Below are 72,089 nucleotides of genomic sequence, written 5' to 3' on the forward strand. Positions count from 1 at the left end.
AGAGAGCAAAATCAAATAAAATGGAGATATACCTTGCCTCAAGTCGGGATGCAACAGTCGAAGGCAACGAAGTTGTTTCAGTTCTGAATACGAAGAGAGAAGTGGGCACCGCGGAGGAAAATACTAGAGAGAATAAGCTAGGGTTTAAACTAAGAAGAATCAATCAGAATAAGATAGAATTGAAAAAAAAGAACCCCCAAAATTCTTTCTTGGACAGTTGCGAATCATTGGGCTATTTATAAGTAGCAGATTGCATTTTGAGAAATTGCTCAAATGCTATTTAATTTCATATTTATAAATTGCATCTGAAATGCAAGTTAAGCTAATGACATCTCCTAAACCGTCTATTATTTCAGCTAACTTCGAACTAGACATATTCATGGTTCGGTTTGGATCGGTTTTTTCCCTAAAAAAGAAACCCAACTATTTAAGTCGGTTCTTAAAATGTTGGAATCAAACTAAACCAATTAAGTCGGTCTTTTAGCGATTCAATTTTTGTCGATTTTTATCGGTTTTTTCGGTTATTTGTCGTATTTTTTCTTAAATATGAGACATACACTACCAAACACATATTCCGACGACTACATTTTCAACGTAACGCTATCAAACCAACTGCTCTTTGAGAAATCTATCATTTACCATGATATATTGATGATAATTGAATCGAATAGTGATGAACAATTTAAGTACTTAATTAAAAATCGATTATTTTTAACACGAAATAATTCTTGTACTTAGCAAAAGCAAACTACCAATCAAACTAGAATGTAAAAGAAAAGAATTAGATTATTGTAATAGCAAAAAACTAGACTTAAAATACAAACGACTAATATGTACCATAACATTTTAGAAACTTTATATAAAAATACACGTATATATAAGTGTAATAATAAATTTAAATAGCTACCTCTATAGTAGGTTTGGTTGGATTTTTTCAGTTATTTTTTTATTAAAACCAAAACCAAACCAAATTTGATTGGTTTTTTAAATTCAAAACCAAAACCAAACCAAACCTAAAAAGTATCGGTTTTTTTGGTCGGTTTGGTTCGGTTTTTCGGGTTTTTATGAACACCCCTACTTAGAACACATGTAAATAATTTTTCACACATGCATTATACATATTTTGAAATTTCACAAATATTACACATTAATGAAATTTTCCAACTAAAATTACATATTTTAGGAAAGAATTACTTCAATATGATCCTATGTCTTGTTAAATAACAAAAATAGTCTGTTGATCTAAAATAATTCGTTAAATATACTAATTAGCAGTTTTGATCCGTTAATTCATAAAATATGAAAAATTTCTTAATTTAATAAACTCCGACTATTAAATTTTACGGGATAATGAAACAATAAAGTTCTTTATTTTATTAAAAATATCAAATTATGAGTAAGAGTTAATTATGAAGTTTTAAAAATTAATTATAATTACAGTTTTATCTAACATATAATGCACTTAATGGTTAATAAAACATCAACATTTTGTGTTGAAGATGTGCTTTTATGATAGTATAACTTAAGATAAATAGGTTACATACATCTCGAGGAAATTACCTGTTAATATTTTTTTGTTTTTAACGAAACTTTAACCAACAACAACAACATACCCAGTATAATCTCACTAGTGGCGTCTAAGGAAGGTAGTGTGTACGCAAACCTTACCCCTACCTGGAGAGGTAGAGAGCTTGTTTTTGATAGACCATCGGCTCAAGATAAGGTGGAAAAGAAGAAAAGGAAAAAAGAAGAAGGAGAAAGAAAGACGAGGGAGACAAAAGACGATAAGGAAAACGAGAAGAAAAGGTAGCATCAGATAGTAACAATGAAATTTTAACCATGAAATTTAATATTTACGCTCATTTCATTAGGATACACTTTTAAGTGCATATAATTATTTGCTTATTAGGATATTATCATTAAATTTGAGTAGATTAATCAAAATAATTTGTTTTCTCAATAATTAGAGTCGATTGTCTAAGCTTTTATGTCCTGAATGCTACTCCACAAAGTATTAGGAACGTATCCATAATGAAGCGCACCAAAATAATTTATTTATTTATTTGGTAATTAAACATTTAGCATTAACCACTAATGTAAATATTTACAAAGTATAGCAGGTCACCACGACATGTGTTAAAAACAAGCTCTAGGTCTGTCATTAATGGAGTCGATGAATTGAAGAAGAAGAGAGAACAGAGAACAGAGAAGAGAAGAGAGGAAGGTTCTGGAAAGAGAAAGTGCATCTGAATTTTCTCTCTCATATTCCTGAAGTACATTGTACACTATTATATACCTATTACAAGAAAATATCTCCACTAACTATTCTTATAACAGCTAAGCAACTATCCTCTAACTAATTATTCTTCTAGAAGAGTACAATATAAATAGCTAACTGTACAACTATTTATTTCTACACTCCCCCTCAAGTTGAGAATGGAAAATATTTTCCATTCCCAACTTGGAAAGTAATGTTGAATGTTGTTGATGGCCTAAAGCCTTTGTCAAGATGTCTGCAGGTTGTTCTTGACTAGATATATATGTAGTTCTTATCAAACCTTCTTGTATTTGCTCCCTTATAAAGTGGCAGTCAATTTCTATATGTTTTGTTCTCTCATGGTACATAGGATTAGCTGCTATTTGTAAGGATGCCTTGTTATCACAATACAACTCAATAGGCATCTTCACATTCACTTGTAACTCCATCAATAGTCCTTTCAACCATATTAATTTTGCTACTCTATGTGCCATACTTCTTCTATATTCAGCTTCTGCCGAACTTCTAGATATAGTGCTCTGCTTCTTTGCTTTCCAGGAGATAAGTGATGCTCCTAGCTTGATACAGAAACTAGTAACTTATTTTCTAGACATGGGTCATGAAGCCTAGTCTGAATCACAGTAAGCCACAATTTCTTCCGCACTAGTGCTTGACATTAAAAGTCCAAGTCCAGGTTGTTTCTTGACATACTTCACTACATGTAGATCTGCTTCATAATGTGACCTTTTTGGTGCATGCATAAATTGACTCAAATATTGTACTGCATATGCAATGTCTGGTCTGGTTATCGTTAAGTACAACAACTTTCCAACTACCCTCTGAAAAATGGTCTTCTCTTCCAAAAGCTCATCAGAACTTCCTTTCTTTATTAGCTCATCAAATTCTGCACTAGCTAGCTATAGATGTTGTTCCATTGGAGTTTCTTTAGGCCTTGAACCTGGGAGGCCTGCTTCAGAGATCATCTCCAAGGCGTACTTTCTTTGTGATATTATGATTAGGGGTGGGCATTCGGTATTTCGGTTTGGTATTTAAGAATTTCGGTTCGGTATTTCGGTATTCGGTTTATCAATTGTGTATACCAAATACCGTACAAAAGTATTTCGGTACGGTTCGGTATTTCTTATTTTGGTTTGGTACGGTTTCGGTTTAATATTCGCTAAATAAGCAACGCTAACGAGTGACCATTCTCCTATGTTTCAATGCCCTGTCTAACTGTTCAGCCAAGAAATGAAGAAATACAATGAAATTGAACAACCATTTCTTCAGAAAGAAGTAAATAGACTTATAGACATGATGCATTTTCTATTTTCTAATGCTGGCATTTGGAGCCAGCAAGCCAAAATGTTATGCAATTACAAATAAGCAGCAAAATAAGAAGGTCTACATTTCTAAACGGAATAAGCAGCATCAAGCCAAAACATGGGGAAGAGGAAAACTATCAAACACCATAATCCACATCCCAAAAGGAGGACTAATAGAAAATCATATTAATTGTTGGCAATTTACTCTCTAGCTGCAGTTCATTTTATAGAAGGGATTCCCCATTAGCTTTATTTTGCACAAATAGAAATACTTTTCTATTTTTCTCTGTAATTTTGTACTATAAAACATAATACAGTAACAATTGTATTTATGAAATTTAAGATAGAAAACAAAATTGAATTATATGAAATCTCTTTTTAGTATCTTCGAATTAAATTTCTGCACTGAATCAATATTATCATCAGCTGTTTTTCGCTTTCCACACACAATTACTTTATTAGAAATAGAAACAGATCGCTAAAATCTTCTGAATGCAATTGATGATATTTTGCATTTACTCAATTGCTTTTCAAGGTAATCAAAGAAATATTGGTAGAGAGCTAAAAAAAATCTATTCTTTAACAGTTCCAGCACAAAAGAATATGCATGTTCTTCATAAAACAAAAAACTACAAAAAACAAAGGATTAAAAAGTATAATTTCTTTTTGTAAAGACAGTGAGACACATACCCAATAATCTAATAAAACCTTAAAAAAGAGAAAGCTTTCAAGTAAATTATGGAAGAAACTAGAAACATACCTTTGATTCTTTGAAGTCACAACAACCGATCTCTTTGAAGTCACAACAGCCGGTCTTCGTTTGCCCGTTTCTGAAACTATCTCCCTAATTGAAAGCCTGAAGCTGAAACTATCGCTGAGACACCGACGCCGTTTGCCCTAATTGACTTTCTAAATTCTAATTCCCTAATGAGTAATGCCTAATCCCTAATGGAATGAAAGATAAATACTAGAGAGTGGGCTTGGGCTGGGGCGTTGGAGTGGGCAGTGGGCTGGGCATTAGATTAGAAAGTCTTTAAAAAGTGTTGGGCTGGGCAGTATAGCTATAGGTCCAACTTAAAAAATCTTTAAAAATTCGATATTTCGGTATACCGAAATTTTAAGATCCCAATACCGAAGACCGTACCGTAATACCGAAATACCGAATTAGACCGAAATACCGAAAAAACCGAAACCGAAATACCGAATTAATTCGGTCCGGTTCGGAATTCGGTTTTTCGAATTTTATGCCCACCCCTAATTATGATGCCCTCACTTGATCTAGCAAACTCAATACCCAGAAAGTATCTTAGTTCTCCAAGATCTTTCAGCTTAAAGTTTTTGTGCAGAGCATCGTTGGCTTAAAATAAATCTTTTTATTATTACAGTTCCCATTAATTTTGACAACTAGATTTTTTAATTATTTGAAGGTGATCGAAATTGTTCACTTTTGATAAATATAAAGTACCAATTGGCTTCCCCGGATCTCATTTGTTGGGATCACACTGAATATATTATTGTTAGTGTTGCCCTAGTATATATATATATAAACGGTACTGTTTTAGACCTACCTTCAAACATGACCAGTTTTGTTATTGGGAATTGCATTGCCTGCTATTTATTTGTTATAATGCTCCCCTACCTAATTTAAATTGTAAAAACTTCCCCACCATTCTCTGAAATCTTATATATTTCATCACAAAATTTTGTCACTTAAAAGAAAGGAGAAGTTTGGGATCTACTTATTTTTTAAGTTTACCACATCAAGCTATCTATATCTGCCTTCTGGTCCCATACCACAGTCGAACTTTGGCGTGCTTGTTGACTAAACAGTTTTACAAGTCGTTTTTAGCGACTGTACAGAACATCGTTGTCTACTTCTACCTTTTTGTCCCCGTTGTTTATGTAAAGTCGGCATGCTTACTAAAGTGGCATTTAGGAACAACGTTTCAAGCTATCATGTCGCTGAACTAGTCCTATGTGAAATCCTTGAAGTAGTTGTACTCTAGCTCGAACCTGCTTCTTAAAACTAATCAGAAACAGAGAACTTTGAATACACGTAAGACTAGTTTGTTGTATTAAAGAAATTACGTGTTGCCGGAAAAAAAATTGATTCTTGTTATCCTTTCCTTTACATTAGAAACCCAAAATTGCCTCTATAAATACTAGTACTACTTAATGGTGCAAGACTTTCCAAGTTCCCCAATAAACACAAACAATGTGAAAAGAAGTCCGGTTCTTTTGAGATAGGTGTACATTGAAAAGAATGCTGAAGGATAGAGACCATGATTTGATTCTTTCATTGCAGCAAGGTTAGATAACAATTCTAATTCTCTCTTCGCATGTTGTTTCTTTAACTTTTCATTCAGCATACGGCAAAATGACTTGAGGTGTACAGAGAGCTGTCGCATTTAGATGCAGAAGACCTGATATAATCCAGCTACAAACACGTACGTTACCGAAACGCATTCTGATATCTTCAAAGAGCGCCAAGTGACGAGGCATCACTTCTGTGCTTTGTAGACACATACAAAAGGAGGACCGCCTGCTGCCACAAAGCACAAGGTTGACAAAGAACCGATTAAGTTTAACATGGGATTCTACATCTTAAAGTACAGTCTCATGTGCATTCATAAAACATCAGCTGCCTCCATAGTCAGCACTAGTCAACTTTGTCCCCAGTTCTACCCTCGGCTTAGCTGAAAGGCCCCTTGCTAACATCTCTTCATCATATTTCCGTGCCATATCAACCATACCCTTTTGCACCAAAGCGTCAATTAATGCATTGTAAGCAGACACATCTGGACTCAACCCCTGTTTTTCCATCTTTTCCCAAAGAATAAAGACCGGTCGAAGAAATCCCCATCTTCCAAATTTCCTCATAAGCATGACATAAGTGTCCATCCTGGGCCGCACTCCGCTTTCAATCATTCTATCAAACAACTTGAGAATCTCTCTGGCTTCTCAAGGCATCCAAAAAAGCAGTTGTATGTAATGACATTAGGCTCGCAACCCTTGCTAGGCATTTGATTAAGCAATCTATATGCGTCTTTGTACCTCCCATTTTCACACATAAGCTTGATGAGTGTGTTATATGTTGAAACATTTGGTTTGCACTCCAACTCAATCATCTCTTGACAAAGCTTAGCTGCTACATCAACACCATCTGAAATCCCAATAGCACGGATGACAATGTTATACGCGATCACATCCAAGTCAATTCCCTTCTTCTTCATTTCTTTGTATAATTTTACAGTTTTCCATGGTTTTCCGCTCTTGCATTGTACATCCATGTAAGTAGAGTACGAATATAGATCCTTTTGCACACCCCTTGTGTCCATCTCTTCCCAAAACTGTCTACACTTCCCCCACCAACTCAGTTTGAACAACCCACGAAGAAGCATATTACATATTTTTGTGTCCACTTTAAAGCAAGAATACTTCACATCATTCTTGTTCTTAGGGAAGCACAACTCTTCGGCCTCTATCACATGCTTATACTCACATAAAGCATCAATTAGATTTGAAAATGAAACTTGATCTTTTAAATTAAATTCCTCCATCTTATCAAACGTATCAATTGCTTCTTTAACCATGTGAGCAGACACATAACGTTTGAACAACACCCGGAAAGTGGTGTGATCAGGTGTGGAGGATGCACTTCTCATTCTCTCAATCAAATTCCAAGCTGCATCAAATTCAAAAAACTTGCCAAGAATGTCAATAAGCTACACTACAAGAAAGTATGGAATTTGCAACAAAGTTTTAGCAACAATTGAAATATTGTTGGCTAAAATGGATAAATGGCAACAACTCGATTAAATTGCTGTTATAGCATAGATTTTTTGGCAACAAAATTTTCTTGTTGCCAAATATGTTAATTTTGTTGCCATATTCTATGGTTTAGATAATAAACTTTAAAATTTTAAAAATGACAACAAAGTTCTAGCAACAACTACAGTATTGTTGCCGAATTTTAATAAATGGCAACAACTAATTTTAGTTATTGCAAAAAATAAAACTTTTAACGTAATAAAGTTAAATTATAAAGAAAATTGGCAAGAATAAAATTTTTTTGTTGGCAATAAACATTATTTTGATATACGTGGGTTGTGGCCTAAAACTTTTGATTTTTCGTCAAAATCCAACGCGGCAAACCTTTCCACTTTTGCCGGTTTTTTAGCTCACTCACTAATAACCATTCTGGCTAGGGTTTTTCTTATCAGTTCTACTTGAAAGAGCTCCTCCCCTGCTGCGTCCTCTTTGTTGCTTCGTGTTGCGACTGATCGGAGAAGAACCGGTAAGAATTCAATCTTTAATTGCTTTACCCGATTGCTTCACTAAATTATGGAAATACCAATGTTTGTGATTGTCTTTTATCATTGAAGTACTTAATGGGTATGGGTATCTTAAAATTTTCTATGCCGGAGAAGTATTTGCAATGTTTTCTCCTCTAATTCCTTTTGCTACAGAAAGAAACTTTGCATAGGTTTTTCTTTTATTGTTGTCTAGTTTGTTGTTCGTTTTTTTCAATTCATCTTCTGCTAACGTTTTTATACATGTTCTCTGTATAATAACAGAATGAAACTAGTACTGAACACGAAAGTTTTTCTCTGTAATTCGTAAAAATTTGATAGGTAAAACTATAAGTTGCAAAGAGATTTTTCAAACATATAATTTGATCAATTTCCAAAGGCCATCATTTCGAGGTTATCAATTTATGCTTAGCGTAGATACTTATCCTTTTTAATTTAATAAACAATTTGATTGTGTAAATATCTCTCATAAGATAAAAAGTAAATAAAAGATATGTTGAATAACTTATCCTTTGATGTAATCAGTTCAATTTTATATTTCTTACCATTCAATTCTACGACCTTGTGAGGGGAAATTGGAAACAAAAATAAACCACGGCATCAATTAGAAATTTATGTGAAGTATTGTTTACTCGAAGAATTCTGCGATATGAAATTAAATTGAAGGTCAATAATTCCACACTTCTAGTTTTAAATACCAATTTCACGAGAAGTTTATCAATTACTTGCTGTTATTTCTGGTATTGGATCTGTTTGGTTCATAAAAAATTTACTTTATATCCCCGGTCCAATTTTAGTTCTTTGAATATTTTATTCATGTATATGGCTATTCGTTGATTCCAAAGTAAAGTAAATTTTTGATTAATCATCAGATGCATAGAATTATTACTAGAGTCTGGTTGCAGTACAATTGATTTACAATGGTAGATGATTTCCAACTTTGGGAAGAATGAATTGTTTTACCATTTTCTTGAGTTGGGGTTTGCATGGAATAGAGTTCTGAATTTTCATGCTATTTAACTTAAAAGTCACACAGAGAACTCTTCATGATATAAAAATAAAGCAAGGACAACCATCTAGGGAAATGACCTGGCATCTGAGTAGGCTGGTTAAGTAATTACTTGATTAATGTTGAAATGATCATTACAGGAAGATTACAATTACATGCTCCAATTCTTGGGAAGGCTACTGCAAACTGTTACAAGTTTTCCCTTTTCCCTTTATGTCCATCTAAGGTTATTGACTTTAAAGCTAAATGTTGATGGTAGAAATAAAAGGTATACAAAAATGTAAAGAACACCAGATAACTTTCCTCTATGTGTGTGTATCTCTAAGTACTTCTGTGTGTGTACATTATATGTATATGTTGCTAAATAATGGATCTGAGAGAAGCAAATATCACCCCAGAGGAAAAGCAACCAGTTATCAAAAAATGATTATTTATTGAAAGCAACAGTTTGTTTTAAGCCAAAGATTTGTCAGACTACTGTTCTTATATCTGTGCTTTCTTCCTTTTCTTATTTACTTGCCTAAGAGTGACTGTTTAGATTTGCATCCTCAAAGGGGAGGGACAACATAATTGTAAAGCTCCTCCATGTCTAACCATAAGGTTGGGGATTCGAGTCACTAAAGTTGGTAAAGGCCAACTCTATTAGAAAGAAGTGATTCATTTTTAGAAAAATTTGAAAAAACATCTGGTTGATAAAAATTTTTACTGCAAAAGCTTTTAAGCCTTTTTTGAAACAAAACTCCACCTAACACTTTCTATTAGTGTTTGTTTGCCTTTCTCTGCCAGCGTGCAAACAAACCTTTGCCTCAAAAGTTGAGACATGATGTTATAAAATGACATTTCCTTATGAAGACTAAGTCCAGCTTCTATAACATGACAATTTATCCTGCTCTTTTTGCTATGTCAGTCTATAGTTTTTTTACTTGCATTAGATTTTTAACCCAGAGGATTGATAAGGATATGTCTAGTGCTACAGATGCTTGGATGTTGGTGAACTCTGACCTAGGACCACTTGTTTGCTACCCGAAAAGTCTTGCTTGTAGAGCAAATAAACTCCTTTTTAAATAGTAATCTTTTCTGTTATGTAATCTGATTTATAGAACCCTTTTGTATCATAATAATCTTGGCATTCTTACCATCAGAACATGTTTCTCTAGTTGTGTTTGTCATTCTTGATTGGTGAGATTTTGTAGATTGTATTCGTGTAGATTAATTAGGAATACGCTATAAATAAATGGATTTAACTTTATATATTATTTATTTTCTTATTCTACTTCTTATAGTACATAAAAAATATATATTTACGAACTCAAACGCAATGCAGAGAATGAGTGAGCGAAGCAAAACCAATAAAGCAAATCAAGAAATGAATCATATTTTTACGAATTTTGGTTATTCTTGATTTAATAACATAATTTGATTTGTTTTGGTAGATAAATAAAAACATTGGAAAAGAGCCAAACTTGCAGAAACTTTGGGAATTGACTCCCATGAAGAACAGATATTGGGTTAATGATGCCTTTGCTGCATTAATGCTGTATTTGTGAAACTTGTTGGAGAAACGTCAAGTTATTGTCGGGGTCAAGGATCAGGAGTTAAGTCGACAAGTAGGAGATCCATGATTGGAATTCAAGAGAAACTGCAAGCACAACAAAAAGAGGCAGAAGAACGTCGTAAACGAGAGAGTGTAGAATGCCAGCTAAAAGAAGTACAGAAACAGCTTGAGGAGCGAAAAAATCGAGAAGCCATGGTGCTTGAACAAAAATTGTTAAAAGAGAGCATGATGGCACTAGCATCCCATATACTAAGTACTGAGGTATTTCATTACTTACTTTTGATCCTAAGAATATTTCTGTAACAATAAAAGTGATAGCATGTTGCTAGCATTGCTCTAAACACAAGAAAACAAATAATATCTAATTGAAGCATAGCTCTAGAATTGATTGCAAATAAGTATCCAGCATACATACTTGTAAAGTAAAAATCACTCATGTACTAAACTAGTAAATGATACCTTATTACTTACATATGATCCACAAAATAATACCACAGGACATGCATGTACTGATTAATTACTTTTGTCGCTCTCACTATTTCTGTTTCTGACTCGTTCCCATATCATTCCTTTCCACTGATTTGTACGACAAATTAAGTTATGTAGTTTTATTATGTTTAACAAAATGGAGTTTCTGGTGGAATTCTCAATATTATTTCTAATTTAAGTAGTTCAAATGAGGCAAGTCGTTCAAGACTTATGGATAACATCACAGTAAGAAACTTTGTCTAACTCTTGTAAAAATAAATTCGTTGGTTGATATTGTTCAATATCATGTTTGTATTATTGTTTTCAGTTACAATTTATTTAATTTTCTGTCATCTGAGATCAAAATCACCAAATTGAGATATTATGACCATAACTTGTTATGCTTTCTGTGCCCTTTTATGTGAGATGCGCAATAATGGATGCTAAGTTAAATAGAAATACAACAGGGTATAACGATATTATTTTATGAACAGTCCCCCAACCTTTACAAATTACAATTGTGCATTGTAATCACTACAACAGAGAAAGAGCATAGTTTTGCTTAATAGTTTGATAAAGAAAAAAAATTGGAGTGCCTTAAAAGTTACTTGGAATTGTTATTTGTCCTGGTCCTGGTACTGAAAAATTGATTAGTCAGACTCTCAGATATTTGGGCTACTACAAGTCTAATAACCATGTATAGTACATGGTAGGATTTCTATAGTAGGTAGTTAGCTTTCCTCTTTTATGTTACATGGTGCAAGTTCTTACTTGATAATTTCTTAGCTTTAGCTTTTGTTATAAGAATCTTTTTATATCATTCATTGGTGCCCAATTTTTTTTTTTTTTATTTGTATTTGTGAACTTTATAATTTTCTTCTATAAAAAATATAACTATAATTTATCTTCTTTTGCAGGACGAGGATGAATAAACCAACATAGCTGACAATATGGTTCATCTAATGCTCAAGCTACTAGAAGAAGATTTACTTTTGGGTTGTTATTAGATTAGAAATTATGTCCCCGTAGATGCTCTTGTTTTTATTTTAAAGTAAGAACATGTGTTTTAGTAGTATTTAGTTTTTGAAAGTATGTAAATACTTAGTGCATCAGTTGTATTGATATTTGCAAATATATATCATATATTAATTTATATATATATTTGTGATAGTTTAAAAGAAAATGTTATTTGTGTATGTAGCAACTACACATTTATTATTGCTAGCTGTACAAGTTCCCACAACAATACTTGTTGCGAAAAGCCTTTATAACAGATTATTAACTACCCTCCTGCCAATTTTTTGCCACAAGTAGTATTGTTGCTAAAATAATAATAATTTATCGAAACAATAATTTTTGTTGCTAAATGTTTTTATAAGCCACAAGGGTATAATCAAAATATAATTTATGGCAATAATATTTCTTGTTGCGTTAAGTCAGCTTTTGGCAATGACAATTTTTGTTGTTGCAAAAACTTTTCCCATCAGCATTTATTGCAACGGCATGCAACAACTTTTTTGTTGTTGCCAAAAGTACGTTTCGCAACAATATCCAATATATGGCAACGAAAAAATGTGTTGCAATTTTCACACTTTCTTGTAGTGCTGGTTGCAAGTTTGGATGGTGTGGTGGAAGCCACACTGCTCCTCAGCCCAGTTGAAGAACTCTAAAGCTCTTCTCCAGTCATTGTTGTAACAAGAGAGCGTCTCTAGCACGATGGTGGGGTTTAGGGGTTCAAAGGAAGCACTTGTTGAACTGGTAGGAAGATTTAGAAGTGGGGATGAATGGGGGTCATCATAGTTGGGAAAGGGAGTGGGATTGGGGGGTTTGGAGGGAGTGGAGTGATAATCGTGATGGTGAAGCAAGTTTTCTAATTGGGTGAGAAGCAAAGAAGAAGGTAAGAAAGTTGAATATCGATAAATAACAAACGAAAGCATTCTAGAAGAGTAGGAACTGGTTTTCGAATATAATCTGCAGTAACTGTGTGGTTCTCAGGAGTGCAGGAGTTAATGATTGTCCTGTAATGTAAATTACAATGATAAAAAATGTTATATTAGTTTAGCATCACCACAGAAAGGATCTCTAAACGTTAAACATTTTGAATTTTTCCAGTATTCTGTAATGGAAGAGTGTATACTGGCAAATATTTGTTTGCTCTTGACTTATTATTGGTGTTTCTTTATAAATACTTGTAATGGGCAGTGTAATGATGTAATCAAAATTTCATTGTTTACATGTTGTCTTTCTTTTATTTACGTAATTTAGTTCGCCTTTTATTTTCTGCTAATATATATGGCTGTATATACTTTTCATCATTTCCATAAGGTTCTTCGAACATGTTTGACTAAGACATTTGTTTTATTTAGTTTTACATTTTTCAACACATAAACAAGTACTTGAATTCCAAACTATACTGTAATGCACAATTTCCAATAAAACAAAAACTCAACTGAATCCCATCTCGATCTCAACTCAATTCACAAATCACAAATCATTCATGATCACATAAAAACCATCTCTTAACACATTTCACATCCCTTGTTATGATAATTTGATTTAAGGACAAAAGGAAACTTACCAATTTACTGGAAAAATTGATGGACAACAACACAGAAGTAATTGCAGCCACTAGACCCCAGCCAGTTAGAGTTGAGGGGCTTTTGACTCTTCTTTTGTTTCTGCAAAGTAAAAAATAAGCCTCAATGCATTGACACTACCAACCAAGAAACAAAAGGAAATTTCCTGATTCAATTTACCAAACCAACGTAATACAATTTCAAGTTAGCAATTCCCCAATTCATTCCCCCACCCACCCCAAACACACACAAAAAAAAACTACTAAACTTGAATATATTGTAGAACTTAACTTAAAGAACAACCCAGTTTAGCATAGATAATTCACTGTAAACTAATTTCTCAAGTTGGTAAATTTTATAATACCTATCGTTTTAAAAAAAAATTAGAACTTTTAAAACCATAATGGAGCTGCAATCACCTCTCTCTTATTATAAGATTTCAATTTGGTTATCATAACCAATGGCGGATCCAAGATTTCAAAGTCATGGGTGCTCGTTGGAAAGAGTTGCGAAAGAAGACGGTAGAAGAATTTAGCTATGGGTGCTCACTCAGTAGTTATCTAAATTTTTTGCTAATTGCCTACGTAAATATACTAAATCTGGGTAAAGAAAATGGGTGCTTGAAGCACCCACAACTCTTCATGTGTATCCACCACTGATCATAACCTAATATATTTGATAAATTAAAGAAAAAAACATGTACGGACAATATTAATTGAAAGCTAATATTCTACAGGATATTTTTTCAAAACAGAAAATAATTAGTACTCAGCTTATGAAGTAATAATCTTAAGATGTACTTACCAAAAAAACAATAATACTCCTAATAACTTTAAGATGTGCAATTGAATTACATTGTTCTAAAATGTGAAATGGAGTCCGCTTATAAACGCTTAAACTAGTTTCGTTTTTCAATTGTAACAGACTAACATTATACATACATGAGTTTTCAGGCTTCAATAGATATAACTGAATGAATAGCTATATTAGAGATATACTGGCCAATGGCTCAAACTCTCAATCCTTTGCAAGATCATAGCATCTTGTTCACCAACTCAAAACATGAAATTGTAATATAAATGTTGAGATGCAGCCATGGAAGCTTCTAGGTCGAGAGAGAAGAGAGAAACAGAGAAGAGGAAGAGAAATTCATTTTTTCCTCTTTATACAACTAACTCCAACTAACTGACTACTAACCCACATAATTAACTGAGGTTAACACCAGCTAATTATCTAACTAACCCACGTCATTATTCCTCTTAACACTCCCCCTCAAGATGTGTAGTGAGAAGAGATTGAACACTCCCAGCTTGGACAATAAGAAATCATGTTGTGATTTACTTAGTCCTTTTGTGAGAATGTCAGCTAGCTGCAGGTTTGATGGTACATGAACTGTTTGAATAAGACCCTCATGCACCTTCTCTTTGATGAAGTGACAATCAATTTCTATGTGCTTAGTGCGCTCATGACATATGGGATTTGCTGCTATTTGAATTGCTGCCTTACTGTCACAGAATAGCTTTACTGGCACTTCTACATCAAAATTCAGCTCCTTGAACAATCCTACTAACCAGACTATCTCTGCCACAGCATTTGCCATGCTTCTATACTCTGCCTCTGCTGAGCTCCTTGAAATGGTGTTCTGCTTCTTTGATTTCCAAGAGATCAAAGAATCTCCCAGCTTCACTACAAAACCACTAACTGACTTCCTTGTCATTGGACAAGTTGCCCAATCGGCATCACAATGCACTGTGAGTTGTGATGAAACCTCAGCTGATAATAGTATGCCCAACCCTGGTGCATTCTTTAGATACCTTACCACCATTAGAGCTCCTTCCATGTGGGATTTCTTTGGTTTGTGCATGAATTGACTCAAATTCTGCACAGCATAAGCTATGTCTGGTCTAGTCATTGTAAGGTATAGCAGCTTTCCTACCAGCTGCTGATAACTGGTAGGATCAGGTAACACAGTTCATCCTGATAGGTACTACTGGTTGCTCCTTCATCAAACTCCACACTAGTAAGCCTTTGATTCACCTCTAATGGTATGCCTGCTAGCTTAGATCCGGCTAGACCAAGATCACTGATCAAGTCAAGAGCAAACTTCCTTTGACATACTAGAATTCCCTGCTTACTTCTAGCAATTTCAAGACCAAGGAAGTACTTCATCTCCCCCAGGTCCTTGATCTTGAAATGTTGTTGCAACATGAGTTTAGTAGCCTCTATCATGGTGGGATTAGATCCAGTGATCAGAAGATCATCAACATACACTAGCACAAGGACCTTATCATGACCAGAGTGCTTAGTAAAGAGAGAATAATCATGCAGACTTTGGATAAAACCTGAGGCAGTTAAGGCTTCACAGAGTTTGAGATTCCATTGCCTAGAGGCTTGCTTGAGCCCATAGAGTGATTTTTGAAGCTTGCATACCTGAGAGGACTCCCCCTAGCTAACAAGGCCAGGTGGCGGAATCATATAGACATCCTCCACCAAATCTCCTTGCAAGAAGGCATTGAAAACATCCATCTGATGGAGCTTCCATCCATGCATGGCAGCTAGAGATAATACTGCTCGTACAGTCACCATCTTGATCACAGGAGAGAAGATTTCCTGATAATCTAGGCCTTCCTGTTGCGTGTAGCCCTTGGCCACCAGCCTTGCCTTGTACCTTTCCACCTCTCCTTGTGCATTATACTTGACTTTAAAAACCCACTTGCAGCCTATTGCCCTTTTTTCTGCTGGCAGATCCGCCAAGCACAAGTGTTGTTGTCATTTAGGGCCTTCAATTCTTGATCCATAGCCTCAATCCACTTAGGATCAGGTATGGCCTCAGCATAAGAAGTTGGCTCTTTAACTGCTGCAAAATTGCACACTGACTTGAAGTAGGAGTCTGACAAAGAAGTATAAGACATATACGAGGAAATAGGATACATGGAAGCTGAGCTTGCAGTAGAGGTTCCAGAAGACTTTCCTGTAGGCACTTGATGCACAAAGCCATAAAGTCAACCTGGTGTTTTAGAAGGTCTGGAGGATCTCCTGACTACAACACGTGATGCATCAGTGTCTGTAATGCTTGTTGTAGGTGTAGTAGCTGGTGATTCTATAGGACCAGCTGGCTCACTATGTACTGAAGCAGGATGAGTCCCTGGTGAGCATTCAACTTGTGCATTGTCTGTGGTAGGAATGGACACAAAAAATTATGCATCTGATGCTTGAGATGAAGGAACTGGTTCAAATGTGCCCCTTGTAGCAGGAGACCTAAAAGGAAATACATTCTCCCAGAACACAACATCCCTGCTAACAAACATAATATGGTTGGTTAGACTATAGAGTTTGTAGCCTTTTTGAGTAGAAGAATACCCCAGGTGTACTGCCTTTTCTGCTCTGGCATCAAATTTGTCTGTGTTGGCACCTGTTCTAGTTGCATAACATAAGCAACCAAGGACCCTTAGATGTTGAAGATTAGGTTTCCTGCCATAGAACACTTCAAATGGAGATTTTCCGGACAATGCAGTAGAAGGAATTCTGTTAATAAGATATACAACACTCTGCACACATAGTCCCCAGAACCTTAAGGGAATGCTTCCTTGAAATCTGATTGACTTCTAAGATTTGCCTATGTTTCCTCTCCGCCACTCCATTCTGCTGGGGTGTATGAACACAAAAACTTTGGTGAAGGATCCCTGCTGAACTAAAAATATCATGGCAATGAGTATTAAAAAACTATGTACCATTGTCACTCCTAAAGACCTTGAGAGTTTTACCAAACTGAGTTTTTATTAAGATCAGAAAATCCTTCATTACAATTGAGACATCACTTTTGAGCTTTAACAAAAAAATCCAAACCAGTCTACTATGATCATCTACTAGAGTTAGGAAGTATCTATTCCCATCATAAATGGGAACTCTATAAGGTCCCCATACATCACCATGTACTAAATCAAAAGAACATGTTGCTCTACTAGTGCTCTGTGAAAATGGTAGCCTAGTTTGTTTGGCAAGAGGACAAATTGAGCATTTGCTGCTGCTACTTTTATTATACTGCTTCACTATATGCATCTACTTCAATATTTTGTGAGGGAGCCAAGTCTCCTCATCACTTCTCACATGTAGTACTACTGAGTGAGCCATCTTGTTGCTATGTTTGTGATCCCAGTAGTAAAGTTCATTGAGAAGTCTACCAGTCCCTTTCACCTTCCCAATGTGAAGGTCCTGCGTGAGACAAAAATCAGGAAAGAATGCCATACAACAATTTAGTTCTTTAGTGAGCTTAGAGACTGAAAGAAGGTTGTATTTAAAGCCAGGCACACAAAGAACTCCTGAGATTTCCCCTTGGATCAGTTTACATTTACCAACATGAGCTATTGGGAGCTGAGATCCATTTGGCAAGTGTACTGTACCTGACTCACTATCAGGTGTATGCTTTTCAGACATCATCTTAGAACTAGAAACCATATGATCAGTGGCTCCTGTATCAACTATCCATTCAGGATTAATGCAAGTGGCCATAAATGATCTAATGATACCTGCCATGTTAGCTGTTGAAGCCGATGAGGTATTATCTTTGGTTAGAATTCTGAGTAACTGGTTGTATTGTTCTGGTGTAAAATACATAGGTCTATGTCTTGCTCCTCCTACTATTGCATCTTGGCCAGTATGATGTCCTCCAGTGTTAGTGTTGATTCCTCTTGTCGTTACATTGTATGTATCAAAGTGAGTGTGGCCTTGAGGTTGAGTAGGGTAAGCTGCTACAGAAACCAGATGTGTTATTAGATTCACCAAAACAATTTGTCTCCTTAGGTCCACCATAATTCGCAGCATTAGATCCACCATAGCTCACAGCATTAGCCCCTTGCTTTCTCCTCCCTTTAAAATCAGGTGGATAACCAATGAGCTGGTAGCAATTTTCCTTGTTGTGGCCTTTCATCTTACAATGCTCACACTGAACAATGTTGTGGATCCTGTCATTGTAGCTTCTCCTGGGCTTTTGCTGCGAATTCTTAGCAGTCCATAAGGCAGTAATATCGTTTCCCTCCCCAGGACTGATGAGGCTCTAAGTAGAAATTGATATGTGTGTCTCATCCTCTATGATCAAGCATAAGCCTGGTTCAAAGTAGGCTCAGTGGTCTTCATCAGTATCTGTCTCCTTGCTTGAGCATAGGAATCATTCAATCCTCCTAAAAATTGAAGCAATCTCTGTTGGTGAAGATGCTCAACATAGTCTTTTGACTTCTCACATCCACAACTAGGAGTAGGAGCCATAACATCAAATTCATCCCAAAGTTCCTTCAATTTTGTGAAGTAAACTGAAACAGAATCAGTTCCTTGCGAAATCGTTGCAATCGCACGATGCAACTGATAGATCCTCATACGATTGACCTTATCGAATCGCTCTTGTAGATCCTTCCACACCAAATGTGCATTCGAAGCATAAACAACTCCACTCAACAAATGTGGAGATACCGTGTTCATGATCCAAGATAGGACAATTGCATTGCATGTCTCCCAATCCACATGCAATACAGTAGGAAATGATTCCTTAACACATGCACCAGTAACAAACCCTAGTTTTCGCTTGGCTTGGAGTGCAATTCTCATCGACCTTCCCCACAACCCATAATTCTCGGATCCTTGGAGCTGAACCGGAATTAAAACAGAGCTTGGAGTGTCCGATGGATGCACAAACAAAGGATCAGTATGATCTATCTTAATTGCCGCCATTGTTGACGTCGAAGAATCCGTCATTGTTCAATCAAAATGAATGAGAAACAGAATTCGACCTAGCGACTACAGAGAATGAGAAACAATTGACTTACAGTCACGAGAGCGTGGAATGCGTGATCAATTTGTTGCCATGGCTCTGATACCATGTTGAGATGCAGCCATGGAAGCTTCTAGGTCGAGAGAGAAGAGAGAAACAGAGAAGAGGAAGAGAAATTCATTTTTTCCACTATATCTGCTATGTACTGTACACATACATTTATACAACTAACTCCAACTAACTGACTACTAACCCACATAATAAATTGAGGTTAACACTAGCTAATTATCTAACTAACCCACGTCATTATTCCTCTTAACAATAAAACATGTGATTTTTGCATCAAGGATGAAGACTAATAGTGTTAATTAGCACATTTCGGGATGCAACGAGCTGCAGTGTCTTCTTAAAATACGCATAGAACTAAATTAAGAACCAAAAAGACTGAGTTGGTAAATAGCTCAAATAGGTAAATCACATAGAAAACGCTATGCAGGTTATATAAGAGAGCAAAATCAAATAAAATGGAGCTATACCTTGCCTCAAGTCGGGATACAACAGTCGAAGGCAACGAAGCTGTTCCAGTTCTGAATACGAAGAGAGAAATCGGCAGCGCGAAGGAAAATACTAGAGAGAATAAGCTAGGGTTTAAACTAAGAAGAATCAATCAGAACAACAAAGAATTGAAAAAAGAGAACCCCCAAAATTCTTTCTTGGACAGTTGCGAATCATTGGGCTATTTATAAGTTGCAGTTTGCATTTTGAGAAATTGCTCAAATGCGATTTAATTTCATATTTATAAATTGCATTTGAAATGCAAGTTAAGCTAATGACATCTCCTAAACCGTCTATTATTTCAGTTAACTTAGAAATACGGTGTTTATGGTTCGTTTTGGATCGATTTTTTCTTAAAAAGAAACCAAACTAAGTAAGTCGGTTCTTAAAATGTTGAAATTAAACCAAACCAATTAAGTTGGTTTTTTAGCGATTCGGTTTTTGTTGATTTTTATCGGTTTTTGGTTTTTTCGGTTATTTGTCGGGTTTTTAGTTAAATATGAGACATACACTACCAAATACATATTCCGGCGACTACATTTTCAACGTAACACTATCAAATCAATTGTTCTTTGAGAAATCTATCATTTACCATGATATATTGATGATAATTGAATCAAATAGTGATGAATAATTTAAGTACTCAATTAAAAATCGATTATTTTTAACATGAAATAATTCTTGTACTTAGCAAAAGCAAACTACCAATCAAACTAGAATGTAAAGGAAAAGAATTAGATTATTGTAATAGCAAAAAACTAGACTGAAAATACAAACGACTAATATGTACTATAACATTTTAGAAACTTTATATAAAAATATACATATTTATATATATGTGTGTAATAATAAATTTAAATAGCTACTTCTATAATCGGTTTGGTCGGTTTTTTCGGTTATTTTTTATTAAAACCAAAACCAAATCAAATTTGATCGATTTTTAAAATTCAAAACCAAAACCAAACCAAAACCTAAAAAGTATCGGTTTTTTGATCGGTTTGGTTCGGTTTTCGGTTTGGTTCGGTTTTTCGGGTTTTTATAAACACTCCTACTTAGAACACATGTAAATAATTTTTCACTCATGCATTATACATATTTTGAATTTTCACAAATATTACACATTAATGAAATTTTCCGGCTAAAATTACATATTTTAGGAAAGAATTACTTCAATATGATCCTATGTCTTGCTAAATAACAAAAATAGTCTGTTGATCTAAAATAATTCATTAAATATACTAATTAGCGGTTTTTATCCGTTAATTCACAAAATGTGAAAAATTTCTTAATTTAATAAACTCCAACTATTAAATTTTACGGGATGATGAAACAATAAAGTTCTTTATTTTATTAAAAATATCAAATTATGAGTAAGAGTTAATTATGAAGTTTTAAAAATTAATTATAATTACAGTTTTATCTAAAATAGAATGCACTTAATGGTTAATAAAACATCAACATTTGTGTTGAAGATGTGCTTTTATGATAGTATAACTTAAGATAAATAGGTTACATACATCTCGAGGAAATTACCTGTTAATATTTGTTTGCTTTTAATGAAATTTTAACCAACAACAACATACTCAGTATAATCTCACTAGTGGGGTATGGAGAGGGTATTGTGTACGCAGACCTTACCCCTACCAGGAGAGGTAGAGAGACGGTTTCCTATAGACACTCGGCTCAAGATAAGGTGGAAAAAAAGAAAAGGAAAAAAAGAAGAAGAACAAAGAGGGGGGAGAAAGAAAGACGAGGGAGACAAAAGACGATAAGAAAAACAAGGAAAAAAGATAGCATCAGATAGTAACAATGAAATTTTAACCATGAACTTTAATATTTACACTCAGATACACTTTAGCGGATATAATTATTTGCTTATTAGGATATTATCATTAAATTTGAGTAGATTAATCAAAATAATTTGTTTTCTCAATAATTAGAGTGGATTGTCTAAGCTTTTATGTCCTGATCAATGCTACTCCACAAAGTATTGGGAACGTATCCATAATGAAGCGCACCAAAATAATTTATTTATTTATTTGGTATTTAAACATTTAGTATTAACCACTAATGTAAACGTATCCAAAGCTTTTTTGTTTTCTTTCAATTCTCAGCATGTTTTGGTTATAGCAACCTTGTTTCATAAAGTCAAGTTGATCAAATTTAGTCCTCTGCAGTCCTAGGTGAACACTAACTATTTTGGTATTTCGCTTATTACAGGAAAAAAATAGTAAATATTTCCAAAAGACTTAAACACATTTTGAAAACAAATACTATTATCATCACTAAACAAATTTAAAACAGCAGAGTGGAACTTGAAAGTTCTTTTCGTCCTCGCCTCTTGAGAACTTTAAAGAAGTGTGCACTATTTTGACACCTATTTTCAAAATTTTAGGGTCCTACATGATTACAATTAATAATATTATATCGTAGATTATGATTAAGTAATAAATTAAAATAATAGTATGTGTATATATATATATATATATATATATATATTAAATTTAATTGGGAAAAGGGCCAAATATACCCTTTACTTTCATATATTGTCTACATTTAACATCTGTTATACTATCGGGCCAAATTTACCCCTACAATCAGCAAACTTTTAAAAATACCCCTTTATCTGTTAAGTAATCCAAAATCTCTCATTTTTTTAAATTTAAATCACTTGTTGTTCTTATTGTTCCATTATTTTCAAATGTGCATTCGAAGCATAAACAACTCCACTCAACAAATGTGGAGATACCGTGTTCATGAACCAAGATAGGACAATTGCATTATATGTCTCCCAATCCTCATGCAATACAGTAGGAAATGATTCCTTAACACATGCACCAGTAACAAACCCTAGCTTTCGCTTGGCTTGGAGTGCAATTCTACCTTCCCCACAACCCATAATTCTCGGATCCTTGGAGCTCAACCGGAATTAAAGCAGAGTTTGGAGTGTCCGATGGATGCACAAACAAAGGATGAGTATGATCTATCTTAATTGCCGCCATTGTTGACGTCGAAGAATAAATTCGACCTAGCGACTACAGAGAATGAGAAACAATTGACTTACAGTCACGAGAGCGTGGAATGCGTGATCAATTTGTTGCCATGGCTTTGATACCATGTTGAGATGCAGCCATGGAAGCTTCTAGGTCTAGGGAGAAGAGAGAAACAGAGAAGAGGAAGTGAAATTTATTTTTTCCACTATATCTGCTATGTACTGTATACATACATTTATACAACTAACTCCAACTAACTGACTACAAACCCACATAATTAATTGAGGTTAACACTAGCTAATTATCTAACTAACCCACGTCATTATTCCTCTTAACAATAAAACACGTGATTTTTGCATTAAGAATGAAGACTAATAGTGTTAATTAGCACATTTCAGGATGCAACGAGGTGTAGTGTCTTCTTAAAATACGCATAGAACTAAATTAAAAACCAAAAAGACTGAGTTGGTAAATAGCTCAAATAGGTAAATCACATAGAAAATGCTATGCAGGTTATATAAGAGAGCAAAATCAAATAAAATAGAGCTATACCTTGCCTCAAGTCGGGATACAACAGTCGAAGGCGACGAAGTTATTCCAGTTCTGAATACGAAGAGAGAAATGGGCAGCGCGAAGGAAAATACTAGAGAGAATTAGCTAAGGTTTAAACTAAGAAGAATCAATCAGAACAACAAAGAATTGAAAAAAGAGAACCCCCTAAATTCTTTCTTGGACAGTTGCGAATCATTGGGCTATTTATAAGTTGCAGTTTGCATTTTGAGAAATTGCTCAAATGCGATTTAATTTCATATTTATAAATTGTATTTGAAATGCAAGTTAAGCTAATGACATCTCCTAAACTGTCTGTTATTTCAGTTAACTTAGAAATACGGTGTTTATGATTCGTTTTGGATCATTTTTTTTGTTAAAAAGAAACCAAACTAAGTAAGTCGGTTCTTAAAATGTTGAAATTAAACCAAACCAATTAATTCGGGTTTTTAGCGATTCGGTTTTTGTTGATCTTTATTGGTTTTGGTTTTTTCAATTTTTTTGTTTAAATATGAGACATACACTACCAAATACATATTCCGCCGACTACATTTTCAACGTAACACTATCAAATCAATTGCTCTTTGAGAAATCTATCATTTACCATGATATATTGATGATAATTTAATCAAATCTCAATTAAAATCGATTATTTTTAACATGTAATAATTCTTGTACTTAGCAAAAGCAAACTTCTAATCAAACTAGAATGTATAGGAAAAGAATTAGATTATTATAATAGCAAAAAACTAGACTTAAACACATTTTGAGAAACAATTGACTTACAGTCACGAGAGCGTGGAATGCGTGATCAATTTGTTGCCATGGCTCTAATACCATATTGAGATGCAGCCATGGAAGCTTCTAGGTCGAGAGAGAAGAGAGAAATAGAGAAGAGGAAGAGAAATTTATTTTTTCCACTATATCTGCTATGTACTGTACACATACATTTATACAACTAACTCCAACTAACTGACTACTAACCCACATAATAAATTGAGGTTAACACTAGCTAATTATCTAACTAACCCACGTCATTATTCCTCTTAACAATAAAACATGTGATTTTTGCATCAAGGATGAAGACTAATAGTGTTAATTAGCATATTTCAGGATGCAACGAGCTGCAGTGTCTTCTTAAAATACGCATAGAACTAAATTAAGAACCAAAAAGACTTAAACACATTTAGAAAACAAATACTATTATCATCACTAAACAAATTTAAAACAGCAGAGTGGAACTTGAAATTTCTTTTCGTCCTCGCCTCTTGAGAACTTTAAAGAAGTGTGCACTATTTTGACACCTATTTTCAAAATTTTAGGGTCCTACATGATTACAATTAATAATATTATATCGTAGATTATGATTAAGTAATAAATTAAAATAATAGTATGTGTATATATATATATATATTAAATTTAATTGGAAAAAGGGCCAAATATACCCTCTACTTTCATATATTGTCTACATTTAACATCTGTTATACTATCGTGCCAAATTTACCTCTACAATCAGCAAACTTTTAAAAATACCCCTTTATCTGTTAAGTAATCCAAAATCTCTCATTTTTTTAAATTTAAATCACTTGTTGTTCTTATTGTTCCATTAGTTTCAAATGTGCATTCGAAGCATAAGCAACTCCACTCAACAAATGTGGAGATACCGTGTTCATGATCCAAGATAGGACAATTGCATTACATGTCTCCAAATCCTCATGCAATACATTAGCAAATTATTCCTTAACACATGCACCAGTAACAAACCCTAGCTTTCGCTTGGCTTGGAGTGCAATTCTCATCGACCTTCCCCACAACCCATAATTCTCGGATCCTTGGAGCTCAACCGGAATTAAAGCAGAGTTTGGAGTGTCTGATGGATGCACAAACAAAGGATGAGTATGATCTATCTTAATTGCCACCATTGTTGACGTCGAAGAATAAATTCGACCTAGCGACTACAGAGAATGAGAAACAATTGACTTACAGTCACGAGAGCGTGGAATGCGTGATCAATTTGTTGCCATGGCTCTGATACCATGTTGAGATGCAGCCATGGAAACTTCTAGGTCTAGGGAGAAGAGAGACACAGAGAAGAGGAAGAGAAATTCATTTTTTCCACTATATCTGCTATGTACTGTACACATACATTTATACAACTAACTCCAACTAACTGACTACTAACCCACATAATAAATTGAGGTTAACACTAGCTAATTATCTAACTAACCCACGTCATTATTCCTCTTAACAATAAAACATGTGATTTTTGCATCAAGGATGAAGACTAATAGTGTTAATTAGCATATTTCAGGATGCAACGAGCTGCAGTGTCTTCTTAAAATACGCATAGAACTAAATTAAGAACCAAAAAGACTGAGTTGGTAAATAGCTCAAATATCGGTTTTTGGTTTTTTCGATTTTTTTGTTAAATATGAGACATACACTACCAAATACATATTCCGCCGACTACATTTTCAACGTAACACTATCAAATCAATTGCTCTTTGAGAAATCTATCATTTACCATGATATATTGATGATAATTTAATCAAATCTCAATTAAAATCGATTGTTTTTAACATGTAATAATTCTTGTACTTAGCAAAAGCAAACTACCAATCAAACTAGAATGTAAAGGAAAAGAATTAGATTATTGTAATAGCAAAAAACTAGACTTAAAATACAAACGACTAATATGTACTATAACATTTTAGAAACTTCAATAATGTGTGTGTGTGTGTAATAATAAATTTAAATAGCTACTTCTATAATCGATTTTGTTCGGTTATTTTTTTATTATAACCAAAACCAAACCAAATTTGATCTATTTTAAAAATTCAAAACCAAAACCAAACCAAAACCTAAAAAGTATCGGTTTGGTTCGGTTTTCTGTTTTGTTCGATTTTTCGTATTTTTATAAATATGTGTGTGTGTGTGTGTGTGTAATAATAAATTTAAATAGCTACTTCTATAATCGGTTTGGTTCGGTTTTCGGTTTTCGGTTTGGTTCGGTTTTTCGGGGTTTTATAAACACTCCTACTTAGAACACATGTAAATAATTTTTCACTCATGCATTATACATATTTTGAATTTTCACAAATATTACACATTAATGAAATTTTCCGGCTAAAATTACATATTTTAGGAAAGAATTACTTCAATATGATCCTATGTCTTGCTAAATAACAAAAATAGTCTGTTGATCTAAAATAATTCATTAAATATACTAATTAGCGGTTTTTATCCGTTAATCCACAAAATGTAAAAAATTTCTTAATTTAATAAACTCCAACTATTAAATTTTACGGGATGATGAAACAATAAAGTTCTTTATTTTATTAAAAATATCAAATTATGAGTAAGAATTAATTATGAAGTTTTAAAAATTAATTATAATTACAGTTTTATCTAAAATAGAATGCACTTAATGGTTAATAAAACATCAACATTTGTGTTGAAGATGTGCTTTTATGATAGTATAACTTAAGATAAATAGGTTACATACATCTCGAGGAAATTACTTATTAATATTTTTTTGCTTTTAATGAAATTTTAACCAACAACAACATACTTAGTATAATCTCATTAGTGGGGTATGGAGAGGGTATTGTGTACACAGACCTTACCCCTACCAGGAGAGGTAGAGAGACGGTTTCCTATAGACACTCGGCTCAAGATAAGGTAGAAAAGAAGAAAAGGAAAAAAAGAAGAAGAACAAAGAGGGGGGAGAAAGAAAGGCGATAAGAAAAACGAGGAGAAAAGATAGCATCAGATAGTAACAATGAAATTTTAACCATGAACTTTAATATTTACACTCAGATACACTTTAGCGGATATAATTATTTGCTTATTATGATATTATCATTAAATTTGAGTAGATTAATCAAAATAATTTATTTTTTCAATAATTAGAGTGGATTGTCTAAGCTTTTATGTCCTGATCAATGCTACTCCACAAAGTATTGGGAACGTATCCATAATGAAGCGCACCAAAATAATTTATTTATTTATTTGGTAATTAAACATTTAGTATTAACCACTAATGTAAACGTATCCGAAGCTTTTTTGTTTTCTTTCAATTCTCAGCATGTTTTGGTTATAGCAGCCTTGTTTAATAAAGTTAGGTTGATCAAATTTAGTCCTCTACAGTCCTAGGTGAACACTAACAATTTTGGTATTTCGCTTATTACAGGAAAAAAATAGTAAATATTTCCAAAAGACTTAAACACATTTTGAAAACAAATACTGTTATCATCACTAAACAAATTTAAAAAGTTCTTTTCGTCCTCGCCTCTTGAGAACTTTAAAGAAGTGTGCACTATTTTGACACCTATTTTCAAAATTTTAGGGTCCTACATGATTACAATTAATAATATTATATCGTAGATTATGATTAAGTAATAAATTAAAATAATAGTATGTGTAAAAAGGGCCCTTAGTTAAATGGGAAAAGGGCCAAATATACCCTCTACTTTCATATATTATCTACATTTAACATCTGTTATACTATCGTGCCAAATTTACCTCTACAATCAGCAAACTTTTAAAAATACCCCTTTATCTGTTAAGTAATCCAAAATCTCTCATTTTTTTAAATTTAAATCACTTGTTGTTCTTATTGTTCCATTATTTTCAAATGTGCATTCGAAGCATAAACAACTCCACTCAACAAATGTGGAGATACCGTGTTCATGAACCAAGATAGGACAATTGCATTACATGTCTCCCAATCCTCATGCAATACAGTAGGAAATGATTCCTTAACACATGAACCATTAACAAACCCTAGCTTTTGCTTGGCTTGGAGTGCAATTCTCATCGACCTTCCCGACAACCCATAATTCTCAGATCCTTGGAGCTGAACCGAAATTAAAACAGAGTTTGGAGCGTCCGATGGATGCACAAACAAAGGATGAGTATGATCTATCTTAATTGCCGTCATTGTTGACGTCGAAGAATCCGTCATTGTTCAATCAAAATGAATGAGAAACATAATTCGACCTAGCGACTACAGAGAATGAGAAACAATTGACTTACAGTCACGAGAGCGTGGAATGCGTGATCAATTTGTTGCCATGGCTCTGATACCATGTTCAGATGCAGCCATGGAAGCTTCTAGGTCTAGGGAGAAGAGAGAAATAGAGAAGAGGAAGTGAAATTCATTTTTCCCACTATATCTGCTATGTACTATACACATACATTTATATAACTAAATCCAACTAACTGACTATTAACCCACATAATTAACTGAGGTTAACACTAGCTAACTCTCAATCCTTTGCAAGATCATAGCATCTTGTTCACCGACTCAAAGCATGAAATTGTAATATAAAACATGTGATTTTTGCATCAATAATGAAGACTAGTGTTAATTAGCACATTTCAGGATGCAACGAGCTGCAGTGTCTTCTTAAAATACGCATAGAACTAAATTAAGAACCAAAAAGACTGAGTTGGTAAATAGCTCAAATAGGTAAATCACATAGAAAACGCTATGCAGGTTATATAAGAAAGCAAAATCAAATAAAATGGAGCTATACCTTGCCTCAAGTCGGGATACAACAGTCGAAGGCAACGAAGTTGTTCCAGTTCTGAATACGAAGAGAGAAATAGGCAGCGCGAAGGAAAATACTAGAGAGAATGAGCTAGGGTTTAAACTAAGAAGAATCAATTAGAACAACAAGGAATTAAAAAAAAAAAAAGAACCCCCAAAATTCTTTCTTGGACAGTTGCGAATCATTGGGCTATTTATAAGTTGCAGTTTGCATTTTGAGAAATTGCTCAAATGCGATTTAATTTCATATTTATAAATTGCATTTGAAATGCAAGTTAAGCTAATGACATCTCCTAAACCGTCTGTTATTTAAGTTAACTTAGAAATACAGTGTTTATGATTCGTTTTGGATCTTTTTTTGTTAAAAAGAAACCAAACTAAGTAAGTCGGTTCTTAAAATGTTGAAATTAAACCAAACCAATTAATTCGGTTTTTTAGCGATTTGGTTTTTGTTGATATTTATCGGTTTTTGGTTTTTTCGATTTTTTTGTTAAATATGAGACATAAACTACCAAATACATATTCCGCCGACTACATTTTCAACGTAACACTATCAAATCAATTGCTCTTTGAGAAATCTATCATTTACCATGATTTAATGATGATAATTTAATCAAATCTCAATTAAAATTGATTATTTTTAATATGTAATAATTCTTGTACTTAGCAAAAGCAAACTACCAATCAAACTAGAATGTAAAGGAAAAGAATTAGATTATTGTAATAGCAAAAAACTAGACTTAAAATACAAACGACTAATATGTACTATAACATTTTAGAAACTTCAATAATGTGTGTGTGTGTGTAATAATAAATTTAAATAGCTACTTCTATAATCGATTTTGTTCGGTTATTTTTTTATTATAACCAAAACCAAACCAAATTTGATCTATTTTAAAAATTCAAAACCAAAACCAAACCAAAACCTAAAAAGTATCGGTTTGGTTCGGTTTTCTGTTTTGTTCGATTTTTCGTATTTTTATAAACACTCCTACTTAGAACACATGAAAATAATTTTTCACTCATGCATTATACATATTTTGAATTTTCACAAATATTACACATTAATTAAATTTCCAGCTAAAATTACATATTTTAGGAAAGAATTACTTCAATATGATCCTATGTCTTGCTAAATAACAAAAATAGTCTGTTGATCTAAAATAATTCATTAAATATATTAATTAGCAGTTTTGATCCGTTAATTCACAAAATGTGAATAAAATATTAATTAAATAAACTCCAACTATTAAATTTTACGGGATGATGAAACAATAAAGTTCTTTATTTTATTAAAAATATCAAATTATGAGTAAGAGTTAATTATGAAGTTTTAAAAATTAATTATAATTACAGTTTTATCTAAAATAGAATGCACTTAATGGTTAATAAAACATCAACATTTGTATTGAAGATGTGCTTTTATGATAGTATAACTTTAGATAAATAGGTTACATACATCTCGAGGAAATTATTTGTTAATATTTTTTTGCTTTTAATGAAATTTTAACCAACAACAACAACAATATACTCAGTATAATCTCGCTAGTGGGGTCTGGGGAGGGTATTGTGTACGCAGACATTAACCCTACCGGGAGAGGTAGAGAGACTGTTTTCTATAGATACTCGGCTCAAGATAAGGTGAAAAATAAGAAAAGGATAAAAAGAAGAACAACAAAGAGGGGGCAGAAACAAAGACGAGGGAGACAAAAGACGATAAGAAAAACGAAGAGAAAAGATAGCATTAGATAGTAACAATGAAATTTTAACCATGAACTTTAATATTTACACTCATTTCATTAGGATACACTTTAGTGCATATAATTATTTGCTTATTAGGATATTATCATTAAATTTGAGTAAATTAATCAAAATAATTTGTTTTCTCAATAATTAGAGTCTATTGTCTAAGCTTTTATGTCCTGATCAATGCTACTCCACAAAGTATTGGGAACGTATCCATAATGAAGCGCACCAAAATAATTTATTTATTTATTTGGTAATTAAACATTTAGTATTAACCATTAATGCAAACGTATCCAAAGCTTTTTTGTTTTTTTTCAGTTCTCAGCATGTTTTGGTTATAGCAGCCTTGTTTCATAAAGTCAGGTTGACCAAATTTAGTCATCTGCAGTATTAGGTGAACACTAACTATTTTGGTATTTCGCTTATTACAGGAAAAAAATAGTAAATATTTCCAAAAGACTTAAACACATTTTTTAAACAAATATTATTATCATCACTATAAAATTTAAAACAGCAGAGTGGAACTTGAAAGTTCTTTTCGTCATCGCCTCTTGAGAACTTTAAAGAAGTGTGCACTATTTTGACACCTACTTTCAAAATCTTAGGGGCCTACATGATTACAATTAATAATATTATATCATAAATTATGATTAAGTAATCAATTAAAATAATAGTATATATATATATATATATATATATATATATATATATATATCAAATTTAATTGGCTATCGGGCCAAATTTACCTCTACAATCAGCAAACTTTTAAAAATACCCTTGATCTGTTAAGTAATCCAAAATCTCCCATTTTTTTAAAATTTAAATCACTTGTTGTTCTTCTAGTTCCATTATTTTTAAAAATTATTATTGATGTGAATGTTAAAGTTACTAGACTATACAAATTATTCATAATTTATTTTTAATTACCAATGAAACCATTTCTCTTCTTGTAATAAATAAAATTGGTTTAGAATTTTATTTATTTTTCAATCATATACACACCATAGAATTTAGTGGGTCTATTTATTATGTATTATATGCAGCTGATCATCATGTATGTGCATGTACATTCAAATATATTTTGTCATTGCTTGGTTAGTATAGAGTTCGATCGACTAACTTAAGAGTGCACAATGTGTAGGCATTTAATTAAAGCAAAGTTGAATTAAACGATGTAAAGCCTCCGAGAACTTCAACTTCAATCACTAATACTTGTAAAGTCTCCATGGATCTGGTGCAACGAATTCGTTAAAATTTGGATGTTGTAAATACTTTTAGAATTTAGAAAAGATACATAATTTAGATTTTTCAATTTACTATACTTTGTTTATTTGGTTGTATTATTTAATATTATTTCTCTAATTTATAAAGAAGGTAAATGCCAATTATTTTAAAAATGGTGGACCAAGAAGAACAACAAGAGATTTAAATAAAAGGAATTTGAAATTTTTTGGATTACTTAACAGATCAAGGGGTATTTTTAAAAGTTTGCTGATTGTAGAGGTAAATTTATCCCGATAGTATAACGGTAGGGTAAATTTGGCCCGATAGTATAATGGAAGTTAAATATAGACAATACATAAAAGTAGAGGGGTATATCTGGCCTTTTTCCCAATTTAATTAGTAATTTTATTACATAATATATGTGAATGATATATATCATGTATAATATAAATATTTAAGTGAGTGGAAGTTATTAAAAAAAATGTGCAGTATGTTGACACCTCGTTTTGTCAAACTTTCATATATGGGTTGGAGTGAGAAGCTCTCCCTTCTCTCTACAAAATTTGTTTTTCCTTTTCTAAAACACTAACCAAACTACACCGTGGAAATGACCACCACCAACTCTCCGCCGAACCACCTAATTTGGGTATCATGCACATTGTTCCTCCCACGACACACAACAATCTATCCACGGACGCAAAATAATCCTTCAAGCGCACACTGCTTTCACACAACCAATTCCACCATTTACAGAGCACTTGTCACACAACTCACTCACACGTTGATTTCTCCGATGAAGCCACAAACGACTACCAACATGATACCTTTATCCCTTTAACGTCCTCTGATAAAACTAGACTATATTCTCCTTGGAAATGGCCAGTGATAGTCAAAGTATTTGGTAGAAAAGTGGAACATCAAACATTACGTACCAAATTACGTACATTATGGCAACTTACAGAAGAATTACCAATAATCTATTTGGGATCAGACTTCTTCCTCATAAAATTCCAAAATGAAGAAAATATGAACAAAGCACTCCATGAAGGACCTTGGTTTATATTTAATCATTTCCTTTCAGTACGCAAATGGGAACCAAAATTCATCGCCTCCAATACACAACTCACTTATTCAGTGATTTGGATATGATTACCTGAGTTATGTCCCGAGTTCTATGATTTTTACATCCTACAAATAGTTGGATCCAAAATTTGTATCCTTATAAAGATTGATACTTATACGTCGGTTACTACTATGGGAAGATATGCAAGAATATGTATTGAAGTACCGTTGGGACAACCATTGAAAATACATGTTTTTATTGGTATGCACCGACAACAAATTCTATACGAAGGTCTTAACATGTTATGCACCATATGTGGAAGGTTTGGTCACAACAAAATACTATGCACGTTTAAAACAATACCTGGAGAACCAAGTACACTCAACGCTCACCCAACTCCTCCCACAGGTTCCAAGACTGTTACTCAGTTACTTCAAGCAAAGGAACTCCCTCATCAGCAATCAACAACCATCAGCAAATAGAAATGAATAAGTTTTTCATCAAAAAATAAATACAAAAGCTCGTCTCGCGGGAAAGGCCACATGCCTTTACGTAAAGATAACCATCAATCACGAACTGCTCAACACACATCGATGTCATGCCAGCTACTACATTGTACCCTACATGTACATCCTTAAACGAGCAACTCTCAAACATTGCTTCCTCAACCAAAGGAAAAGACATTGCTACCCTCCCCCCCTAATAATTCTACATTAGAGTTAATTGAGGAAGTTGAGGATACCACCATGCTGGACTCAAACTCAACACCATTCAGCCCAATGTCATAATATAACCAGCCCAATGCATCTATCACACAAAAGCCCGCACAAATATTGGTCTACAAAAAATAGGCATAGCCTCACCTCATCATCCAATTGTACACCATGAAACAAATTCCTCCTCCATGTCAAATCATTCAACCACGGCTACAAGCCACGTGAAACAACAACCTGACGTTTCACAACTCGATGACACCTTAACCAAATTACCACGAAAAACTATACTACACAATCTTACACAACACAATCTCCCTCGTGATACAAGGCTTATAAACTTTACTATGACATACCAAATACACACATGTAGCTCATACACTCCAAACACTTTACCTCTAGTAGCTTATCCCACACCCATCACTACACATACAGAGAAGACACATGATCTCCTGCACAAATAGCTACATCATCGCTACCCCCATCTAATCAACCGCACCAATTACCCACTCAAATAAACCCTTATTCGGTCGTTTCATCATTAATCCTCATTTCCAACACTAACATCTCTACTACAAGTAAATACACTACTACACTTCCACTCCACACCAATGAATCGATTACCCTTAAATCTCCAACACATAAGGACACTCTCTTTCACGAACACTCACCTGCTCCAACACCCCCATCATCTTAAACACGCTCACCGTGCAACCATCGAACCAACCTCCAAAATACCCCCCCCCCCACCACCAATATACATCTCTCAATACCCCTAGTACACACTTACCCTCAATCATGGCTGGAAATGAGCCTTCAGGAGCGCGCACTGACCTTCACAATGGATATAGAAAGCCAGTACGCGATCATCATGATCCAAAACCCATCAAACATTACGCAAATAGTGATGAAGGGAATGTGGATGGGGGTAGACCTTTATAATAGGTATTTATGGGCCATGCACCCACCTTCGACACTCCACAACTACCCTTACCACACACCACTACCACCATTGTATCATCACCAGGAGACCAGTCAGTAACACAACAACTACTACTCACTACCACAACCCACATATCTACCTTTTTACCCACCCCAACTCCCACATCATTCCATAGTTCCATGGATACAACCCAGGTCGATACTCATTATTCCAACACCACTACATGCACAAGCATCAACGTACCAATCAGTAACTCCACCAATGAGTCCAATACCCCGACCTCAGGGCAATCCCAACGAACTCGATGAAATAGAACTCAAAGTTACAACAACAATGGCGGGCATAGGGGAAACAAGGCCAATACTATGCCTACTCAACGGCAACAAATCCTACATCCTCAAAGAGCATTATGCAAGAAAAGTAGTAATAATATACCCCAAGGAACTAAGAAATTTTTACCTAAATATTCGACCAACCAACAACTAAGAGACGGGGAAGTATGAGATAGTGATTCCATCGATGGCACAAACAACGACAACACTGGTGGACGGAACTCAGAACCTGCCATCACCACACTCGAACAATAAATAAATGCAGTTCATCATCTGAAATTGCAAAGGAGCACAATCACCAGTTTTTAGGAGAAATTCTTGATCTCTACTCAATTACCATCAGTCTGCACTTGTGGCACTAGTGAAGACTCATCTACAAAGCCATACTTACTTGAAAGAAGTATTTGGTTTTACTAACATGGCACATGCACCGGCAGAAGTACAGTCGGGAGGTATTGCATTACTATGTCATAAGGATCTCTTACAACTAGATCAAATTGCGGTCACATCTCAAGCAATTCATTCCATAGTCCAGGTACCACCAAACCTTACTACTTGGTTGTTTTTAGTAGTATATGCAAAAAATGATTTACATGCACGTTCAAATTTGTGGTCTAACCTAATGACCCTGCACGATACTATTAACATGCCTTGGTTAATTGGATGGGATTTTAATGAACTAGTACGGGCAACAAAGAATTTTGGAGGCAACCATGTTAGCAGTAATAGATGCGATAAATTTCTTCAATGCCTTAACTATTATAAGTTATTGGACTTAGGTTACAAAGGAAGTCGCTATACCTCGACCAACAAACATTGTCTAGCAAATAGGATATTAGAATGATTGGATGGGTTTGTTTGCAATTATGACTCGATCAACATATTTCCAGAAGCAAATGTACAACCTCTACGCAGAACACATTTTGATCATTGGCCGTTATTAATTAAATTAAAACACACATTTCGCCGATTTTTTTAGATTCGAAACAATATGGATCTCATATCCGCAATTTTTCCCCATAATTACTCATAACTGGTCTCTTAATAAGGGTTTACAATAAGCAATAAAAGATTTCACAGAAGAAGTTCAGGAATGGAATCAATCTACTTTTGGTAATATTTTGTTTTAAAAAAACCCTAATTAGCCAGAATTTATGGTATTCAATCATCCCCTAGTTACCCAACAAACATCTTTTTTCAATGCTTGGAAGTCAATCTTATTAATAATTATAATGAACTGCTATGACTTTAAGAAGATGCCACGACCTCAAATTCCCTCCGTAGGATGTCGTGATGGCACCTAATCTCTAAAACTAGGTAAGCCTAACAATGCGGAATAATAATAAATATCTGAATTAAATAAACTACAATTCAAACAATTTCAACTCCCAAAACCCGGTAGAAATAAGTCACAAGCTTCTAAGAATTTATTCTGTATGCCTCTATATATCAAGGTCTAAATAAAATATAAGGAAGCGACATAAAATAATAGAAGGGGACTCCGGAGTCTGCGGACGCTGGCAGATATACCTCGAAGTCTCCATGCGCAGGTAACTCACTGACGTCTAGGCTGGTAAAATATACCTGGATCTGCACAAAAAGATGTGCAGAAGCGTAGTATGAGTACACCACAACGGTACCCAGTAAGTGCCAAGCCTAACCTCGGTAGAGTAGTGACGAGGTCAGGTGAGGCCCTACTGGAATATAATAATGGCATGGTAAAATGTTTATCAATATAGTAAAATAAAATGACACTAGAAATGAATCAAATAGTATGTCATATTTAATGACACCAAATAATTACAAATAATATCTCGTGAAATCAAAACAGAATTTCCTTCAACTTTATAAAAATTACAACAATTAATCGAAGGCAACCATAGCCATAAATCAATATTAACAAGGGCACTACTGAGGTACCGCCTCGTAGTCCCAAATGATAAATAATTTCACAATATCTCATTTCTGTATCTCACCGCGGGAGCCTTCAGAATTTATTTTCAATTTTTTTTTTTCCGAAATAGCATCCCGCGTTTTAGCCACCCTTATCACACCGCATGACTTCTAGTAGTTCCCCTACTAGCCACGCGTATCAAGTCACCCTTATCTCACCGCATGCGTTTCAACACCCAGACCTTATACCACCGCATGCGTATCAATATCACAATATATCACAATTTGTACCTCAAGTGCCCAATATTTCTATTTTTTCCAAAAATAAATCGACAACAATATTTTTCAATAATAAAGAGCTCACGGCTCATGCCAAAATAATCCAACAATAATATTTTTCCACAATAAAGAGCTCACGGCTCATGTCTAAATAATTCAACAATAATATTCTTCCACAATAAAGAGCTCACTGCTCCATCACAATGAGTACAAAAATATTCAGAAGTAAATAATTTAGAAAAATAATATTTTAAAATCTTTAATACGTTGCTTCAATATCAAGTTTAAAAATGTCAATTACTTCATATTAATAATATTTAATCTAAAGAAAATTAACCTTCAAATAATGCACAGAATAAAAGAAACCAAGTTTCAACTAAACATGTAAAATAATTAGTAGGAAAAGGTCAAACAAATTTGAAGTATATATCTCATATCATTGATGAAGAATATAACAAGATAAAATAATTTAATAAATGCGCAACAATGATCTACACAATTTAAAAATATAATCTTTCATATTTAGCCCGTGTACACACTCATCACCTCGTGTACACGACTTTCAACACATTTCAATAATCACATTAATATCAATTTTAGGGAAAATTTCCCCCACACAAGGTTAGACAAGTCACTTACCTCGACTTGCTCCAATTTAACTAAATATTATGCTTTTTCCTCGAATTTCCGACTCCGATCGACTTGTATCTAGTCATAATTAATTCGATACAATCAACAAAAATTATAGTAATCAATTTCATAAAAAAATATTATATTTTCATTAAAATCCGAAATTAGCTCAAAATTTGCCTGGCGAAACTTACAAAATCCGACAAGCCATTCAATTACGAGTCCATCATACCAATTTTACCAAAATCCGATAACAACTCGACCTCCAAATCTTAAATTTTCGTTTTTGGAAGATTTTGCAAAAATCTTGATTTTTTCCATTTAAATCCGAAATAAATGATAAATATGATATTGGATTTATGAAATATAATCACATTTGGATATATGACACTTACCCAAGTTGAAGTCTTGAAGAAATCCTCAAAATCGCCCAAGAACCGTGCTCCAAAACTCCAAAACGAAATGAAGGAAATGACCATTTTTGGTCCTTAAGTTTCTGCCCCCAAAACACTATTCCGGTTGCTAAAAGTCCAATTCCATCGCTAAAAGTGTCACATCTGGTCGCTAAAGGTGCGCACCAGGACTATTTACACCAGTAGTTTTATTTCACTAAAAAGGCTCTAACTCCATCATACGAACTCGGAATTCGACGATTCTTGTTCCTATGAGTCACAAATAAAAATACAAAATTATTTGTTCAATCGAAACTCAATTCGGAGCTCATTTGCTCAATATGATACCAATTTCGCTCGTTAAACAATTAACTCATACTTCGCGCTTAAAACTAAATCGCGACTTGATGAAATTAGACCAAACTTTCTAGATCACTCCTATAATTCATTATCAAAATGTAGAAAGTCTCAAAATTGAATTTTGATCTCTAGAACTAAAAATGGACCTTTGGATCATTACATGCTTATGTTGAAAACATCAAACTCTTCCTCGACAGCCTGTAGTGTATCAATCATAACTTCTTGTACTCAACTCCAACTGCCAAACGGTTTAAAGTTCTGAAAACTAGATACAAAGTACTACAACTTTCATGTTTTTCTCATCTCCCAACTCCTTATAGATTGCGAGATATAAGTTCCCAAAGTCAGCCTTGTGCAGCAGATATTTCTGGCAAAGCACACTGGTGTAGCCAAAATCTGCAATACCAGTTTCAGTCAATCGATCATAACATTTTGTATAAATGTCTGAATGATTAATGGTTTATCATTATGGAAACTAGAATCAAAGGGCTACAACTTTCATGTTTTAAAAATGTTCAGATTCCTTATAGATTTCGAGATATAAGCTTCCAAAATCAGCTCTGCGATTGCACCGGTTGCTGTCCAAAAACAGCTTCTGCAGCAGAAAAATTCCAGCAGCTCCTTTTTGTCCGAAATCCATTCCGTTAACCTTCCGAAACCCACCCGATGCCCTCGGGACCTTAACCAAATATACCAACATGTCCCAAAATACAATATGAACTTAGTTGAGGCTTCAAACCATGCCAAACAACGCCGAAATTACGAATCTCGCATCGAATCGAATTATGAGTTTTCAAATATTCCAACTTCTATATTTTGCGCCGAAACATATCAAATCAATTCTGATTGACCTCAAATTTCTCACACAAGTCATAAATGACATAATGGATTTATAAAAAATTTCAGAATCGGATTTTGACCCCGACATCAAAAAGTCAACCCCTCGGTCAAACGTCCCAAAAATTCAACTTTCGGCATTTCAAGCCTAATTCCACTACAGACTTCCAAATAATATTCTAATCACGCTCCTAAGTCCAAAATTACCATACAGAGCTGTTGGAATCATCAAAATTCTATTCCGGGGTCATTTGCACATAATTCGACATCCGGTCACTATTTGAACTTAAACTTTAAATTTTTCATCAAAATTCCATATCTCGGGCTAGGGACCTCGGAATTTGGTTCCGGGCATACGCTTAAGTCCCAAATAACGATACGGACCTACCGGAACTATCAAAATACTTATCTGAGTCCGTTTGCTCAAAATGTTGACCAAAGTCAACTCAGTTTAGTTTTAAAGCTCTAATTCACATTTTAATCCATTTTTCACCTGAAAACTTTCCGAAAAATTTTATGGACTGCGCACGCAAGTCGAGAAATGATAAATAGTGCTTTTCGAGATTTTAGAACACAAAATTAACTATTAAATTTAAAGATGATATTTTGGGTCATCACAAAAGGCTTTTGGTGATTAAAATCACGTGTAAATTGGCTTCAACAAGGAGAGGCGAACACCAAATTTTACCATCTAACTACTCTTAAAAGAAGGATAAGAAATCACATAATAACTCTCAAAGATACATATGGTAATTGAATTCTTGAACAATCACAATTCAATGAAATGATCCACCATTATTATCAACATTTATTTACAACAACTCTTAACCATTCCATAAAATCCTACACCCCATCTCCCTATAATACACTCACAACTACGGATCAGTCCAATCTGACTCGTGACATTACCACAATAAAAATATTCCAGGTAGTAACCTCATTTCGACCAGTCAAAACTCCGGGGCTAGACGGCTTACACCCTTACTTCTATCAAATATACTGGCCCCACATTGCCCATTTCATCGTCTCCTTTTGTAATCAAGTATTCACTAATCAATATATACCATCACAACTAAATAAGAATTATCCATGTCCCATCCCCAAGGCCAAACATCCATCCTCCATTACTCAATACCGGCCAATTGGCCTTTGCAATATTATCTATAAAATAATTACTAAAATAATAGTTAATAGACTCAAGCCTATTATAATAAAAATAATAAGCCCTGAACAATCAACTTTCTTAAAGGGGTGACACGCGTCGGAAAATGTTATCATAGTCCAAGATATTCTACACTCCTTTAGTAAAAATAAAGGTAAACAAGCTAAAATTAGATTTGAAAAAAGCCTTTGATAAAATGGAATGGAGTTTCATTAAAGAAACTTTGCATTTCTTTAACTTCCTGATTCAATTAATAAACCTGATTATGTCTTGCATCAGTAACACTACCATATCTATCCTACTAAATGGTCACCTAACATTGTATTTCACACCAACAAAGGGAATCAAGGTGACCCCTTATCTTCCTACATTTTCATGTTATGCATGGAGCATTTATCACGCCAAATACACACTGTCGTGTATTACCAACAATGAAAACCCATAAAGGTATCGAGAAATGGCCCAAAAGTTTCTCACCTATTGTTTGCCGATGATATTACACTAACTTCAAGACTAACAACTATGAGTGTACATTCAATTATAGATACTCTTAACCAATACACACAAACATCAGGACACGGTATTAATTATATAAAATCCAAAAAAAATCTCCAAGAATGTAACACAAAATGATAAATCCTCTGTTCTAAATATGAAAGAAGAAGTACAGTTTGGGAAATACCTGGGCTTCCCTCTCTTCACACAAAGACTCACTAAATATGACTTTCAGTTCATCCTTAATAGCTTTAAAGCAAATCTAGCGTGGTGGAAAGTCAATATGTTTATCATGGCAAGTCGTATTATCCTCATTAAATCTATATTAAATTCTCTCCCTAATCATGTAATGCAAGTTATTATAATCCCACAAAAGATCATATCCACAATGAACCGTTACCAACATAATTTTCTTTGGAGCACAACACAACATAAAGTGATCTACCGTTCAACAGCCCAAATGTCAAGGAAGACTGGGCATTCAAAATTTGGCCGTCAAGAACAATGCCCTACTAGGAAACTTAGCATGGCGCCTTTTTAAAACACCAAACTCACTATGGGTTTCACTATTAATCGCTAAATACATCCACTCTGTCAACCCAAATCAATCTTCACAAACCTTGAAAGCCATCCAATTAGGTTGGAAATTTTACCAAAAAAGGAATTGTTTGGCATATTACTACAAGTCAACATATTAACTTTTGGAACGAACCTTGGTTAGGACCAAATATCACACTTAGAAATATTATCGAAGGGCCATTACCAAACCATGAAGATGGTTTCAAAGTCAGTCAACATATAACCAACAATATGATCAACATTACAAATTTGACATTCGACCTACCTATAGAAACTCTTTCCTTAATCCGTCAAATTTATGTACCACCCCTAGTTAACTTACAATCTCTCGACCAAATAATATAGGGTCTTACCTCCTCAGGACAATTCATAGTGAAATCTCTTTATAAAGAATTAATTGGCATACATAACCACTACTCATATAATTGGCTATGAAAATTAAAACTACCACTAAAAATAATTTATTTTCTGTCTTACCAACGGTTACCCACTGCCACTCATCTCTATAAAGTACATATCACCACTTATAACCTTTGTACAATCTGCCTACAAAGTAATGAAATAATTAATCATATACTTTTCCAGTGCCCAAACACTCAACAAATACGAGTCCAATTGGGCCTAACAAATGCTTTACACTATATGGATATACCAAATACTCACCCTATTTAAAATATTAAAATACTATTCCGCACCACAAATAATATACCACTAAACCTACCACCACGATTATTAATTCCTTATACAGTATGGTATATATGGAACCTTCGTAACCTGTTTATCTTTAAACATCAACCACCCACACCGAACGTTCAGAAGTAAATTTTCCAAGCAACTGAATACAACTATATTATCAAGGAAAAGACTAAAAACCCGACCACCACACCCATGTATGTAAAATGACACCTACCAACAATTGGGGTTATTAAATTAAACATTGGCGGATCATCTAAAAGAAGACCCCAAAAAATGGAACATGCAGAGTTTTTAAAAACGATACATGTAACTGGATACTTGGATTCATGGGCACACGACCAACATGCAAGTCTACACACATGGAATTATGTGCACTCCTACAAGGACTACAATTAGCATGGCATTATCACTCCGTCCCATTAGAAATCAACGTGGATTTCACAGAGGTAATATCTACGTTAAACATCCACAATTTACACTACTCATCTTTCATGCTGGAATGTAGGTACTTGCTCCGCCAACTGGGTAATCCATTCATCATACACACATACATGGAGCAGAATCATGTTGCAGATGAACATGCATAATATGGAGCCACACAAAACTCGCCAGAGCATACTCTCATTCTCCACCAACCACCAAACTGTTTGAATCAGCAACTCATGGTCGATCAACTGGGCATTACATACTTAAGAAACACAAAAATATCTACAACAACAAACAACATGTATTTTTGTATTTCTGAACATGATACAACAACAACAACCCAGTAAGATCCCACAAGTGGGGTATGGAGAGTATAGAGTGTACGCACACGTTACCCTTACCCCGAAGGGATAGAGAGGCTATTTTCGGGAGATCCTCGGCTCAAAGACAATAGATCCGTAATAACAAAAGAAACTCAACAAGAGAAAAAGTCAAGACCTTACTGAACATGGTAGTGACTGTAATATTGTAGCAAATCCCAGGGACCATTCAGAACATTACTTCTTTTTGTAACACTCTACAAAGCATACATGATTGTGATGACCCAAAATGTCATCTTTAAATTTATGATTAATTATGTGATCTAAGCACTATTTACCATTACTCGACTTGAGTGTACAGTCCGTAAAACTTTTTCGGAAAATTTAAGGTGAAAAATGAATTAAAATATGAATTAGAGCTTTAAAACTCAATTGAGTTGGTTTTGGTCAACACTTTGAGCAAACGGACTCGGATCAGTGTTTTGACAATTTTGGTAGGTCTGTATCATGATTTGGGACTTAGGCGTATGCCCGGAATCAAATTCCGAGGTCTCTAGCCCGAGATATGGAATTTTGATGAAAAAATAAAAGTTTAAGTTCAAATAGTTACCAGATGTCAAATTATGTGCAAACGACCCCGGAATAGAATTTTGATGATTCCAACAGCTCCGTATGGTAATTTTGGATTTAGGAGCATGATCGGAATTTTATTTGGAAGTCCGTAGTAGAATTAGGCTTGAAATGCCGAAAGTTGAATTTTTGGGAAGTTTGACCGAGAGGTTGACTTTTTGATATCAAGGTCGAAATACGATTTTGAAAATTTTCATAGCTCAGTTATGTCATTTATGACTTGTGTGCAAAATTTGAAGTCATTCCGAATTGATTTGATGTGTTTCGACATAAGATATAGAATTTGAAAGTTCAAAGTTCATTGATTTTGATTTGAGGTGTGATTCGTCGTTTTGATGTTGTTTGATGTAGTTTGAAGCCTCGACTAAGTTCGTATGGTATTTTGGGACATGTTGGAATAATTGGTTAAGGTCTCGAGGGTCTCGAGTGGATTTCGGAAGGTAAACGGAATGGATTTCGGACAAAGTGCTGGAAATTTCTGTTTGCAGCAGAAATCTGTTGCAGAAATTCCGTGCGTGGAGCCAAGTTTGGAAGCTTATATCTCGCAATGCATAAGGAATCAGAAAATGTGCAAAACATAAAGGTTGTAGTTGTTGTATTATAGGTTCCAGAAAGTTAAACTATGCATTATTTGGACATTTGTACAGAAAGTTATGATGGATTGAATGAAGGCTGGTAGAGCAGTTTCGCAAGAAATTTCGCCAGAAATTCTGATGCATGCAGCCGACTTTGGGAGCCTATATCTTGCAATATATAAGGAATTAGAATAATTGCAAAACATGAAAGTTGTAGTCGGGGGATTCTAGTTTCCAGAAAGTTAAACCATTTATCATTTGGACATTTGTACATAAAGGTATGATCAATTGAAGTAAGAGTGGTAGAGCTATTTCTGGTGGACTTTTAGTGACGAAAAATGGACTTTTAGTGACGGATTGGCAGAAACTTAAGGACCAAAAATGGTCATTTCATTCATTTCGTTATGGATTTTTGGAGCACGGTTCTTGAGCGATTTTTGGGCGATTTTCACGGGAAAACATTGGGGTAAGTGTTCCTTATCCTATATTGATTATATTTCATGATTCCATACTCATTTACATTATGAATCCGTGAATTTATGGATGAAAAATCAAGATTTTTGCAAAATCTTCCAAAAACGAAAATTTAAGATTTGAAGGTCGAGTTGTTATCAGATTTTGGTAAAATTGGTATGGGTGGACTCGTAATTGAATGGGTTGTCGGATTTTATAAGTTTCGCCGGATTCCGAGATGTGGGCCCACGGGCAAATTTTGAGCTAATTTCGGATTTTTAATGAAAATGCAATATTTTCTTATGAAATTGATTACTATAATTTTTGTTGAATGTATCGAATTAATTATGACTAGATACGAGTCGATCGGAGTCAGAAAATCGAGGAAAAAACATAATACTTGATTAAATTGGAGCAAGTCGAGGTAAGTGACTTGTCTAACCTTGTGTGGGGGAAATTTCCGTTATTGATGTGATTATTGAAATGTGTTGAAATTCATGTGCACGAGGTGACGAGTGTGTACACGGGTTAATTTGCGAAAGATTATATTTTTAAATTGTGTAGATCATTGTTGCGCATTTATTAAATTTTTTTATCTTGTTATATTCTTCATCATTGATCTGAGATATATACTTCAAATTTGTTTGATCTTTTCTTACTAATTGTTTTACCTATTGAGTTGAAACTTGGTTTCTTTTATTCTGTGCATTATTTGAAGGTTGATTTTTTTAAAATTAAATATTATTAATATGAAGTATTTGACATTTTTAAACTTGATATTGAAGCAACGTAGTAAAGATTTTGAAATATTATTTTCCTAAATTATTTACTCCTGAATATTTTTATACTCATTGTGAGGGAGCTAGAAGAATATTATTGTTTAATTATTTTGACATGAGCCGTGAGCTATTTATTGTGGAAAATTATTATTGATGATTTATTTTGGCATGAGCCGTGAGCTCTTTATTGTGGAAAAATATTGTTGTTGAATTATTTTGGCAAGTTAAATTATTTGAGTACTTGAGGTGCAAATTGTGATATATTGTGATATTGATACGCATGCAGTGGTATAAGGTCTGGGTGTTGAAATGCATGCGGTGAGATAAGGGTGGCTTGATACGCGTGGCTAGTAGGGGAATTATTAGAAGTCATGCGGTGTGATAAGGGTGGCTAAAACGCGGGATGCTATTTCGGAAAAAAATATTTTCTTTAAATAAATTGTGAAGGCTCCCGCGGTGATATAAGGAAATGAGATATTGTGAATTTATTTATGATTTGGGACTACGAGGCGGTATCTTGGGAGTGCCCTTGTTGATATTGATTTATAGTCGTAGTTGCCTTTGATTATTATTGTGATTTTCATAAAGTTGAAGGAAATTCTGTTTTGATTTCCACGAGATATTATTTGCAATTATTTGGTGTCATTAAATGTGACATACTACTTGATTCATTTTCAATGTCATTTTATTTTACTACATTGATAAATATTTTACCATGCCATTATTATATTCCAGTAGGGCCTCACCTGACCTCGTCACTACTCTACCGAGGTTAGGCTTGGCACTTACTGGGTACCGTTGTGGTGTACTCATACTACGTTTCTGCACATCTTTTTGTGCAGATTCAGGTATATTTTACCAGCCTAGACGTCATTGAGTTACCTGCGCACGGAGATTTCGAGGTATATCTGCCAGCGTCCGCAGACTCCGGAGTCCCCTTCTATCATTTTATGTTGCCTCCTTATATTTTATCTAGACCTTGACATATAGAGACATTAAGAATAAATTCTTAGTAGCTTGTGACTTATTTCTACCGGGTTTTGGGAGTTGAAATTGTTTCAATTGTAGTTTATTTATTTCAGATATTTATTATTATTCCGCATTGATAGGCTCACCTAGTCTTAGAGACTAGGTGCCATCACGACATCCTACGGAGGGAATTTGGGGTCGTGACAAGTTGGTATCAGAGCACTAGGTTCATAGGTGTCATGAGTCACAAGCAAGTTTAGTTAAAAAAAATAAGAGAAACAAATATTAAATAATACAATCGAATAAACAAAGTATAGTAAATTGAAAAATCTAAATTAGGTAGCTTTTCTAAATTCTAAAAGTTTTTACAACATCCCAATTTTAATGAATTTGTTGCACCAAATGTATGGAGACTTTTCAAGTATTAATGATTGAAGTTGAAGTTCCTTGGAGACTTTACACTGTCTAATTTAACTTTGCTTTAATTAAATGCCTAAACATTGTGCACTCTTAAGTTAGTCGATCAAACTCTATACTAACCTGGCAATGGCAAAATATATTTGAATATACATGTACATACACGATGATCAACTACATATAATACATAATAAATAGACCCACTAAATTCTACGGTGTGTATCTGATTGAAAAATAAATAAAATTCTAAACTAATTTTATTTATTACAAGAAGATAAATGAGTGAATTGGTAATTAAAAAAAACATGAATAATTTGTATAGTCTAGTAACTTTAACATTCACATCAATAATAATTTTTTAAAATAATGGAGTAAGAAGAACAATAAGTGATTTAAATAAAAAGAATTTGGGATATTTTGGATTACTTAATAGATCAAAGAGTATTTTTAAAAGTTTACTGATTGTAGAGGTAAATTTGGCTCGATAATATAACGATATGAGTAAATTTGGGCCGATAGTATAACAAAAGTTAAATACACAATATATAAAAGTGAAGGGATATATTTAGTCCTTTTACAAAAAATCAAAGACACTTGGTTTGAACTTTCTAAGCCCTTCAGAAAGAAAAGTTTCCAGTATTCATTCGCTGGCCACCATCTATTTTGAAAAGGAAATGAAAATGGCGGGCTAAGCGTGTTGTCTCACCAGTATTCAAATCTCATAAGCACATGCTCTCTCTCTCACACACACAAAGCAAAATAAATAGAGAACGTTAGAGATTAGAATGAAGAGCGGCGTAGGGGAAACTATGAGGACGAAAATGGAGGAACTTAGATTGATTTGTGACAGAGAAATTCCCATTCAACAGCAGAAATTGGATGCTGCCACTCACTCCTTTCGAAAATCCCTCGATTCAACCAAGGCCCAAGCACAAGAGTCTCTTCAATTACAGGGTATGTTTTTTCCCTAAATTATGAGGCTCCCTTGAATTTTGGTCTTCCAAACTTAGGGTTTTCACCTGAACATTATTCTTAGCGATTTTATAGGAGTATATCACCTAGATTGGATTTTTTTTTCACGTGGGATCTTATTGATTTGATTTAATTGACTGGTTGCGGCAGCAAAACTTGGGAAGTTAAAAGTTGAGCTGAGGGAATTGGAAGACAAATTGGTGAAAGCACTTGCAGGTTTGTGTCACTCTTTTCCCGTTCTTCTTTGTACTGCTCTTTATGTATTCTGTGGGTTTTCTAATTAAGCACATTTTTTGCTGAAAATGATGGTTATGCTGAAAGCGAAGTTGCATATGTGATGACATAATTACTAATTACTAAGTATGCAAATAACCTGTCTTTTTAAGCTCTGAAGATCCTTATAGTAGTAAGAATAAGAGGCAATAAACACTGAAAGTCTGAAGATCCAAGTAACAACACTTCCAAAGTTTAAAGGGAATATTACAGCATGAATCTGTTATGGTATTTAAGATTTATTTTTCTTGGCTTTCTTGTGTATTGACGGAAAATGGGAAGTATGTGTAAAAGATTCACATCCAAAGTAGCTGCAATATGGTAGTCACCACAAAGTTCTTGAGGTTATTTACTTATTCTGCTAGTTCTCATCCATAGTATTTTCTAAATTGTCTAATTTTAAATTTTAATCTCAACATCTTTTGCTTTTCATTGAGACTTAAGAGGAAATGATTTTAGAGACTAATTAGATATATCCGGCATTCATGGTTCACAACTTGGAAAAAAAATTGAAGAGCTACTCTTGTTACTTTTCTATATGCTACTAATTTTGGATTATCATTTTCTCCATAAAATTGATTATTATTATTTTGTCTCTGTTTTTTATTTAAAATTCTAACATGTTATGTCATCCTCAGTGAAGACCCGAAAAGAGGCAAAGCAGATGGCATTAGCAGACTCAATATCTGCTACGAAAGCTAGAGCAGAAAAACTTAGAGGGGTTGTGGAAAACCAAATGGCCAGGAAAGAGGAATATGCAGCCATAATATCTCAACAAAGTGATGGTAAAATCTATCTCTGCAAAAGTTGGCCCTCTTTTCATGCATTTGACAAAGTCATACGTGCTTTCATGTCTTGGAGTCTTCCTATGAGACAACTAGCACAGAAAGATGTTAATTTGACCTAATCCCCTAGTTACTTTCTCAAATTGACACAGTATTATATTTTTGTTTTTATTATCAAGAATTGCTATTTGACTTTAGGCTGAAGTCTTATCACTTAGCCCTGTCTCAGATTAAAGGTGTTTGTCCACTTTCATTTTGTTTTACACCCTTCGAAAGCAATTTCAGTATCATAATAACAAAAAAAGTAACATGACAACCAATTTATTTGAAACTCATCAAAAGTGAAGTTTTATCTTTGTATTTGGATTCACATCCGGTTTCATGTAGTAAAATCAAAGCTCTAGTTCAAATGCTTGTGCCTGGTCAAATGAAGACACCTAATTTGTTGGGAAGGTAGCATTAATAACAATGCTTATCTGTCCCTTCTTCCTTTGAAGTTCCTCAAGATCTACACTGATGCTGGAAGTTAAACGTGAACTTGTTCAGGTTTTCTTTTCTTTTTTTATCGTGCCTCCTTTTCCAAACTCTCTTTGTACTTTCATTGTGAAAGTTGGTTTTTGTGTGAATATTATTAGTGCCTTCTATGTTGATAACTTCGTGTGTGCTTCTGCTGTCTCTACCAAGTGACACCATATCATGTTGGGTAATTGAGTTTTCTTTTTGTGGGTAAAAGCTCTCAAAGAATGTGACGAAAAGCATAATGAGACTGCTGAACAGAGAGAGGAAATAGAAGAGGCTATTGTGTGGTACAATAAGGTGCTTGGTTTACGTATTGAATGTGGCCATGGTATGTTTATCCTTCCAACTTGTGGACACATTTAAGATTCTAAAGGAGCAGACTTGCTTTCTGAACCATAAAACCTCGCCAAAAGCTCTAATTATTACTAATGGATTTTCCAATAAAAGAAATACAATCTTCTTCTATAATTAGATTTGTCCATTGAACATTCATTTCCTATGTCTTCTGCAGGAGTGAAATTCATATTTACCAATATTGATGCCAATAATCAGGATAAGGAATACTTTTTTACCGTACGTCATGAGAATGATGTATATACTTGTAAGTTTGGAATCTTTATCAACTATACATAAGTGAAGATGGTCCAGAACTCTAATTCTTTGCTTGGCTTGGATTTTTAGTGATTGATTGTGATCCACAACTAAATGATGCAAACGAGCTGCTCAGCGAGTTAAATAAGAGCAATGGACTGTTCAAGTTTGTCAGGATTATGAGAGAAAAGTTTCAAGCAGCTGTAGCACATGGTATGACTTTATGTTTCTGTTTCTATGTTCCATTATCCTATGAGCCTTATTTGGTAACACCAGAGCCATATACGGCTGTGCAAGAAATCATAGAGTATTGGCTGCTTGCAATCCCTGAAAATCGCATGTTCTTACACAGTTTATAAATATATAGAGAGTTTGTCATCAAATTCTGTATAATGGCTGAATATGGCAGTGTATAAATATATGGAGAGTTTTTCATCAAATCCTGTATAATGGTTAATACGGTTATGTTATCTATGCATCCAGGAACTCTTCCTGACATAGCATCTCGTGATCAAGACACTTCCATGATCTCTATGTCAGCCCCGGTTTCTTCCATTTCAATTGATAGTAGAAGTGAGTTTTCATCCCAGCTACAGGAGCATCAATCTGCTGAACATAACAGAAATTCCAGGAAACTTGACCGTGCAAAAGGGGGTAGGCCAGCAGTCCTCTCTCCTGGATCTGCTTCGTCTCTTCGGCGTTCTCCTCGTTTTAAGGTAGCATTTATTAAATATGAAAACTTGGACAACAAGCTCTAACTGATTTCTATTTTTCTTTCTTTTCCTTTATATATGCTTTGTCCTCTCTTACAAATGTTACTGTTGATTTCCCATAGTGGTGTTCGCTGAGTATTCTCTCTCTATTCTTATAATCTTTGAGACTTACTCTGGATAGAAATTTTACTTAACCAATTTAACTCAAATTATATCCGAGTTGTCACCAGAAGAGAAGAGAAAAAAAAACACTCAAATTGAATGGTCACGCCCTCTTAGACACTTGAGCATCATCTTCTTCCCACTTTGTCGTCATTCAACAAGGTTCAGTCCAGTTTCACTATTTACTATGCTTAAATGAAATTTATGAATTTGTTCCTATTTCCTTTGCTACAGAGAATAAGAGAAACAATAAATGTACTTGTGCTTGAAGGAAGCTAGTGCAACATATATGATGAATTTTGTGTGTGTGGGGTGGGGGTGGGGGGGGGGGGTGGGGGGGAGTGGGTGGAGGGGGATGTCGCGTCAAGTTCGGATGGGTAGAAATGTGTTTAGTCAAAGAATATGTGATTGACCCAACCAGTACAAAATACCCTTTGGTCAAGATAAGTAGATCAATGGCTCATAGGCCAACCTACTCAACTCAAAGCCACTTTTCCATTTGTTCTTTTTCTTTTCTAATTTGTAGGTTCGTTAAAAAAAAAATATTGTGCAAGAAAGTAATATTATACCCTTTGGTAAAAATATTTCTCTCTCTATTCTTTTTTCTATTTGTAACAAATTTCTGTTACAGATTAATTTGGGAAAAATTACTAATTATGTAATGCAAGTCGACCCAATCTTTTGGATGGGTTGATTAGAGCTACACCAATTTAACTCTTAAATAGATAGATTACTCATCCAACCTATTGACGTCTGGGTGAGACCTTGATACCATCTTATGAGTCAAAATTGACACCCCTAATGATGAGTAAAGTGTGGGATATTGATGTTGCAGAAAAGTAGACATATGGACTTTATTATTAACTGTCAGAGGGGACATGCAAAAATCAATGATAAGCAATTCTGAAGTATATTGATTACATTCTTTCCTCTGATAGTGTAGATTTCCAGGCTATACATGTTTAATCCCTCATTGACATGCTAAGTTAATTGTTAATATGATGCAGATCCAAACAAAAAAAAACTCATGATTAACATGAACAAATAATTGCGACTGATTATGTCCTGTAGGTCTATCTACTGGACTGTTTAAAAGGTTCACAAGCATCTGAACTTGATAACCTTTTCTCATTGGCTTGTCTGGATATACACACATATAAACCAACACAAATGTATATGCTATGGATGATTTCAGTGTGCCCCTCAGAAAGGAACAGTGTTGGATGTTTTTATTTAGCGAGCTTACTGGCTACTATAAAAAGAGTTCAAAGTATGAATTATCAAGCATTTCTTAGGAAACTTACGGGTTCATATATTCACCTGTGTTTTGGATAAATAGAATAGGAAATTAGGCGGATACCTTAAACATTTGTTCTAGTTGGATGTAGTAAAACATTTTTGTAAGGAAGGTTGATGACCTTTTGGGATTGTCCAAAAAGGAGAGGACTAACTCTTTTGGGACTGAGGAGTATTTTCATGCGATATGTTTGATCTCAATTCAAAGGATTCAATTAAGTTTAGCCAAGCTAAGTTGAGGACTGATTAAGCTCAATTTTCATTATACTGTAATTCAGATAAACAAATGAGATAGACTAGTCTTTGGTATTGTTGAATTTTGTAAGACAGCAAGGGTTCCCTGGTTAAGGTCAGCTTTGAGTGAATTATGTTGTTTTTTAGCAAGTCCTTTGTATTGATTGTCGATTTGCTCTATGAAGTCTGTAGACTCAAATAAGTGGTATAGTTGAATATCTTGTCTTGTCGATTTGCTCTTGGTTCAATTGCTCATGATATATATAATTGTGTCTAGCTTGGAGATATGATGTGTGCTGTCATTTACATGACCGTGTGAAGCCAGTGCATAGGGTTAGGTCATCAGTCTGGTGATTTGGTGGCAAGTTCATTAAGTAGTCTCATCCTTAGGTGAAGCAAATGAAAAAGTTAGAACAGATCAATGAAGCAAGGAAATGACCGGTGTCAGCACCTTAATAGGAATGAAATTAGCACACGTGGTTACGGTTACCAATGTCAACCACGTTTCACCCTACGGAGCTAATATCACATGCAGAGGGCATTTATATGGAAAGATTCTCTTTTTAACAACATTGATGACTGAATTTTCTGAACAGGACTGTTCATGAAGAATTCACTCGTTATGTCTTCATGACCTTCATGTGAATGTTCTTTTGGCTAGGAAATATCTGGGGAGAAATATCTTCGCTTCAACAATTATTGCATAGATTGAATAAGGCTTATTAGATTAAATTTGAGCAAGCACTTCACCCTGCATGGGTTACTAATGTGCAAGATTCACTTTTTGGCAGGTCAAGAGATGATAATGATTGCGCAGTTGCTTAGCCAATAAATTTTCGTTAATTCACGAGTCCTGATAAGCAAACACCTAACTTGCTTCTACTAAAAGATTGGGATCAGTAACGAGTCAGGTCAAATGGCTACCTGATCAGATGCTCAAAGCCTTGCTTGCTGTCTTTGCAAACGTTTGTAGTGGGCTGACTTCATTTCTTAGGTCCAAGCTTTGTTGGTTTTCTTCCATTATATCGTCATATGACTTTCCAGTTAGTCATTTTATTCTACTTGTAGCTATTTAAGGTTTTCTTTTTCTTTTTATTTATGTAAAGACTACCATTGTGGGACTGGTGGGGCTTAGGCATTGCCCCCTACCGTAAATTAGTATCCAAAATGGAGCTTTATGGTCTTTACTTATTTTTTCTTTACAAAAGACAGATCCTTTTTCTTTTTGTACATTGTAGTGTATCAAATGTCTGTATTGTAGAATAGAAGATTGCTTAGTCGCTGCATTCTTTTTGGATTTTACGTGAGCTACTTTCAGTGGAACAGTTTACAAGTGTGCAGCCAACACTTTTAGGATAATTATCTATTTAATATCAATTTGGAATTACACTGACCCCAACTTATGTGGGACTGACGCGTAGTTGTTGTAATATCACTTTGGAATTGCTGGTATTTGCAATGTTGATGACAATGCGAAAGAAAGGTGATGAATTTGTTGTGGATCCCTTTGTAAGGTAGTTGTAAAACGAGGAAAGTTGTGTTAAGGGGTATTTATGCTATCTTGAATATTATGCCAAAAGTGCAAAACAGAAAGGCAAAAGCGTGTTCTAGCCCATATAGTAATGGACCACTAGAAGAACCTTCATTCATTTGTTCTCCATCAGATTGCTAACAATTGGACTATTTGTATGATATTTTCATTTGTGATCATGGATATACAAGAGTATATCTATTTATTTACATGTACATCCCTCCTTCGCAAAAGTAAAAAGAAAAAAAAGAAGATATAATGCTTTGTTCAACCTACATGTGGAAACAATCTTCTATGGATGAGAACACGAGTGCCCTTCCAAAGCTTAAGAGCTTCAGTTTCATCATTTGCTAAAACTGAACAGTGACTTTCATTGCAGTCTGCAAAGTATTTCCCACTTATCCCTTCTGTTTGTGGGCTCAGTGCTACATAGCATGTGGTTGCTGCACCCTGCCATACCAAGAAATTGACCTCGTTACTTATTATTATAATCACTTTTTTTTACTTTTATAGATGATTTGTCCTCAACTTTTTGGAAAAAAAAAGTATGTGAGTCCAAATTAAGTTGCAAAGAAAGTAGTCGGAATGTTCAATGAAGCAAAAGAGACAAGCATATATAGACGAACCTGTGATGTTGACTTTAGAAGCTTTGATGCCATAAAATAGAGAGAATCTGTTTATATTTGTAAGGGAAATCAGTAATTATAGTTATATTTGTTTGATATTTGCAGCAAAAATTAAAAGACATACCTGTGATAAAGCCCTTGTGATCTCTGATTATTCCAGTCTTTACAATTCCAGGATGGACTGCATTGATAGCCACATTTGCATTTCTTGCCTGTTCGATTCAAACATACATTTTTCACTATCGAAATTATACAAATATATGAAGACAAAAGCAATTAAATGGTTTAAAGAGTACAGGGACCAAAGAAGGAAAGAGAAGTATCCTTTGTCTACAATACTATAGTGCAAATGAAGCTGGCAGATTCTAAACTGATGGACAATTCCCTAATGAGAGGTACAAGGAGTACTCTAACTTTAATTTCGGGTTCCAACTGTCTTTTCTCACAGAAAATACCCAAATAATTTCATGTACTGAGTTTTGGCATAGAATTTATCTGTATTGAGCTGTCTAATCAAGATTCATGTGATATAACTGAGTGGTAAGAGAAACAGCTTAGTATAAAATCCGTGTAATATGATTAGATTGCTTACCACAAAATTATTGGTGAATTGACTAGAGAGCTACCACTTTTAACGCTGAAGATTATGTTTTGATTGCTTCTAATTGGGAATAATCTTTTAATTATATCATACTATTCTTGGTAATATGCATAGAAAGTGTATTGGGTTATGAAAAGAATCCGTTTGTTTAGAGTTGTCAATTCTGACAAGAAAGTGTGAAAAAACATGTAAGTGAGAAGAAGTAATAAATAGGGAAATTAACCTTTAATTGTCTTGACAATTCCTTGGCATGTAAAATGTTGGCCAATTTTGACTGAGCATATGCACGAGTACCATTATAACTGTGACATGCATCACCAAGACGAATTAGTTTAGAGGAACAAGTTGGAACTAACTTTGTATAAATCTCGTATAAGAAGTAATTATGAAAATATTTACTAATTAAATACTAGTAGTATTAATATTACTTGTTGGGATTGAGCAATTTGCAGAAACGGAATTGATCTCTTTTCACCCAGTTGTGAACTACTGAAGTAACATTCACTATTCTTCCTTGAATCCCTGTGGCTTCTGCTGTCTCCACCATTTTCTCTAATAGCAACTCTGTCAATAGAAAATGACCTGCCAAAGTCCAAACACCATGATTTAGGTTATGTGTACTAACAGAGTTAAATATTTTCGTAAGTCTTGTTTAACCTATATATAATAGTAGGTAGTTATTTTTTTATATTAAATTTACCTATTACTAACATGTAAATATTTATATTCATAATATTAGTGCATATAACTCAAACTCTTATACATCCATCACAAGGGACTAGAGTTTAGTTATCACTAGGCCTTTTTATTTATTTATTTTTCTTTTTGTGGGACTTCGTTATCCTCTTCAACTTGGGTATTGAAGTCCCAACTCCATCAAAAAAGATAATGGTCCCGAGTATATAACAAGGAGTTACCTAAGTAGTTTGTGGCAAAAGTCATCTCGATTTTGTCTTCAGAGAACTCCAGTTTCTGCGAAAATTTCCCCGCATTATTTCTGCATGATTAAAATTTCAGACCAATCATAAATTACGTTCACACCCTTCACTTCCTAAAAAGAAAAGAAAACACAAAGAAAGAAAATTTTATGTAATATAATGTCCATGTAAAGAATTTTTGTACCATTAGGCCACGTTTACCTGTTTTAGCGGTTAACTTACCTTATTTTAAGTGCCCTTATAGTATAAATATAACTTAAACTCGTGATCAAAAGAAAAAAAATACATACATGAGAATGTGAAGAGGCAGTCCTAAAGACAAGAACTGAGCACAAAATCTCTGAATAGAAGCAACTGAACTCAAGTCTATCTCTAATAATATAATCTCAGCCATTGGACTCTCTTTTTGTATGGATTCCTTCACAATTGCTGCTTTCTTTAAGTCCCTTGCTGGGATTACTATCCTTACACCCCTTTTTGCCAGTACTCTTGCTGTTTCTGCCCCTATCCCTGATGTTGCGCCTGTAATTTTTACAGTATGATTATTAAACCAAAAAAAATTATACAATATCATGATTCTTTGTCTACTTTTTATGACATGTATTAAATTAGGTTTCTATATTGGATCTGCACTAAATAATGCATGGTGATTAAAATACTAATTAATGAAAGATAGTGAGAGGTTGTTATTAAAATATTTTGATACTGAACTTTTCTGTGTTAAAGAATATATAGCATATGATTAGCACTCAGTACTGTCCAGATAGGAAATCTTGTAGGATCTGTTAATCAACAACCCAAGTAGAGACAAAACTATATCTTCCTTCAAATAAAAAGAAACACTAAAAAGAGAATTGAATATGTTAATCTTCAAAATTTATAGTATGATTCTAGAAAAGGAAAGGAAAACCTCTTCTACCCCACCCCTTAGCTCCACTCTTTTTTTCGCTCTCTTTGCGGGGTGGGGAAATAAATTGAAAGGTTTTATTCAAATTATGATAGGGTTTATTGGAAATAACCTTTTTATTTTTACAAGTTAGGGATAAGGTCTACAGACACATTATCCTATTTAGTGGAACTAGACTGAATTTTTTGTTATTATTGTTGTTTTATTCAATACTATGTGTGATAGAGAAAAGTGATCAGGTACAAAATGATGAGTGAAGCCTCATGAATATTTCATACCCTACATCTGAAAAACATAGGAATAACCTTTGGAAAAATGGGTCATGGGAAGTACACAAGTTTTTGAGAAAGATGCTTCTTCTTGGAAGAAAAAGTGCCAAGAAAGTACTCCATCTTAATTCCATGTGTCTTGAGAATTTTAAGTCCAAAAATCTCATACTGAAAAATCAACTCCACGAATATTTCTTAATTGGTATTAGTAGTTTGTTCAAAGATTAATTCTCCAAAATAGTTAATTAGTTAATGCATGTCGACCAAAATTCCATGATGAATTTTAAATTGCTTATGATTACATCGAACAGTTGATTATTCTCAGAACCACTCAAAAAGCTGGAAAATCCCTTTAATTCCCAGTTGCTCTAACAACAATATCAACTAAAAGAAAAGAAACAAAAGTTTCAAGAAGAAGAAGGAGAAAAGAAAAGCTGAAAAATCAAAGAAAGGAATTATTCTTTTAAAGAATATTTTCTCCTTCATGTGATAGAACTGAATTTTTCCAAACATGCACATATTAGCAGGCAGTAACAGTTGCCTTACAAAAACTAGCTTTAAATTCCTTCAACCAAGCCACTGCCTATGAATTACTGGCTCATTAATTACAAAAGGCATATTGTTTAGCCTTATAACCGTCCCAAAAACTCAAGAGCATAAGCAAATTAGAGATGAAAAAGAAAGAGAATATAAGACTAATTAGTACCAGTGATAATTGCAGTCATGAGCTGCTGAGAATTGAGAGAGGAATGTTGAGTGACTTGGTCAGCAGTGGATTTAGAGCCAAAGCCACTTGGGCCAGCAATGCCTACCAAATATTTGAGAGCAGCCTTCATTAGAGCAAAGCTTGGAATTTTGAACTGCAAGATTGCAGCTATAGTTGAAAACCACGTATATATAAAAGCTCTTTGAAACTTGTCCAAGTCCATATATACACACACCTACCACCCCTTTTAATAAGTGAAAAAAGAATAATATTACAAATGTTTTGCCTACAACCAATTACAACAGATCCCTATTGTGTAGACTATATTGTCATAACAGTTTGGCTAGTTGAGACCAAAATAAAAGTTATAAAAAGTTTGGTGTTATCATTGACTACTAGCTGATGATGTTTTTTTAAAGCTTTTTTTGCATAGCACACGCACGTAATTATGTGAAAGTTTTCTTTCTTATTTCTAATTATTGTTGTCTGCCCTTATTAATTTTGCGCGTCTTCTTTCTTTTTTTTCCCCAACTCGTACTTACTTTTGGTGGGAGGTGAAAAGATTGATGTTTTTGGTCAGTCTTTTAATTTGCTGTTTCCAAGGATTTTTTTTTTCCCTTTTGTTTTGGGATATTGCCACTGGCTTCATTGTAATTCTCATCCATATTGGAAACATTTTTTGTGTCACCTATGACATTATAGAAGTGGTCCAAGTTCATGGGCTAAGGAATTGCCTTCTTATGTGTCTTTTATTCTATAATTGTTTTTGGTTGAGTGGTTGTACTAATTTGGTGGAAATTATCTTTTATCTATTGGTGAACCCGTCTCACAAGAGTATCTAGTGTGTGTGTGTTTTCCTCTTGTTTACAAGAAAGAAAGAAAAAACAGATTAATGTATATATATATATATATAAGAATATATAATTTTTTATTTTTTTTGCAGCAGGACGATTAGTTCAACGTGTCTGTCTGGATATAACAATTAATTAATCGGTTAATTCAATGAGGCATATTATTGATTCCGTGTGTACGTGTTAAACACATTTTCTGAATCAAATATCACTCATAGCCGAGGCACCATTCCACAAGGCACGTAAGAACATTAGGATTGAAGAAAAATTGATGCCTATTTCAAGATTTGTCCAGAAAATGACAGCCAAATTAAAACAGCTGATGTTGCAAGGAGATTTTGACGGTGACTTGTAGTTGAATTATTCACACTTTGTAATTTCTTTGTTCTTGTTGTTGTTCTTGTTAACTTAAAGCAAGAAGCCAAAAAGAAATAACAGCATAATTAGTTTCCTTGTTATCCTTCTACTCAAACATCTTATCATCTAAATGAACACTAGGAGTAATTAAGGACCCATTTTATCGTGCAAATACCAATATGCAAGATATAAACATCACTAAGGATTTAACTTAATTATATTGACCTATAACACTAAAGGCTAATTTCTGACCGTCAATCTTTTTCGGTTGGTAAACCGTCGGAAAAAGGCTAATTTCTGACCGTCAAATCGGTCGGAAATCAAAATTTTCCGACGGTTTACCGACTGAAAAAGATCGGTCGAAAAACACGTGGTCGCAAAAAATTACGACCGAATCGTTCGGAAGTTTCTAACGGATTTGATCGCAAAATAAAAAATAAAGGACGCATTTGAATTTAAGTGATTTGCGACCGGATTGCTCGGTAGATTTGCAACTGATTCGGTCGCAAATAAAATTAATAAAAAAATAATATTTCCTATCTATTCGGTCGAAAATTTAAATAATAAAATTAATATTTAATTAAATTTTCCAACCGAAACAGTCGTACATATTGAGAATAAGTTAATTAAATTTTTTTAAAAATTCACAATTTGCGACTGAATCAATCGCAAATCTAAGAAATTTCTAGTGACATTTGCGACTGATTCAGTCGCAAATCAGCTCCAAATCTGGAAAAAAAATTAGCAGAATTCTGTTGTATTTTTAATTACACCACCTGCCAAATAAAGCAGTCAACCAAACACCTAATATCAACACACCATTTAATATACAAACCAATTCCAATATTTACTAACCGAACACTAATATTCATAAAAATCCAACCAACTAATCAAACAATATTAGTTTCATCAACCAATTATCAAAATACTAACTCACATTCATAAATTAAACATGTCTCTATCTTCAACTCTAAAATATTAGATGCACATTCAAATAATTACTCCTAATCAGACTTAGTCTCCTCCTCATACTTAGACTCCATTGTAGATTGACTGCATTTCTTGCTTTTCATTTTTAATCAAAGCTTGAGTTGCGTTCCATTCTTGCGACATTTAATTCATTCTTTGACGCATAGCTTCCATGTTTTCTTGAAAACTGATGCAAGGAGATTTTGACGGTGACTTGTAGTTGAATTATTAACACTTTGTAATTTTCTTTTTGCTGTTGTTCTTATTGTTAACTTAAAGCAAGAAGCGAAAAAGAAATAACAGGGGCATAATTAGTTTCCTTGTTACCTTTCTACTCAAACATCTTATCATCTAAATGAATAGATATTAATTACTAGGAGTAATTAATGACTCTTATCAAGTAAGTACAAATATATGCATGATATAAACATCAATAATCATTTAACTTAATTATATTGACCTATGTATAGTGAAATTTTCACACTACTATTAGTGCGGTTTAATCAACTATAGAAAGTTATTTGTTTTATTTTTTGAAGTTACTAACTCTGCTTGTTACGTGATCTTTCAAGTGACTAGAAAGTGTATTAAATAATACTAATATTTTTATTTTAAACTCCAATTAGTTTTACAATCTTTTGGTTTGTTTTTTCTATTTTCGCGACATATCAAACATATACATTGTATTTACCATTCGTAGCTATACTTTCAGCAAATATATCATTCGTAGCTATATTTGAATTTTATAGCAAATCCATGAAGCAAAAGATTAATTATTTTGAACTGAAACAAGAGAGCGATAAGCCTTCGCAGCTTAGTGGAGCGCTTGCTTAGTTAGTGGAGGTCTTTGAGTCCGACTCCCAACAAAAGTATTTTTTTTCTTCTGTATTTCTGTATTTCACCTTGGTTGTATTTGTTGTGCGAATGAATACAGTCTTGTATACTTTATATACACCCATATATACAGTGGATACATGTTGTACCATTTGTATACACCCTTGTATTTCGCGTTGGTTATAGTTGATACATATTATATTCGTTGCATGAATAAATACAATTGCGTGAATGAATAGAGTTGATATAGATTGTATTCGTTTGCGCAACGAATACAATTTTAATACATGTTGTATTCGTTGCACATTTGAATACAAGTGATCATACAAGCTGGTAACAATTGAACAGTAGATATGAATAGTAATTAGGCATTCTAGGCTCTAAACTATAGTATTTTATGAAAATTACTTATTCTTAAAATAGGTTCCAATATGTTTGTAAATAATAGGAAACCAGAAAAACTTACCATCAATTATCCTTACTTTAGAAATACTTCTACTCAAATAAACTCTCCAACAAGACAAAAGTCTCTAAGTGGTCTCGACAATGAAGTGGGCATGGCCTTCGATTTCAAGTACATTTATAGCCCTCACACGTGGGCATCGAGATAAAACCATGATAATGTGTTGAGCCAAGATATATTATGAACAATAATTAGTACATCTTTTATGTGGAGAAGTTGCAAAAACAAAATTTCTTGATGAGAATTGAGAAATATATAGTAGAAGGCAAAAAAAAAAAAAAAGAGTAAGAATTTAACTTTAGGGGCAAAAGGGCAAAGCTTTTGTTGCGTGCAACCGTGCCATTCATGTAATACCTTTTGTCTTTCAAAGACTCCGTTTTTGTTTTTTGTTTTAATTGTCTTTTAATATATTTACTGGGCTTTTGCTTTTTCACATTTTGACAAATGATGGCAAATGTTGGAGGTTAGAAGGACTAGAAAAAAACATTGAGGTTGACTCCTCAACAATGGAGTTGTGGACTGGCTATGCACTTTTGTCCCATGAGTTCCCTAATTGGTAAACAAAGTCTCATTAACTTGCCTCAATTTTTGGAAGCATTAATCTTGTAGTTTCACATGTGATATATATCTTTCAAATTCATTGCAACCCCACAACACCAAAGATGGAAAAAAGTTAGAGATAGAGGGTGTTTTGGTGTAACCGAAAATGTTTTTCGTTGAATATTTTCTTGGAAAATAAGTAGTAATTTTATTTATTTTCCAGTGTTTGGTACGCATAAACTTCCAAACATATAAACTTCCAAACTCATAATTTTGAAACTTGTAAAATTTCGAACATGTAAACCGAAAGATGAAAAAATTAAAACTTAAAATATATAAAAAAATATTTTTTTTCAGGGGGTGGAGTTGGGTGGGGTGGGGTGGGGTGGGAGTTGCAGAAAAATGAAAAAACAGAAATTTAAAATTACAAAACAAAATGAAAAAAAAAATTATGCGGGGGTGGGGCAATGGGGGGTGGGGGTGCAGAAAAACGAAAAAACAGAAATTTGAAATTACAAAAAAAAAAAAAAGTAAAAAAAAAAATTTTTTTTGGGGGGGTCTTTGTAGGGTGGGTGGTGACGAAAAAAAAACTAAAATTTGAAAAAACAAAAGCCTTTTCTGAGAGAAGGGGTGGGGTGGGTAGGCATGGGGTGGGGTTAGGTGGGTGGGTGTGGGGTGGGTTGGTGAGGGTGGGGAATAGGGTGGGAAAGGTTGAGAAGGAGTTTTGGAAAATGTTTTCCCTTCTCTTGATAAAGAAAACATTTTCCTCCAATTGGAGTAAAATGAGTTCATAAGGAAAATATTTTTTAAAATATTTAAACCAACCAAACATGAAAAAAAAAAAATATTTTCTGAAAAATATTTTCCTTCGTACCAAACACACCCAGAATTTTAATTAGCAGAAGCATTATGTGTTTGATTAGACAGCCATTTGTAATGCTACACTAATTAAGCTTATTAGGAACAAAAGGCAAATTCCCTAATCAGTGAAGCTTAATTATTACTCTTTGGAGCTACTAATATGATTTCTCGATTTCAGAAAAAAAAAACTCTATTTACTTTTTCATTTTAAGGCCATCGATAAAATAAAATAAAAACAACTCTAACAAATTTTCTTTCCTTTTCTTGTTTTGTTGGTTTACTTTTAACAACATTTTTTTTTTGGGTGGGTTTGGGGGGGAGGGGGTAGATAAGCCAAGAAGGGGATTGCGAATGCGATAAGAAAATTATGGTACGAATCATATGTAAGTTATTAAATGAAAATTCATGAAAAAACAACTAGTTATACTAATAACATTTAGTTATATTAAGGAAAAGAAAGATCTACAGGTCCCATTCCACAATCCTAACTACTCCTTAAACTAAGATTAATAATTCCTTCAATGTGGTTCCACGTTTGTTTGACTAAAATACTTGCAAGAAAAAGTGGATTCGCAAGATACATTTTATTCCAATCTAACATTTTCCTTTTTTATTCTCTCATTTTATGACAATTTTAGCATTCTTGTTAAACTTTTTTTGGATGTTTTGGAGGATATTGACAAATCTACATGACAGATGAAAAGATAGAGGAAATCATTCACATTATAAAATTTCAAATTCCAATTATGGGAGATAAAGATTTCAAAGCCTTACCAGTTTCTTTCCATCATCTTCTTCAACTACTTTTTGACAAATGACATATACCCTAAAATTTTAATCATTCTTTTCTTTTGTGACTGATTTGCAGTAAAACACACTCAATAACTAATCTAAGCCATCCAACCAATAAAACAACATAAATAATAACAACAATATTTTCACACATGAAGTATGGGAAGGATAATGTATACAGACCTTATCTCTCACTTGTGCAAATAAAAATTATTTACGAAAGACTTTTGGCATAGGTGAGTGTTCATCCGACTTAATTCTCCTACCTAAATATGAAAAGGCTTCAAAACATATAAAAGGGGAAGGTATAAAAATAAAAATCAAATTAAAAAAGAAAGAAAAGACTAAGAAACCTACTATGGGCCAAAGGGTACTACTTTGTCTCCCCTTGGCAATGAAATTTACCACCTGAGTTGATGCCATCACTAAAAGTTTAAAGACACAATTGCCGACAAAGCTAGAAATTTGCCTTCTTTTTCTTTTTCCTTAATAATAACCCACTACAAAATTGACATCCACAAACGTAAAAAGAGAAAAAACTGTGTCTTAATAAAGAGTCCTCACGTGCCAACGACCAGTCAGTGAATGACATATGTCAAATGAGTTAATTACGGAGAATTAGGGGGGACATATATACTAATGATAGTATACTATTTGTCGTTCTCTTTCACACTAAGCTTCCAATGAAAGGAATATAATTAACATTAACATCTTAATTGCCCTTTTATGTTTTGGTGGTCCTGTTTTTTTCTTTACTATTAGAGAATATAATGTTTGTCCTTATATGGTATTGCATCCCTATCCAACAGGAAAAGTATTATATTTATATATAGTATGATTTCATAAATTTAAAACCCATGAAAAAAAATTGAATTCAACAGAAGATGGTAGTGGAATCTTCATGTAGGTGGGGGTTACTCAATTTGAATAATACTACCTCCTAATGACCAACATTTGTCCTAAGAGAAAAGGGGAGAAAAGAACTATTCTAACATGTGCAGTGTGCTAAGGTAATTAAATAGGCTACGTACCTAGGTGGAGTTTGAGTGGTGAAATGGAGACATTGGTACAAATGTAGATCTTTTGACAATTACAAAGATTTCCTCTATACTGTTTGTCAATCTTAATTGTGGACATATTATATATAGGCTTTTCTCTTCTTTGTTTTAGATAGCTTCCTTTTTTAGAGGGGTTGGAATTGGATTGGGGAAAATTGCTCATGTGGCTTAAGTAAAACAGTGAACTGGTTAATGACAAAAATGAGTTAACCATTAATGACCTTAGGGACCAACTTTTAGGTGGCATAAAGTTTTAGGGAGAATCATATTTGCATAAAATAGAGAAAACTAATTTAAGTAGACACAATCCGAGCAGTAAAACAATTAGCGGAATGAATTAAGCCTGATCTAACACGGCTATTGAAGTTAATTTGTAGTAATGTCCACGCATTATAAGTTGAGTAATTTTTAGGGATCTTTACCCAAGTAGTCAGTCATATCTTTGTTTACTTTTCTAGCCATATATATACATTAGTTGTACAAGATTATAAACATATTAAATGTTCACCTAAGTAACCAATCATTTATAGTGAATTAATGATGTCTTTATTTTATTTGAAAACTATATATTGCAGAATAATGAAAGCAGAAATCGCTGGCCCTGACTGGTACATCTGAAATTAGAGAGCAAAATAGAAAAAGAAAGTAAATACTGTAGCAAATAATGATCAAAGTGAAAAAGGTGATTAAAGGAGACTCATGTAAAAAGAAAAATTGGGCCATAGAAGTCATAACCGTACTCTAAGAGCCCATTTTTGGCCCAACGTGAGTTGTACACCAGTGGAGGGATTATTTCGTACGACTTTTTTTGAGGTCACGTTTTTGTTATAAAATAAAGACAGTAAATTAAAGACAAATATATAGAGAAACGGATAATATTCAAACTCAAACACATGTACATAATGAATTGAAATTTTCTCTATTTATAGAAGAAAGCAAGATGTTGTGTAAGCTGCTTCTGCAAGCTGCTGTGTAAGTTGCTACTGTACTAGATATAGATAATCTTCTACCGGAGGTAATGTTTATCCATAACGGGGGACCGAAAGGATAAGCTTATTATATCAGATATAGATAATTTTTATCGGGGGTAATATTTATCCATAACGGGGTACCGAAAGGATAAGCTCATTATACCAGATATGGATAATCTTCTACAGGGGGTAATGTTTATCCATAACGGGATACCGAAAGGATAAGCTCATTATACCATATATGGATAATCTTCTACCGGGGGTAATGTTTATCCATAACGGGGTACCGAAAGGATAAGCTCATTATACCAGATATGGACAATCTTCTACCGAGGGTAATGTTTATCCATAACGGGGTACCGAAAGGATAAGCTCATTATACTAGATATGGATAATCTTCTACCGGGGGTAATATTTATCCATAAAGGGGTACCGAATGGATAAGCTCATTGTACCAGATATAGATAGTCTTCTAGCGGGTGTGATGTTTATCCATAACGGGGTACTGAAAGGATAAGCTTCTTCATGAGACTTATTTTCAATAGATTATTAAATAGATAAACATATTTACGGCAGAGTCTCATGTAGATAAGTTTCTTCAGGAAGCTTATTTCAACAGAGTACTAAATGAAAATCCATAATATAATATATTTATAACACTCCTCCTTGAATGTTCATTAAAAGATAATGTGCCTCATTAAAACCTTACTAGGAAAAAACTCGTGGAAAAAAATCCTAATGAAGGAAAAAGAGTACACATATTTAGTAATACACATAACTATTTGTCTAAAAAAACCTTATAAGGAAACCCTGTGGGAAAAACCTTAGTAAGAGAAAAAGAGTATAGCGCTTATTAAGAGAAAAAGAGTATAGCGCTTATTTTACTCCCCGTGATAAAAGCCGTATTTTAAATATTTGAGTATCTGCATTCCAATCTTGTATACCATCTTCTCAAAAGTTGAAGTTGGCAAAGATTTAGTGAATAAATCTGTCGGATTGTCACTTGAACGGATTTGTTGCACATCAATGTCACAACTTATCTCCTTTTATAAATCCCCTCTTTAATTGGGCTATGCATGCAATATTATCTTCGTATAAAATTGTGGATCTTTTATCACATTCCAAACCACGTTTTCCTTGAATAAAATGAATCATTGATCCCGGCCATACGCATTCCCTACTTGCTTCATGAATATCTATTATCTCAATATGGTTTGAAGAAGTAGCAACAATAGATTGTTTTGTGGAGCGCCATGATATGACAATACCTCCACATGTAATACATGTACCCGGTTTGAGATCGAGCTTTATGTGGATCACATAAATAACCTGCATCTTCATAACCAACAAGATCTACACTACCTATGTTAGAATAAAATAAACTCATATCAGGCGTTCCCTTTAAATATCGCAATATATGCTTAATCTCGTTCCAATTTTTTCGTGTAGGAGAATAACTATATCTTGCTAGTAAATTAACAGAAAATGCTATGTCAGTCCTTATAGCATTAGCAAGATACATAAATGCACCAATTGCACTAAGATAAGGTATTTCGGGACCAGGGATTTCATCATCCTCTTTTGGAGGTCGGAACGAATCCTTATTCACTTCAAGTGATCGAACAACCATTGGTGTACTAAATGAGTGTGCTTTGTCCATGTAAAAATATTTTAAGACCTTTTTTGTATAGGCAGGTTGATGGATAAAGATCCCGTCTGCTAAATGTTCAATTTGCAGACCAAGACAAAGTTTTATCTTTTGCAGGATCTTTCTTCTCAAATTCCTTTTTAATATATTCAATTACCTTTTAGAGCTCTTATAGAGTTCCAACAAGATTTATGTCATTAACATAAACAGCAAGTATAACAAATTTTGATGTCATTTTCTTTATAAAATTAAATTGACAAATAACATCATTTATGTAACCCTCTTTCAGCAAATATTCACTAAAGTGACTATACCACATATGCCCATATTGCTTTAAACCACACAAAGATCTTTGTAATCTGATTGAATACATTTGCTGAGATTTTGGATTTGCTTCGGGCATTTTAAATCCTTCAGGGATCTTCATATTGACTTAATTAAATTAGTCATATAAGTTATGACTTGTATTTAGATGGCATGACATCTTCATGTGTCTGGATTATAGGTCCGATCCTCACAATCTTTTACAATATTGTGAACTATATTGTATCAAATATATCGTCGACGATCATTTTGTATCGATTCCTAAGCGACATAACTTGTTGAGATCTCATCACTTTCTTTATTTTCAGGTACCTGAACTTCTTCTGGAGTTTCATGAAATGTTATGCCGTGGGCTTTTCTAGAGCTCATTTCCTCATCATTTTGATCATTTGCTCCCATCATTTTTAAGGATTGTTACCTTTGGAATCGATCAGTTTACTACGCTTTATGTGTGCAGTAAATTTTATCCTTCACGGACTTTAATTTTAATAGTAGCATTTGCAGCTAGAATATGATATTTAATTTTGCATTAGCAAATGCTTATGGCATTTGACTTGAATTATATTCTAAGTGAGGATCATATTAATGATAATTCTATTCATATAACATATTTTCTAGCTGTTTATTCCATCCCCTAAATGTTAGAAAAACTAACATATATCCCCAATCTTCTCTGGGAAACCTATCTTTGTGCATTGTGGTAGAAAACTTAATCATATACCACACATCAAAAGTTATTAGATAGTAAAAATATTTAATTTCTGATCCTAAACTAATTGTGAGGGGAGGACTTATCTTTGTGCATTGTGGTAGAAAACTTAATCATATACCACACATCAAAAGTTATTAGATAGTAAAAATATTTGGTTTCCGATCCTCATCATTTTGATCATTTGCTCCCATCATTTTTAAGGATTGTTACCTTTGGAATCGATCAGTTTACTACGCTTCATGCGTGCAGTAAATTTTATCCTTTACGGACTTTAATTTTAATAGTAGCATTTGCAGCTGGAATATGATATTTAATTTTGGATTAGCAAATACTTATGGCATTTGACTTGAATTATATTCTAAGTGAGGATTATATTAATGATAATTTTATTCATATAACATATTTTCTAGCTGTTTATTCCATCCCTCAAATGTTAGAAAAACTAACACATATCCCCAATCTTCTTTGGGAAACCTATCTTTGTGCATTGTGGTAGAAAACTTAATCATATACCACACATCAAAAGTTATTAGATAGTAAAAATATTTGGTTTCTGATCCTAAATCAATTGTGAGGGGAGGACTTATCATATTTTGTTGGTCTAATGCATACAAGTGTTGTTGTATGCAATTTAGAAAATCTTAAGCCAACATATGAGGCTTTGTTCTCATAAGCAATTGTTTAGCCATTAATATGAGGTATTCAATGCTAAACTAGCTTGGATGTAAACCAGCATCATCAAAGATGAACTATCTTGATTTCATAATCTTAACATTATGTTCTTAATTGAGAAAATCAATTTCAAATGCCAAATTGCACGTTGACAATAAACAAACATGTAACCATCTCATATATGTATCTATAACTGGTTCACATAATAAGTGAATGGGCTCATATTCACCTTTTATATATTCCAGAATTCAGGGGTCTTAATCCCAACTTTAGCTGGTATAATCAATTTATTATGAGAACAAGCAACACAAGAGAATTCTTAAAGAATCTTCTAGTTCTTCAGTATATGCTTATCTGAATTCTCAAATAGCTCATTTAAAAATGGCAAATGAAAACTTCAAGTTATCATGGCATGTGCTATCTCTTAGTAAGCTTATGGTTTATTATGGCATAAACTTTTGCATTAGTAAACTTCTGATTTACTGTGGCTACTTTTGTATCAGTGAATTTCTGATTTACTGTAGCTACGTTTGCCTCAGTAAAACTTCTGATTTACTGTGATTGCTTTTGCATTAGTAAACTTCTGATTTACTGTGATACATGATATAGTACAAATTAAAGAATAAGGCAGGTCACTTCTCACATACATATTATTTTACCCCACATGATTGTGGAAACATGAAGATTTTCAATCTTCCAATCATTTGTAGTCTCAATATGATAACCACTTGTATTAGTAAACTTCAGGTTTACTACAACATTTGTTTTGACCATAATCATATAATATAAATGACACATTTCTACATAATCTCTTTGAGAGCCTTTGTTTATCATCCACAATCAAATATTTATCGGATACTACTGGTTTCATATATCTTCTAGACAAACAACTAGCTCTTCGAGAGTTGTTGATACATTTTGTACTGTCAAATATTGCTCACACACTTCTAGTATCATGAGAGAAAATTTCTTCATAAACAAAATAAATATGATAGTAAACATCATTATCAAAGCATAACTTTTATTTATGTACAACAATTACATAACTGTACTATCTACTACTAATAATAAAAATTAAAATATTTATATTTCTACAGATTCATCACTGATCACATGACTTATTTCTCCTTCCGGGAGTGCAAAGTAATCAGTTACATCCAAATGCATGAAATCTAAATTATCTTCAGAAATAAAATTTGTTTTAGCATTTTTCTCTGTCTTCTTCAAGGAGGCTTGATATAGCTCAGCCATGTGTTTTGGCATATGATAGGTACGTGACCAATGTCATTTTCATCCACATCTACAACATGCATTTTCTGTCTTTGCTGCTTGCACCGCTTCATACTTTTGTTCATTTCTTTTTCACTACTGGGTGTGAGGAGGGTTCTTTAGTGCATTATTATTACCATGATTAGTGCTTCTTCCCCAACCACGACCATGACCACGACTGATGCCACGTCCTCTTCCACGCTTAGCTTAGTGGAAGTTCCTCTCATTCACTTCAGGGAATGGACAAGAACCTATAGGTCGGCTTTCATGATTTTTCATTAATAGCCCATTATATTGCTCGGCTACAAGAAGATGTGAGATAAGTTCAGAATACTTTTTGAATTTCATCTCTCAATATTACTGCTGCAATAGCATATTCGAGGCATGAAAAGTGGTGAAAGTTTTTTCCAACATATCATGATCAGTAATATTATCACCACATAGTTTCAATTGGGAAATAATTCTGAACATAGCATAATTATACTCACTGGTAGATTTAAAATCTTGTAACCTTAGATGAGTCCAATCATAACGTGCCTGTGGAAGAATAACCATCTTCAAGTGGTCATATATATGTTTCAGATTATTCCACAGTATGACTGGATCTTTAATAGTGAGATGTTTCATTTTCAAGCCTTCATCAAGGTGATTGCGTAGGAATATCATTGCTTTGGCACGGTCTCGGTTTGATGCTTGATTTTTGTCCTTGATGGTGTCTGCTAGACCCATTGCATCAAAATAAATTTCAGCATCAAGCACCCAAGACATGTAGCTTTTGCCCGATATATCCAATGCTACAAATTCAAGTTTAGAAAGATTTGACATTATTTAGAAAAGAAAGTTCGTACCTCTAATACTTTCAAAGTATTTGCTCGAGATGGCAGAGTCTCGTGCTGATAACGTGTTATAAAATAAATATTTTAAAGTAAAGACAAGTATAGAAAGAAACTGATATATTATTCAAACTTCAAACTTATGTACATAATGAACTGGAATTTCCTCTATTTATAAAAGAAAGCAAGTTGTTGTGTAAGTTGCTAGTGTACCATATATAAATAATATTCTACCTGGGGTAACGTTTATCCATAACGGGGTACCGAAAGAATAATCTCATTATACCATATATAGATAATCTTCTACCTGGGGTAATATTTATCCATAACAGAGTACCGAAGGATAAGCTCATTATATCAGATATGGATAATCTTCTACCGAGATAATGTTTATCCATAACGGCGTACCGAAAGGATAAGCTCATTATACCAGATATGGATAATCTTCTACCGGAGGTAATGTTTATCCATAATGGGGTACCGAAAAGATAAGCTTATTATACCAGATATGGATAATTTTCTACCAGGGGTAATGTTTATCCATAACGGGGTACCGAAAAGATAAGCTCATTATACCATATATGGATAATCTTCTACTGGGGGTAATATTTATCCATAATGGGGTACCGAAAGGATAAGCTCATTGTACCAGATATAGATAATCTTCTATCGGGTGTGATGTTTATCCATAATAGGGTACTGGAAGGATAAGATTCTTCAAGAGACTTATTTTCAATAGAGTATTAAATAGATAAATATATTTACGGCGAAATCTCATCTAGATAAATTTTTTCAGGAAGCTTATTTACAATAAAGTACTAAATGAGTATCCATAATATAATATATTGATAACAGTTTTAAATTTTATTCTTGTTAATTTAGCGGGCTAAATTTTGCCCTTAAAAATGGGTTAAGTTCACACATAGACCTTGAAAAGAGCTAGGTTTGAACTTTTGTCTTTGGGGGCATATGGCTTGACCAATGAGA

At 33.8% G+C, this 72,089-nt stretch overlaps 3 protein-coding genes and 1 non-coding gene across 4 annotated transcripts; 1 reads left to right on the forward strand and 3 right to left on the reverse strand.

Moving 5' to 3' along the window:
- Nucleotides 1-4,339: 4,339 nt before the first annotated feature.
- On the reverse strand, nucleotides 4,340-7,452 carry LOC107779795 (pentatricopeptide repeat-containing protein At1g80550, mitochondrial-like). Its single transcript, XM_075251717.1, is given in 2 exon segments — nucleotides 4,340-6,533; nucleotides 6,536-7,452. Coding segments are annotated over 2 exon segments (1,026 nt in total). The 5' UTR covers nucleotides 7,245-7,452; the 3' UTR covers nucleotides 4,340-6,216.
- On the reverse strand, nucleotides 4,340-19,310 carry LOC107787329 (uncharacterized). The gene is made up of 3 exons (XR_012708630.1): nucleotides 17,463-19,310; nucleotides 13,503-13,602; nucleotides 4,340-12,942 (listed from the first exon to the last, which is right to left on the reverse strand). It is a non-coding gene; the product is annotated as an uncharacterized LOC107787329 (transcript).
- A 28,163-nt stretch (nucleotides 19,311-47,473) lies between these two features.
- LOC107829983 (kinetochore protein SPC25 homolog) lies at nucleotides 47,474-53,784 on the forward strand. Its single transcript, XM_016657458.2, has 8 exons — nucleotides 47,474-47,779; nucleotides 47,948-48,013; nucleotides 48,709-48,855; nucleotides 49,589-49,702; nucleotides 49,886-49,975; nucleotides 50,056-50,178; nucleotides 50,449-50,681; nucleotides 53,162-53,784. The coding sequence occupies exons 1-8, from the start codon at nucleotides 47,611-47,613 to the stop codon at nucleotides 53,171-53,173; spliced, it is 954 nt and encodes a 317-aa protein (XP_016512944.1). The 5' UTR covers nucleotides 47,474-47,610; the 3' UTR covers nucleotides 53,174-53,784.
- A 169-nt stretch (nucleotides 53,785-53,953) lies between these two features.
- LOC107829977 (short-chain dehydrogenase TIC 32 B, chloroplastic) lies at nucleotides 53,954-58,248 on the reverse strand. The gene is made up of 8 exons (XM_016657448.2): nucleotides 57,949-58,248; nucleotides 56,357-56,588; nucleotides 56,046-56,125; nucleotides 55,557-55,710; nucleotides 55,352-55,430; nucleotides 54,652-54,739; nucleotides 54,528-54,574; nucleotides 53,954-54,351 (listed from the first exon to the last, which is right to left on the reverse strand). The coding sequence occupies exons 1-8, from the start codon at nucleotides 58,169-58,171 to the stop codon at nucleotides 54,169-54,171; spliced, it is 1,086 nt and encodes a 361-aa protein (XP_016512934.2). The 5' UTR covers nucleotides 58,172-58,248; the 3' UTR covers nucleotides 53,954-54,168.
- Nucleotides 58,249-72,089: the final 13,841 nt, after the last annotated feature.

The sequence above is a fragment of the Nicotiana tabacum genome, chromosome 4, assembly GCF_000715075.1.
Source record: "Nicotiana tabacum cultivar K326 chromosome 4, ASM71507v2, whole genome shotgun sequence".
NCBI classification, from domain to species: Eukaryota; Viridiplantae; Streptophyta; class Magnoliopsida; order Solanales; family Solanaceae; genus Nicotiana; species Nicotiana tabacum.

Excerpts from the sequence above, each read along its gene's own strand:
- LOC107829983 (XM_016657458.2), top strand. The coding sequence starts at position 47,611 with ATGAAGAGCGGCGTAGGGGAAACTATGAGGACGAAAATGGAGGAACTT. Across the intron at positions 47,780-47,947 it reads AGAGTCTCTTCAATTACAGG|CAAAACTTGGGAAGTTAAAA; the intron begins GTATGTTTTTTC and ends TGGTTGCGGCAG. Across the intron at positions 49,976-50,055 it reads TGAGAATGATGTATATACTT|TGATTGATTGTGATCCACAA; the intron begins GTAAGTTTGGAA and ends TTGGATTTTTAG.
- LOC107829977 (XM_016657448.2), bottom strand. The coding sequence starts at position 58,171 with ATGGACTTGGACAAGTTTCAAAGAGCTTTTATATATACGTGGTTTTCA. Across the intron at positions 56,126-56,356 it reads CTGCCTCTTCACATTCTCAT|AAATAATGCGGGGAAATTTT; the intron begins GTATGTATTTTT and ends TTAATCATGCAG. Across the intron at positions 55,711-56,045 it reads TTTTGCCACAAACTACTTAG|GTCATTTTCTATTGACAGAG; the intron begins GTAACTCCTTGT and ends GGACTTTGGCAG.